Consider the following 70223-nt stretch of genomic DNA (forward strand, 5'->3'; position numbering starts at 1 on the left):
CAATTGTGACTAACCTTGTAGGACCCAACAAGAGTTGGGTACCTAAGACCCAAGCCTAAATTTGCCTTGCAGGTTTATGCATCCGGGGGTACAAGCTGTATTATCGACAGCGGATGCACAAACCACATGACGGGGGAAAAGAGGATGTTCTCTTCCTACGTCAAGAACAAGGATCCCCAAGATTCAATAATATTCGGTGATGGGAACCAAGGCAAGGTAAAAGGATTAGGTAAAATTGCTATTTCATCCGAGCACTCTATTTCTAATGTGTTTTTAGTTGAGTCGCTTGGATATAATTTGTTATCTGTTAGTCAATTATGCAATATGGGATATAATTGTCTATTCACAAATGTAGATGTGTCTGTCTTTAGAAGGTGTGATGGTTCACTAGCTTTTAAGGGTGTACTAGACGACAAACTTTATTTGGTTGATTTTGCAAAAGAAGAGGCCAGTCTAGATGCATGCTTAATTGCTAAGACTTGCATGGGCTGGCTGTGGCATCGCCGCTTAGCACATGTGGGGATGAAGAACCTCCACAAACTTCTAAAGGGAGAACACGTGATAGGTCTAACTAATGTACATTTCGAAAAAGATAGACCTTGTGCAGCTTGTCAAGCAGGGAAACAGGTGGGAGGCTCTCATCACACCAAAAATGTGATGACCACATCAAGACCCTTGGAGATGCTTCATATGGACCTCTTCGGACCCGTCGCCTATCTAAGTATAGGAGGAAGTAAGTATGGTCTTGTTATAGTTGATGATTTTTCCCGCTTCACTTGGGTATTCTTTTTGCAGGATAAATCCGAAACCCAGGGGACCCTCAAGCGCTTCCTCAGGAGAGCTCAAAATGAGTTTGAGCTCAAGGTGAAGAAGATAAGGAGCGACAACGGGTCCGAGTTCAAGAACCTTCAAGTGGAGGAGTTCCTTGAGGAGGAAGGGATCAAGCACGAGTTCTCCGCTACCTACACACCACAACAAAATGGTGTGGTAGAGAGGAAGAACAGGACGCTCATCGATATGGCAAGGACTATGCTTGGAGAGTTCAAGACCCCCGAGCGCTTTTGGTCGGAAGCCGTGAACACGACTTGCCACGCCATCAACCGGGTCTACCTTCACCGCCTCCTCAAGAAGACTTCGTATGAGCTGCTAACTGGTAACAAACCCAATGTGTCTTATTTTCGTGTATTTGGGAGCAAGTGCTATATTCTTGTGAAGAAAGGTAGAACTTCTAAATTTGCTCCCAAAGCTGTAGAAGGGTTTTTATTAGGTTATGATTCAAATACAAAGGCGTATAAGGTCTTCAACAAATCATCGGGTTTGGTTGAAATCTCTAGCGACGTTGTATTTGATGAGACTAATGGCTCTCCAAGAGAGCAAGTTATTGATCTTGATGATGTAGAAGAAGAAGACGTTCCAACGGCCGCTATGCGCACCATGGCGATTGGCGATGTGCGACCACAGGAACAATTGGAGCAAGATCAACCCTCTTCCTAAACAATGGTGCATCCCCCAACCCAAGATGACGAACAGGTACCTCAAGTGGAGGCGCATGATCAAGGGGGAGCACAGGATGTTCAAAGTGAAGAGGAAGAAGCACCTCAGGCACCTCCAACCCAAGTTCGAGCAATGATTCAAAGGAATCATCCCGTCGACCAAATATTGGGTGATATTAGCAAGGGAGTAACTACTCGTTCTAGATTAGTTAATTTTTGTGAGCATTACTCCTTTGTCTCTTCTATTGAGCCTTTCAGGGTAGAAGAGGCCTTGCTAGATCCGGATTGGGTGTTGGCCATGCAGGAGGAGCTCAACAACTTCAAGCGTAATGAAGTTTGGACACTGGTGCCTCGTCCCAAGCAAAATGTTGTGAGAACCAAGTGGGTGTTCCGCAACAAACAGGACGAGCACGAGGTGGTAACGAGGAACAAGGCTCGACTTGTGGCAAAAGGTTATGCCCAAGTCGCAGGTTTGAACTTTGAGGAGACTTTCGCTCCTGTGGCTAGGCTAGAATCAATTCGCATCTTGCTAGCATATGCCGCTCACCATTCTTTCAGGTTGTACCAAATGGATGTGAAGAGCGCTTTCCTCAACGGGCCGATCAAGGAGGAGGTGTACGTGGAGCAACCCCCTGGCTTCGAGGATGAACGGTACCCTGACCACGTGTGCAAGCTCTCTAAGGCGCTCTATGGACTTAAGCAAGCCCCAAGAGCATGGTATGAATGCCTTAGAGACTTTTTAATTGCTAATGCTTTCAAGGTTGGGAAAGCCGATCCAACTCTTTTCACTAAGACTTGCGATGGTGATCTTTTTGTGTGCCAAATTTATGTCGATGACATAATATTTGGTTCTACTAATCAAAAGTCTTGTGAAGAGTTTAGCAGGGTGATGACGCAGAAATTCGAGATGTCGATGATGGGCAAGTTGAACTACTTCCTTGGGTTCCAAGTGAAGCAACTCAAGGACGACACCTTCATCTCCCAAACGAAGTACACGCAAGACTTGCTAAAGCGGTTTGGGATGAAGGACGCCAAGCCCGCAAAGACGCCGATGGGAACCGACGGACACACTGACCTCAACAAAGAAGGTAAGTCCGTTGATCAAAAAGCATACCGGTCAATGATAGGGTCTTTACTTTATTTATGTGCTAGTAGACCGGATATTATGCTTAGCGTATGCATGTGTGCTAGATTTCAATCTGATCCAAGGGAGTGTCACTTAGTGGCTGTGAAGCGAATTCTTAGATATTTAGTCGCTACGCCTTGCTTCGGGATCTGGTATCCAAAGGGGTCTACCTTTGACTTGATTGGATATTCGGATTCCGACTATGCTGGATGTAAGGTTGATAGGAAGAGTACATCGGGGATGTGCCAATTCTTAGGAAGGTCCCTGGTGTCGTGGAACTCTAAGAAACAAACTTCCGTTGCCCTATCCACCGCTGAGGCCGAGTATGTTGCCGCAGGACAATGTTGCGCGCAACTACTTTGGATGAGGCAAACCCTCCGGGACTTTGGCTACAATCTGAGCAAAGTCCCACTCCTATGTGATAATGAGAGTGCTATCTGAATAGCGGAAAATCCTGTTGAGCACAGCCGCACAAAGCACATTGACATCCGACATCACTTTTTGAGAGACCACCAGCAAAAGGGAGATATCGAAGTGTTTCATGTTAGCACCGAGAACCAGCTAGCCGATATCTTTACCAAGCCTTTAGATGAGAAGACCTTTTGCAGGCTGCGTAGTGAGCTAAATGTCGTAGATTCGCGGAACTTGGATTGATAGCATACGTGTATTTATGCCTTTGATCATGTTCCTTATGCATTTTGTTGCTTACTTGTGGTGCTCAAGTTGTACAAACACTCCCCGGATCTCACAAGTTCTTTTTGCAAGTGATGCACATATTTAGGGGGAGCTGTGCTACAACTTGACCCTTTGAGACTAACCGTGTGCTTGAGTTTGCTTGTTTTAGTCTCAAAGGAGGTTTGAAAGGGAAAAGGTGGACTTGGACCATGAAAGACTTCCACTGCACTCCGATGAGAGGGTAACTTATTCCAAGTTCATCTCACATACTCTTATTGCCTTTGTATTCTTATTGAAGATTTTGGTGAGGCAATGGGGTTCTAGGGCCAAGATTGATCCCGTTTTGGTGCTTGATGCCAAAGGGGGAGAAAATAAAGGCCAAAGCAATAAATGGATCAGCTACCACTTGAGAATTTTTGAAAATAGTAGAATAGAGCTTTTGGTTTGTCAAAACTCTTTTATTGTCTCTCTTGTCAAAAGTTGGCTTCTTGTGGGGAGAAGTGTTGATTATGGGAAAAAGGGGGAGTTGTTGAAATCTTGAATCAATTTCTCTTGGAATGACTCTCTTTATGTCTTAACAAGTGTGGTTGACTTAGAGATAGAAATTTGAGTTTGATTTGAAAAAACAAACCAAGTGGTGGCAAAGAGTGATCCATATATGCCAAATATGAATCAAAACAATTTTGAGTTCTCATTTGCATTGATATTGCACTTGTTCTAGTTGCTTTATGTTGTGTTAGCATAAATCACCAAAAAAGGGAGAGATTGAAAGGGAAATGTGCCCTTGGGCCATTTCTAAGTATTTTGGTGATTGAGTGCCAACGCAAGTGCTTTTGTGTTGATCTATGCAATGTGGTGGACAAAGTGCAAATCATGTCAAAAGGTATGTTTCTAGACTTAGTACATTGTTTTATGGACTATTGTATTGTGTCTAAGTGCTGGAAACAGGAAAAATTGACTTGGAAATGAAATGGCTCTGTTCAGCCAAAGTCAGCTCGGTCTGGGTGCACCGGACTGTCTGGTGGTGCACTGGACAGTGTCCGGTGCGCCAGGCTGACTCTGGTGAACTTACTGCTCTCGGGAGTTCGACGGCGGTGTACGACTATAATTCACCAGACTGTCCGCTGTGCACCGGACTGTCCAGTGAGCCGTTCACAGGCGAACTCGTCGCTCTCGGGAGATGATTAACGGCGTACGGCTAAAAATCATCGGACTGTCCGGTGAGCCAACGGTCGGCCGCGCGATCTGCGCAGGACACGTGGCCGAGCCAACGGCTAGAAGGAGGCACCGGACTGTCCGGTGTGCACCGGACAGTGTCCGGTGCGCCAACGACTCTCAAACCCCAACGGTCGGCTTCGCCAAATAAGGAAGGAGATCCGCACCGGACAGTGTCCGGTGGTGCACCGGACTGTCCGGTGCGCCAGTCGACAGAAGGCAAGAAATGCCTTCCTGGAATGCACTCAACGGCTCCTAGCTGCCTTGGGGCTATAAAAGGGACCCCTAGGCGCATGGAAAAAAGAAAAAAGCATTCTCAAAGCATTCCTAAGCACTAAGACATCAATTCCGCGCTTTTGATTCCTTGCGATAGCAATTAGAGCTCTAGTTGAGTTGTGAACTCATTGAGTCGTGTTGTGAGCTCTTGTTGCGACTTGTGTGCGCGGTGTTGCTGTGATTTCTTGTCTTGAGTGTGTTGCTCATCCCTCCCTTACTCTGTGCTTCTTTGTGAATTTCAAGTGTAAGGGCGAGAGACTCCAAAGTGTGGAGATTCCTCGCAAACGGGATATAGTAAAGCAAGCAAAACACCGTGGTATTCAAGTGGGTCTTTGGACCGCTTGAGAGGGGTTGATTGCAACCCTCGTCCGTTGGGACGCCACAACGTGGAGTAGGCAAGCGTTGGTCTTGGCCGAACCACGGGATAAACCTCTATGCCATCTCTGTGATTGATCTCTTGTGGTTATTGTGTTTTGTTGAGACTCCTCTCTAGCCACTTGGCATTATTGTGCTAACGTCTAATCAAGTTTTTGTGGATTAAGTTTCAAGTTTCACAGGATCACCTATTCACCCCCCCTCTAGGTGCTCTCACTTATCTAGGGGGAGATGTGTTACAACTTGACTCTTTGGGACTAACCATGTGCTTGAGTTTGCTTGATTTAGTCTCAAAGGTGAATTGAAAGGGAAACGGTGGACTTGGACCATGCAAGACTTCCACTGCACTCCGATGAAAGAGTAACTTATTCCAAGTTCATCTCTATACTCTTATTGCCTGTTTACTCTTAGTTGAAGATTTTGGTGAGGCAATGGGGTTCAAGGGCCAAAATTGATCCCATTTTGGTGCTTGATGTCAAATGGGGAGAAAATAAGGCCAAAGCAACAAATGGATCAGCTACCACTTGTGAATTTTGAAGATAGTAGAGTTAGAGTTTTTGTTTGTCAAAATACTCTTGTTTGCCTCTTATTGTCAAAAGTTGGTCTCTTGTGGGGAGAAGGCTTAATTATGGGAAAAAGGCGGAGTTTTTGAATCCTTGATCAATTTCTCGTGAAATATCTCTCTTTATGTTTCAACATGTGTGTTTGACTTAGAGATAGGAAATTGAGTTTGATTTGCAAAAACAAACCAATTGGTGGCAAAGAATGATCCATATATGTCAAATTTGAATCAAAACAATTTTGAGTTCTTATTTGAAGTGATTTTGCACTTGTTCTACTTGCTTTATGTTGTGTTGGCATAAATCACCAAAAAGGGGGAAATTGAAAGGGAAATGTGCCCTTGGGCCATTTCTAAGTATTTTGGTAATTTAGTGTCCAACACAAGTGCATAAGTGTCAAAAGGTGGACAAAGTACAAATCAAGTATAAAGGTATGTTTCTCAGACTTAGTACATTGTTTTAGAGACTAATGTATTGTGTCTAAGTGCTGGAAACAGGAGAAATCGAATTGGAGAAGAGATGGCTTTGTTCTGCCAAAGTCAGCTCTGTCTGGGTGCACCGGACTGTCCGGTGGTGCACCGGACAGTGTCCGGTGCGCCAGGCTGGCTCAGGCGAACTAGCTGCTCTCGGGAAGAAATTAACGGTGTACGGCTATAATTCATCGGACTGTCCGGTGAGCCAACGGTCGCCGGGCCAACGGTCGGCTGCTTAATCCGGGCGCGACGCGTGGCCGAGCCAACGGCTAGAAGAGGGCACCAGACTGTCCGGTGTGCACTGGACAGTGTCCGATGCGCCAACGGCTCCAAGGCGCCAACGGTCGGCTTCGCCAAAGAAGGAAAGAAATCCGCACCGGACAGTGTCCGGTGGTGCACCGGACTGTCCGGTGCGCCAGGCGACAGAAGGCAAGAAATGCCTTCCTGGAATGCTCTCTGTAAGGAAAATGGACCCCGGGCCATTTGGCTAAGTGAGTTTTGGTGTTTGATGATTAACACAATCTGTGGACTAACAAAGTTTCCTAGTGTTTATGTTTGTAGTTCATAGGATGCAAGAACTACTTGGACTAAGGAATTGAGGAAAAGCAACACCTCAAAAGAAGACATTAAGAAGATCAAGAAAAGTCCAAGAAAGGAGGCGTGTGCTGCCTGCGGACTGTCTGTGCGTGGAGCACCGGACTGTCCGGTGGCACACCGGACTGTCCGGTGCCCACACGCCGGACTGTCCGGTGCACCTGGGAACTACAGCCCAACGGCTAGTTCTAGGTGGCACCCGGAGCCTGCGGCGCCAACGGTCACCTGCTCTGACAGGAGTCAGACAGGCAACGGCTAGGCGCACCGGACAGGCTACAGTGCGCTGTCCGGTGCACCACCGGACTGTCCGGTGCACACCGGACTGTCCGGTGTGCCGCAGAGAGCAGCAGCTTTTCTCCAACGGCTACAATTATGTTGGGGGCTATAAATACACCCCCAACCGGCCATTCTCAAGTGTGAGAGCCCAAGCAACATACCAAGGCATATATTGCACATTTCCAAGAGCTCAAACACCCAAGTGCTTAATAGAATCACTCGGTGATTAGCGTAGGTGCTTTGCGAAGTGCTTAGGTTAGTTAGACCGCTTTAGCGCTTGCTCTAGGTGAATCCTAGTTAGTTGAGTGAGTTTAGATAAACCTCACAACCCCTCGGCTCTTGCGTGAGTCGTTGTAATTGTACCGAGTGGGGCGAGAGTCTTGCGAGACCGTGGCAACCGCGTTTGTGCCACGGCCGCCACCGTGTACCGGAGGGAACGAGGCCCGCGGCGTTTCGGCCGGAAGCTCGATAGTGGAGACGGCGGGGAGCGTCCGAGAGGAGCCGGAAGCGGAGCACCACTTGCGTGTGGAGAAGGCCCGTGGCTCTCTACGGAGTTACTCGACCGTGGTGCTTGGCCCTCGCGTGGGCTTCCCTTTGCGTAGGGGCACCAACGAGGATTAGTCGGGACCTTGCGTGGTTCCGGATACCTCGGTAAAAATACCGGCGTCATCCACGAGAGTTTGCTTCTCTACTTAGCTCTTTACATTCCGCATTTATATTAAGCATTTAAGTTTCAATCTTGTATTCATATATATCTAGTGTAGATTGAAACTTAGCCTTTGCGGTAGAGATAGCAACACTTAGACAAAACCTAGCTTGCACATTCTAGTTTGATTAATTGCATAGGTTTTGCTCTAGGGTTTTAATTGTGGCCTAGTTTAGCGAAAGTTTTAGAAGTCCTAATTCACCCCCCCCTCTTAGGCGTCACCCGTTTCCTACAAGTGGTATCAAAGCCCGGTTTAGCTCATTTGAAACGTTTTAGCTTCACCGCTAAAAGAGCCGACGCTTTTTAGAGGAAGGGATGGATACCCATAGGCCACCACACTTCGACGGCACTAACTTCCCATATTATAGTGCTAGAATGGCTTGTTATCTAGAGGCCGTTGATCTAGGTGTTTGGAGAGTCACTCGTGACGGGATGAAACCCCTCAAGAATCCCGAGAAACCCACCACGAGTGAAGAAAAAGAAATTCATTTAAATGCTAGAGCCAAAAATTGCTTGTATGAATCTCTTAGCATGGATATTTTCAATCAAGTATTTACCCTGAAAACTGCTAATGAAATTTGGCTAAAATTGCATGAGCTCCATGACGGCACAACCAATGTCCGTGAGCAAAAACATTGCCTAGTCTTAAATGAGTATAATTCTTTTGCTATGAAAGATGATGAGCTTGTTAGAGACATGTATTCTCGCTTGAATCTAATTATCAATGAGCTCAATTCTATTGGCATTAATAAGCTAGGTGATGCGGATATTGTGAGGAAGATTATCTCCCTGCTACCACAACAAAGATATGGGAGCATCATCACCATCCTTCACAACATGGAGGACTTAAGCAACATGACCCCGACCATTGTGATTGGGAAAATCGCGGCCTTTGAGATGTCGCGAAAAATGAGTCGGGGAGAGGAGCCAACTTCCTCAAGACCATATGCTTTTGCATGTGATGAAAGGAAGGGCAAAAAGAAGGCTCCCACTCCAAGTTCCTCAAGTGAAGAAGAGGAAGAAGAAGAAAGTGATGATGATGAAGATAATCAACCATGCACATCATCCTCCGAGGACGAAGAAACGATCCGACGCGTCGGAAAGGTAATGGGGATGATCCGCAAGATTAATCTAATGGGTGTGCCCCTGCAGGTCGAGGATCTTCTCTTTAACATTGACAGGAAAAAGCAAAGGAAGAGAGGATGCTTCGCATGTGGGGAGAAGGGCCACTTCAGGGACAACTGTCCAACTATGGCCGAACCCAAAAAGGAGAGGAGCAAAGGCAAGGCGCTAACAAGTGTTAGAACTTGGGATGATTCTTCAAGTGAAGATGAACCTCCAAGAACGCGCAGTCACCGATCCTCATCACGCTCATCACGGTCATCACACAAATGCCTTATGGCAAGAGGTAACAAAAGCATTCCATCCTCTAGTGATGAAAGTAGTAGTGATGATGAAGGCGAGGGAAAGGCCTCTCTAGATGAGCTTGCGGAAGCCGTAGAATTTTTCCAGGATGTTTGCACTAAGCAAAAAGCTCAACTTAAAACCTTGAAAAATAAGTTGATTAGCTCCCAAAATGATTACAAAGGCTTGCTAGAAAAATTTGAAACTTTTGCAAACTCAAATAGTGAGCTGTCAACTAAAATTGAGCTATTAGAGTCTAGTGCTCCATCCATTGCTACCGATGATGGCCTTATTAAAAAGAATGAAAAACTTAAGGCTAAGTTAGCTAGCTCCCAAGAAGCTATTGAAAATTTGCTAGAGAAAATGGAAATTCTTAGCATACACAACAATGAGCTAACTACTAAGCTAGAAAACATTGGTAGCACCCCAGCAGCATCTTTAGTTGAAATACCTGAAATAATTAAGAAAGATGCTTCTACTTCCTGCTTTGATTTAATTGATGATTCTAACCCCTGCAACCAAGTCGTTGTTGAGAATATTGTTGTAGAGACATGTACGGATGAGGTTGCAAAGGAAAATGAACAATTAAAGCAAGAAGTGGCTCGCCTTGGCAAGGCTTTGTATGACAAGAAAGGCAAAGCCAAACAAATCCAACCTCCACAGGATAACACCACTGCGGGAGTGAACAAACCTATGGAGGGAGAAACTGTGATTTGTAGGCTATGCCACAAGGAAGGCCACAAGTCTTTCCAATGCAAGGCGATGACCGGGGATAAACAAAGGCAAAAGCTCAAGCAAAAGCCATCAAGCAAAATCTCCAACACCTACATCAAAAAGGTGAACAAAAAGGATGCTACACCATATTTTATCAAGAAGAAAAAGAATGGAAAGGTGATAGCAATCAAGGCCAACAAGCAAGCCAACAAAGGAAAGGGGGCCAAACGCATCTGGGTGCCAAAGGAGATAATTTCAACCATGAAAAGCACCAAGAAGGTTTGGATCCCGAAAGGGAAGTGAGTGGACCGAAGGTCTTCGGGAAATTTGGAGACTTGGCAAAATTGGGATGTATATCATGGGATACATCATATTGGATCAAGTTTATTGCCAAGTGGGTTAGTGAAAATTTTGGACCCAAATTTCCCACCCATGACTAAGGTAACTAGTTTTATTGTATTTCTTGTTTTTAGATATGCATATCTATCTATCTGTTATCTGGTTTACCTTTCTTGCCTAGTATTACATTTGATATGTACTTTTGTTCAAAATCATGCATACTAGGTAAATCATATGGTAGGATTGCTTGTTTTTAATTCATATACTTAAGCAAACCTACATGGCTTAAAACATTTATTTAAGCACGGCACATAGCTTTTATATCACTCCATAGTAAATGATGCATCAATTGAAAATTTCAATTTCTACAAGTGTATCATTTAACTTATATGTGCCAAAGTTTGGATTATGGATAATTTGCCCCTCTTGATATCAAATCAAAGTGCATGTCTCCTACAAGTATTCAAAACTTGTATGCACACCGTTAGGGGGAGGTTACTCTATAATCTAATACCTTGAGACTAACACCTTTTCAAGTCTATTTCATGTGATAGTCTCATTGTAAGGAAAATGAAGTCCCCGGAGAAAGACAACAATCTTCCACTGCGAAATCTCCAAAAACTCTCATGTCTCTCAAGCTCGCCATTGATCTTCAATTGGTATCTTTTGAGACTACTTTCAGTATCATTTACATGTCTTCTCCAATATTTGATTAGACTATATTTCATATCATATGCTTCCATGTTGCTGAAAATGCATAAGTAGTTAACTCATATTCAGTTACCTATGCATAAGGGAAGTTAGTCTTTTCAAATCATGTCTTGCACCTCTAATTTTCACATGCTTTTTCCTAAGTAGAGGATCTCTGTCAGGGGGAGTGTTTCTTCATCTCTAAAGGGGGAGAAAAACTCTTTCTAAAAGAGAATACCCATTTAGGGGGAGTAATCTTTTGAGAAACTCACAGGTGGTTTCATTCATGGCTTAATTTACTATCCTTCTAGTGATATCATTTGATACAATTCTTGTTGAGGGCAAGCTTTTATTCACTTCCTACATGCTTTTAATGTCTTCCTTTTCGGTGGTTGATGCCAAAGGGGGAGAAGTTTAGGGACCAAAGCAATGAAAACACTCAAACACCAAACACCACCAATTTAAAATTTTATATCTACAAATGGCTTTTCAAGTGGTTTTGGTTATTTGGTCCAAAAATAGGAAGTAAGTGAATTATGGAGTTAGGAGGAGGCTTAAGTCCATAATATCACATTAAGGGGACAATCATGCATCCTAGCAAGTAGATTGCATATTTACATTCAAATACTTGTATTATTTACTTGCTTTGGTTGTGTTGTCATCAATCACCAAAAAGGGGGAGATTGTAAGGAAAATGGACCCCGGGCCATTTGGCTAAGTGAGTTTTGGTGTTTGATGATTAACACAATCTGTGGACTAACAAAGTTTCCTAGTGTTTATGTTTGTAGTTCATAGGATGCAAGAACTACTTGGACTAAGGAATTGAGGAAAAGCAACACCTCAAAAGAAGACATTAAGAAGATCAAGAAAAGTCCAAGAAAGGAGGCGTGTGCTGCCTGCGGACTGTCTGTGCGTGGAGCACCGGACTGTCCGGTGGCACACCGGACTGTCCGGTGCCCACACGCCGGACTGTTCGGTGCACCTGGGAACTACAGCCCAACGGCTAGTTCTAGGTGGCACCCGGAGCCTGCGGCGCCAACGGTCACCTGCTCTGACAGGAGTCAGACAGGCAACGGCTAGGCGCACCGGACAGGCTACAGTGCGCTGTCCGGTGCACCACCGGACTGTCCGGTGCACACCGGACTGTCCGGTGTGCCACAGAGAGCAGCAGCTTTTCTCCAACGGCTACAATTATGTTGGGGGCTATAAATACACCCCCAACCGGCCATTCTCAAGTGTGAGAGCCCAAGCAACATACCAAGGCATATATTGCACATTTCCAAGAGCTCAAACACCCAAGTGCTTAATAGAATCACTCGGTGATTAGCGTAGGTGCTTTGCGAAGTGCTTAGGTTAGTTAGACCGCTTTAGCGCTTGCTCTAGGTGAATCCTAGTTAGTTGAGTGAGTTTAGATAAACCTCACAACCCCTCGGCTCTTGCGTGAGTCGTTGTAATTGTACCGAGTGGGGCGAGAGTCTTGCGAGACCGTGGCAACCGCGTTTGTGCCACGGCCGCCACCGTGTACCGGAGGGAACGAGGCCCGCGGCGTTTCGGCCGGAAGCTCGATAGTGGAGACGGCGGGGAGCGTCCGAGAGGAGCCGGAAGCGGAGCACCACTTGCGCGTGGAGAAGGCCCGTGGCTCTCTACGGAGTTACTCGACCGTGGTGCTTGGCCCTCGCGTGGGCTTCCCTTTGCGTAGGGGCACCAACGAGGATTAGTCGGGACCTTGCGTGGTTCCGGATACCTCGGTAAAAATACCGGCGTCATCCACGAGAGTTTGCTTCTCTACTTAGCTCTTTACATTCCGCATTTATATTAAGCATTTAAGTTTCAATCTTGTATTCATATATATCTAGTGTAGATTGAAACTTAGCCTTTGCGGTAGAGATAGCAACACTTAGACAAAACCTAGCTTGCACATTCTAGTTTGATTAATTGCATAGGTTTTGCTCTAGGGTTTTAATTGTGGCCTAGTTTAGCGAAAGTTTTAGAAGTCCTAATTCACCCCCCCCCTCTTAGGCGTCACCCGTTTCCTACACTCTCAATGGCTCCTAGCTGCCTTGGGGCTATAAAAGGGACCCCTAGGCGCATGGAGGAGTACACCAAGCATTCTCTAAGCATTCCTAAGCACTAAGACATCGATTCCGTGCTTTTGATTCCTTGCAATAGCAATTAGAGCTCTAGTTGAGTTGTGAACTCATTGAGTTGTGTTGTGAGCTCTTGTTGCGACTTGTGTGCGTGGTGTTGCTGTGATTTCTTGTCTTGAGTGTGTTGCTCATCCCTCCCTTACTCTGTGCTTCTTTGTGAATTTCAAGTGTAAGGGCGAGAGGCTCCAAAGTGTGGAGATTCCTCGCAAACGGGATATAGTAAAGCAAGCAAAGCACCGTGGTATTCAAGTGGGTCTTTGGACCGCTTGAGAGGGGTTGATTGCAACCCTCGTCCGTTGGGACGCCACAACGTGGAGTAGGCAAGCGTTGGTCTTGGCCGAACCACGGGATAAACCACTGTGCCATCTCTGTGATTGATCTCTTGTGGTTATTGTGTTTTGTTGAGACTCCTCTCTAAGCCACTTGGCATTATTGTGCTAACGCCTAATCAAGTTTTTGTGGATTAAGTTTCAAGTTTCACAGGATCACCTATTCACCCCCCCTCTAGGTGCTCTCACACCCCCCTCTAGGTGCTCTCAAGTTCTTTACTTGATATGCAATTTCAAAGCGAAACAGAACTTGGACTGCTAATTTCACTTCAGTGCCTTTTTAACTGAAGTAACTTGTTTATTAATTTGATGGATTATCGTGCCAATGAAATCTAAAATACCTCACTTCAGTGCCATTACGATTGATTTTATCTTGGAATATATTTCAGAACCACTTTGGGATCAATGGTGTCGCAACGAGGTTCGCCCTCGATTCGAGAACCAAGGTACTAATGGGGCCATCTTCCGGTGTCCAGATGAAACCTCAGATTGCTTTGTCGTTCCGGATACTGATGGTGTGAAGTATGAACACATTCCTTAACTGCTATGTAGTGTTTTTCCTACAAATTATCTATACATAATTCAAATACTCATACAAAATAAATGGTGTCTTTTGTTATATATATATATATATATATATATATATATATATATATATATATATATATTATTGAATGTTCGTTGCATCCATATGTTGCATAGGTTAAACACATGCACTGGTACAGGGTTGGAGATAAAGTTTCAACCAGTGAGTGTTGATGTAGTAGGGCTCGATTACCACCTATCAGGTATACAAAATTTACTATGCTGCTTGTGTGCCCATGTTGCACTCATGCTGGATTTGTTTCCTATATTATTCGTACCATGCAATTTAGTCCTTCCAAACATGATTGGCCTGATTCTCTCTACCATTTTGTTGCTTCAGTGAGGTAGTTGCTTGGGCAGACAAGTAGGAGTAGCGGTTCAAATTTTGGATCTTGGCATGGACTCGAACCAGTAGACCTCCGTGTTGTGGGACTGGGAGATTTTGCTTGATGTTTCTTTGGGACCTCAGAGTTTTTTAGTATCTTGGCAAAATGGTGACTTTTTACTCATTCTCTCCATTTTAGTGCTTGATAAAGCATGTAGTCAAAGAAAGAACTGAGCATTATAAAAACTATCTTTCCTGTCTTTTACCATGACCATGTTTAGTAATTTGCTTTCGGATTCCTAGCTATTCATGAAATGTAGTTATATAGTATTATATAGAAAGAAATGTATGTGGAGAAACTCATTCTAGGTGTTCACACCACATTAGAACCTGTCAAGTATCCGCTCACCTCCACTCCCTATCGCAACACAAGGGTATTGTCTTGTCATATATAGAAGTATGATTGATATTGATGGTCGCAATGTACTTGTAAAATAGCTAGATGAAAATAAAAAAATTTATGTAGGGCTAGGATTACAAAACCTTTTATAATAACATTATAACACATATTTATATATAAGTTATCGTGATATTATATGTTTCTGTTGCAACGCACGGGCACTCACCTAGTATAGTAGAAGGGTCTTATATATTGTATCAGTTTAATTCATCACCCATTTGAACAAAAAATTCTGGCTCCATCCCTGTTTGGATAGAAGGGTCCCCTCCAATCCCTTTCTATCCATACTGAGGTCGAGGACATGGCTGAGTTGGGGCAGAAGGTGAGGTAGCTGGTGGCGTCCGATGGGGCGCGAGATTAGCATAATCGACCATCGAAGCGCGCCGCGGCGTAGGTCGCAAGGAGACAGACGACGCAGTAGCTAAGGCTGAGCACCCCATCGGAGGCGAGGAAGGCCATGCTGTAACCCAGCACAACGTCCTGAGCTTGGCTGGCCGCCGTCGCTTCTTTCATTCAGATGGCAGAATGTAAACCGGAGGATTAGCTATTATGTTCCAGCTAGCACAAAAACGTTGCTCGAGTATGGTATATGGTACACGAGTGTGGAGCAAATGTGCTCTCCCATGAATCCAATTTAGTGCTTTTTAGACGCACGCTCTTCATTGAACATGGAATATATCTCAGTGACGCGAGCAAGGGGTGTTTGGGAACAAAGTTTTTCTGCAGTATTGAAGCAATACTGTAGTATTGAGCAATACTATGGTATTATATACTTTGAGGTGTTTGGCAACTCATCTGAAATCTCTGTATACTAAACTGTAGTATTGTAAATACTGCACTTGTTTTGCAGTTTTGGAAACTTTGGTCTCGGCCAAAGTTTTTCTCTGTAAAGAGAGCGCCAGCTGGGTCCCGCTCTGGCTGATTGGTCTCAACCAAAGTTTTTGCCAAACACCTTGATGTAGTGGATACTGTTGTATTCGAAAACTGAAGCATTGTAAACTGTAGTAATGTCATAACTAAAGTATAGTTTAGTATTTAAAAAACTGCAGTTTGGAAAAACTGTGTTCCCAAACAGGGCCTACAGATAAAGATATCTTGCTGGCTTCTCAACATGAAGGGATCATTCCAGAGAACGAGGAAGCGACACACGTAAGGTGCGCGTTAGACACTACTAATATAGCAAACAGTTTATAGTTGCAGCCGCAACCTTTGTCAAACCGACAGCCGAACAATTTTAAATGGTGAATGGAGCTGTACACTTATCGCGTGATTGGTAGCCGGTACATCAAGCGCCCGCCTCGCACCAGCCTGGCCCACTGGAAACACGGGAGAACTGTGTTTCCACGCATACAGGCAAGCAAGCTAAAAAATGCCAATGACTGCACGCGCGGGTGCAGGCTCCAGCCTTGTTCTACAGGCAACCAAACACCCGCTGTGTGCGGTCAACGGGACAGCGCGAGCCTAGGCACAGCTGTTCAATGAACCAATCATGTAGTTAGATTAGCTATTTCTAAATGTTGAAAGAAGTTGGCGTACACTTAGATTAGTTAGATTAGTGATTAGTGGTAGAAGGTTTGTTTTTCTTTAGTGATACTATAAATGGTGACATGGATGGTAGCTTGATCTAGGTAAGTCTATTGATGTGTGACTATATATACTTAACATCTAGCACTAGTTAGTTCTATGGAAGTTAGGAGAAAATTAAAATCAAATCTAACTCAAAAAGTGTGAAATAAACGAGTGGTGGTGCACCTTAAAATCAAATCTAACTCAAAAAGTGCAAAATAAATGAGTTGGGGGTGTTGCAAGTGCATCGATGTGCACCAAATATGGACATTAGGTATAGATAGTGCTTTGTTTATAGAGCAAAAATATTGACGTGTTTGATGTACATCAATAATTGTGCACTAGAAATGATACTTAGAGAAGATTGCGACGAGAATAGGAGTAAGCGTGTTTATCAGACATCTATGGTGGTGCATTGGACTTATCAAATACAACACTTAGAGAAGGTTGCAATGATTATAGAGTCGCACACTCACTGGACATGTTTGGTGGCGCATCAAACTTTCCACCTGAGAGGGGTTTGTTGTTGGCTAGTTTAGAAACGAGCTGTTGGGATCTACACCAGACGTGTTAGGAATGTTTAGAGCTTTCGTCATGAGGTTATATATAACCTTCCATGTCGTTCATTTGCAGTCTCTTATCTGCATGTTAGTTGAAGGAACTTATTGGAGAGCAAGAGAGTTTGTCTGAGATATTTGAGATTTGATAATCATAAGATTAAGGATCTTATTTGTGTATAGAGAAAATTATGCATCCACCTTTCTTATTAGACTTGTTTAGGCCTACTAAAAGTTTATGCTTGTAACTTTGGTGATTGCTATTGGCTAGCTTGTTATTTTGGTGATTGGTATCAGCTAGATGGCATGACACTCATTGAGAGTTTTGGCTCAACTCATGGTGTAAATGGTTATGGACGATTTAGCGTGTCGAAGTGATGAAGAATTAACTTGTATAGAGTACATGATTCTTGTACATATTAAGGAGGAGCCACACCCTTGTGCGGGTGTTTCAACAAGGATTAGTGAAGAGTGCTAACTCATTGGTAGAAACAATGCCTATTTCTAACTCTTTCTTTATTTTGAGCATTTACTTTTATGTAATTGTCTTCTTCTATTTACGTTAATAGACTTGTTATGTTAGAATATGGTTAGAATTTAGCGTGTAGAGCATGCTATTAGATATAAGGGGTGAAATCTGATATTTGGTGGGATTTAATTCTTGAGAGAAAGGCCAGTCTCGAGACAAGCGAGGAATCCACTCGAGTGACTTCTCTTCGGTTCGCTCGGACTGTCTCGCTCGACCTCGAGCTCGATGCCTTAGGGTTTATCCGGGGATGAGTGCTTTCCAGGGTAGACGATCCCCTTACCCTCCTGCTGGTCGGTGGTCCCCGGTAGTCCGAAAGTCCTCCAATGCTCTCTCTGACCGGTGGGCCCTAGGGCCTAGGGATCTTTTCTCCGACAATAGTCATCTGCTCCTCCAATGGCTCAACTGATGTGGCGGCGGTCCAGTGCACAAGGACCCAGTCTGGTGCACCTGTCAGAGACTGACGTGCTATAGCAGATTCAGGGTTCCAATGCACCATCAAACCAACATTGTTCACGTTCTGTGTGACTTAGAATAGTCTGGTTTCTCCCCTTCATCCCAACGACTGTAAGGTGTTTGTGACTATAATCAGGAACGGCTCCGTTCCAGATTACCAAACACAGAACAGAACGACTTCGTTCATAGAATCAGGAATAAAACGACTCCGTTTTATTTGGCTCTTCAACCAAACACTACCTAAATACCGATTACGAGTACCGAGTAGTGTGGGTCCGTCGCCACGCTAGAAAGCCAGCTCCCAGTACCCGAGTATCGACCGAGCCAGATAATATCGTAACATCGTCTGTCCGCCACCGGTTACCTCTTTCTCCAGGTAGCGCACCATCGGAACGGCGAGGAGCAGACGGGAACGGGGATGGGAAGCGCTGGGGCGCTGCTCTGGCACACGCCGCAGCAGCTGCACGGCCGTGGCATCCTCTTCCGCCAGAGCCGGCCTCTCCTGCGCCAGCGCAACCTGCCTCTAATATCGCTAGCTGCCCCGGCGCTCGAGCCCGAGCGCCGCCGCCGGCAGTGCCTCCGCTGCGCTGCCGTCGACGGGGACGGCGCCCTCCGGGAGTCTGGGCCACTGCCACAGAAGGAGTCTCCGTCCAGCGGCATCGGTGCCGCACTCGAGGACCCGCCTCCAGGACCTCCTGGTACGCCTGACATTTTAGCCCTGCTCTGGTGCTGCGATGGAGCTCCTAGACAATACAGTCATATGCTGAATATGAGCTCACATTGATTCTCCTAGAAGGCATCGAATCACGGAGTAGTCATGAAAATTCCTAATCTACAGAAACAATCGATTGAGAAATGTCAGAATTCTGAATTCCAATTAAAAAAAAACTAATAAAAAGGTAAGGTTTAATGTCCCTTGTACCTAAAACGTTGTGTTATGTTGTCAGCTAGTAGGGAATCTGCTCTTATTTGTAGGGATGCATATGTGTCAGATCCTTGTTTACTTGACTAGTTGTGGGTGTGGATGCATACCCACACACCCAAGTTCAAGTCCTCATCAAGGCGAATTTGGTGCCTATTTCTTCTTCCTACTTCCTCCTAGGGCGACCAAAATTTTGATCTGTACGTATGCATTATGTGTCAGATACTGAAGGACCAACCACCGAAGAGGTATTGATAGCAAACGAAAGGAAAAAAAAATCAGATATCCAACCATTTTTTTCTGGATATGAGATGGAGTGATATAGTTCCAATTTCTGGATATGTGAGATAGAGATGTAGTCAGATAGTTACATTTTGATGTAGGGTGCTGCAAGGTTTGTAATTTCATCATAAAAATACTGAATGTGGGAATACCTTAAATATCCCATATCGGCATTCAGCTAGGATATTGTTGCTAGGATTAGTGCAAATTCTCAGTACTAATATGTTCGACTCCATCAAACTCTAAAATTTGGAAGCATCATCAAATACTTCCCCACCTTTTCACTATGCCCTAGCCAATCATATTTAGTGAACCATTCAGACTGACACTAGACTGTGGTCTAAAAGGATCTCGAATCACTACTTTTCTTAAGTGAATCTTGCTTGAACGAGGAATAAAGCAAGGTCTCATGCAGCGAATTGTGTTATTTGTTATTTTCTTTTAATTCTATGACGGAAAAAAGTAACAAAACTCTAAAACCTCACTACTCGGATTGATAAGTCCACATGAATGTATATTGGATGTTGTAGAGTAGGGATTTGAATTACCTTGTTGGCTCAGTGCCTTATACCAGAGTGCCTCACCAGTCTATGCCACTGCCAGGATGCATGACACCTGATGCAAGAATGAAAAAGTTAGGAAGATCTAAGAGGAAAGGGCAAGTGGTGGAGTTAGATTTAGATGGGAGGCTGTCAAGCTAAGAAAGAAAATGATTAGTGTAAAGGAGTGTGGGACAGTGGTAGGATCCTTGATTCTATCGTGGTTGCAAAGTGTGTAGGAATGTGAGATTGGGGTCGAGGTCAGAATTTCCGGCTTCGGAAAGGCGTTGTGGTGGTGTGGGTGTAGAGCGGTGGAGCGACAATAAGCGAGGGAGAGAGAATGTGCAGGGAAAGCCCTTGAAGCCAGTCAAGATGTTTGCCTTGCTTGAAAACGTTTGCATTGCCCCTTTATTTATCCGCCCTAAAGTATTTGGTTTCCAACCAAACTAGAGGAGGAATCATTATAAATTTCGACTCTCCTTTCCCAACAAATCAATCCTATTTTCTAAACCAAATCAGTCTTAGGTCCTAAGCAATCTCTATTTTAACCCCTTCCTAAATTGAACTCATGCACTATAGCACAATGCTATAGTATTCGTGGGTACTGTATGCACTACAGTACCGCATGTACTGTTCATGCTGGCTCTGATTTGGGCCCAACACCTGTGTGGCCTGTTTTTCGGCGCACATAGGAGATACCGATCATAACATCTCTTTTCGCCTCTTCAAACAGCTTATCCTCGAGATGAACGTTCGGGTAGAGGTCCTTGAAGTCATGCAGTGGCTCCCAAGTAGCGTCATCGGTGGTCAGGCCCTACTAATGTACAAGCACATGTCAGGCGCCACAACGTAACTAGGTACACAAACACAAGCTTTGGGCCAGGCAACAACCGACCATCCTAAATGGGGAGGCACTTGTGGTAGAGTCGTTGGAGGGTCCCCATAGAACGGCTTGAGGAGCCCCACGTGGAACATGTAATGGAGATGGGCGCCTTTTGAAAGCTGAAAGCGGTAGGCCACCTACCCAATACGCTCCAACACCTGAAAGGGGCCGACATAGAGGCCCAAGCTTTCCCTTGGCCCGAGGCTCCAGCGAGTGTGTCAGGCAATGGAGAAGGCAGAGCCACATCCAATCACCCACCGTGAAATCGAGCTCACAATGTTGGTCGTCATAGTAACGTTTGGTGTATTGCTGAACCTGGAGAAGACGCCCACGAACCTCCATGAGGAAAGGCATCACAGTCATGCAGAAGGGAATCCACCGTCTTCGTCTGAGCAGCCCCTGCCGTGTGTGGTAATAGAGGCGTCTAGGGCCGACTGTACACCACCTAGAAGGGAGTGGTGCGGAGCGCCGTGTGGAACGAGGTATTGTAGCAATATTCCACCCACAGAAGCTAGTCGACCCAAGTACACAGTCGGTCCATAGTGGCGCAACAGAGGTACATGGTTATCACCTTGTTCATGACCTTCGTTAGCCATCCGTCTGGGGGTGGAATGTCGTGCTCAGGTGGAGCTTGACGTCTACCATCTTGAAGAAGTTGTGCCCCATGTGACTAGTGAAGAGCGGATCACGGTCGCTGATGATGGAGGTGGGGAAGTTGTGTAGACGAACAATGTCCTCGAAGAAGGCATGAGTGACTGATGCGGCCAAGTATTGGTGGAGAGCAATGAAGTGCATGTATTTGAGAAGTGGTCGATGACGGTGAGGATAACGAACTTCCTGTGGACCTTGGGAATGCCCTTGATGAAGTCCATCGAGATGTCCGCTCACACCTGGGATGACACATCCATCCGTAGCAATCACTCCCCTTCTATGCCACGATCCAGGATTATCAGGAGCGCTTCAACGAGATGGTGTATCACATGTCGAATCTTCTCCCACTCCAGAAGGCTAACATCTTTGTTGGGGGTCTTCTGGAGCATTCAGGTCAATGTCAAGCTCAGGGAACCCCGAAACCTGTAGATAGGGATGACAGTGGGTAAGGTATCCAATGATCACACAAAGCCATACCCATACTTACTAGAGAAAAATGCCCCATACCCATACCCACTACCCATCATAGGTACAAAATTACGCCATACCCATACCCACCATGGGTATCGGATACCCATACCCACTAACATTACAGTAGACATGATCACTTGAATCGCAAAAGTAAGCACCAAATACAAAATGTTGAAACCTCATACCTCATCAATATTGAAAGATGCTAAAATAACATATTATCTTTGTGTCAGCATGACAAATTCATCAAACCCAACATAAACTTATCACAAGGTCAACAACATTCACCATTAAATGTCAACATCATTCAGCCCATGCATGAGAGAGAACAAGCTCATTAATCTGAAACACATGTCATATCTTAGCAGGTTTCCTATCGGTAGTGGGTATGGGGCAAGAGAGAACATACCCATGCCCACCATACCCAATGGGTATCATAATTGACCCAATAAAATACCCATGGGTATTAAAATTCGCCATACCTGTGCCCTAATAGGGGTTTTACCCATTGGGTATCGAGTTCGGGTACCCATTGCCATCCCTACCCTACTTGTAGACGGTCATGCACCTGGAGTGGGCCTACGAGCGTCGTGTCGCGACTCGCGACCACCATGCCAACCCTGGCGCAACAGTTCGCCCGACCTCCTTAGTGCAACTGCACGCAACTGCTGCGACCGTGTCTATGTTGCCTAAACCATCTCCAATGGTGGCACGACCTGCTCCCCTCCCTGCACCAGTTCCACCGCCTCACATCGACTGAGATGATCGAGCGCCATCGCCAAGGGTTGTGTGACAACTGCGACGAATCGTACGTGCGGGGCCATAGTGCCAACTTCTGCTCTATCTTGAGGCCGCCGACTACGGACTACCTGCTCGACGCGACACCCTAGGACGAGGGCGTTGAGCTGGCCCTTGAGGATGGGCCTGATGCCCTACTCGTCTCCCTCCATGCCATGGTTGACATACACAACAAGGACACCATGCACCTCCACGCTTACATCCGTGATCACTGGCTCCTTGCCCTCTTGGACAACGACTTGACCCACTCTTCATCAACGCCGAGGTCATGCGCGAACTAGTGACGACAGACAGTACCAACATGCAGGTCATGATGGCTAATGGTATCCAAATTCCTTGCAAGGGCATGACACAAAATATGGCCATGCACATCGGCTAAGAGGACTTCACCATCAGTTGCTTCAACATCGACCTAGGTGGGTTCAACCTTGTCCTGGGCATCGACTACCTCCGAATCTTCGAGGCCCTCTCCATGACATTCTGGAGGGGCGATTGCCTCATCCTTTGGAAGGGCATGGGTTCCCCACGCGGCGACACACCACAACAGGCGTTGTGTTCCACCACCACCGACATCCGCTGCTGGACCGCCTCCTCTAGCAGTACGGTGTGATCTTCGACGAGTCCAGCAGGCTGCAGCCAGTGTGCCCCTACGATCACCGGATCCACCTACTCCTGGGTGCAGCATTGGTGGTCGTCCGGCTTCACCGATACCCGCAACTGCAGAAGGATGAGCTCGAGCGGCAGTGCGTGTAATTCGTCCTCCAGCCAAAGTGGCAGTGGAAGCCTCCATCTACGTAAATTCAGAGGGCACGCGTCTCCAGTACGTAAATTCGTCCTCCACTCGTCTTCCGGTCAAAGTGGCAGTGGAAGCCTACCCAAAACTCGTGATATTGTGCGTATAATGCGTGAGATGCACTGCATTGGGCTCTTGGGTAGTATTAATAGAGTACAAGACTTGGGGTGTAGGATGGAAAATGGGATTTCAATATCCCTAACTACCAAATATTCTCCTTCTAATGCTTCCGTTGAAAACATTAGGTGTGGGCTCATTGTGGTCTCTGGCATTACACTTTGGCCATTATTTTCTCCTATAAGATGTTCATAATGTACTCTTCTGCTTGTATAGATGTCTCCCTTTCGAAAAAACAGTCTAAATCCTGGTTATAGAAAATTAACTTCATATGTGAATGAGTCTCCTTTCTTGCAGCTCCCACCCTTGAAGCTTAGCTACTGCTAGTTGGCGTGGTGTAGTAGTTCTTTGTCTTGGTTTCATGGATCTGTTCTTCTATCTGTGTTTTAGGTCTCCTTAGCGGGGGTGTCTTGTACTCTTGGTCTATTTTGGACCCCTTTTCTTCTTAATATAATGATGCACAACTCTCTTGCGCGTTTGAGAAAAAAAATACAATGATACCATCCATGTATAATTATTGTTAAGATAATCCCCAGTAAAGAATCATGAAGTTCAGAACTTAAAACGTGTGTGCGTGCCATATGTAAGAAACAGAGGGTGCACATATAATAAAGCTAGACATGAAAAGAAGTATATCTTGTTCAACATTAAGGTGTTGTACCGGCTCATTGATGCACTACAACTTGAGTTCTAGTTGAGTTGGTTAGGTGGTTTGAGTAGCACTCCTCAGTTCCTGGTTTCGACTCCCCGTGGGAGCGAATTTCAGGCTGTGGTTAAAAAAAAAATCCACTCGTCTATCCCACGCCAAAGCACAGGTCTAAGCCCAGCCTCGGTCGTGGTCGTTCTCACATGAGGCTATGGTGCCGCTGTGTATGGGTGGCGCAGGGGTTTATGGGTTTTCTAGACCTGCGTAAGAAGATCTTCTTCTTAATATAATGCCCGAGGGTTGTCTTACCCCCGCAGTTTGAGTATTTTTAAAATAAAGTAAAAAGCTAAAAGTGAGGTGGCTAGGCAATATAGTAAATTGTATCTCATACTGCACCTTTGTACTGGCCTGAGTTTTTTTCCCCATGTTACATGATGAATAATTATTTTATTTTATTTTTATTATACCTTGTCAGAGTTTTGTTTCTAGAGTATGTGACATAGCTGCACCCAAATTATTTATTTGCTGATTTACAACTCAAATTTACCTTTTGCAGTGGAGAATGGTTCCTTTGGAGGCCCCTCACAGGAAGAACAGAGTGCTCTATATACTTTTCTTTATCCAAGCAAAGACTTACTTCCAGATGATAAGGAGATGAGTATATTTGATCATCTAGAGGAGCTTCGTGACAGGATTTTCATCTCAGTTTTGGCTGTTGGGGCTGCGATATTAGGCTGTTTTGCTTTTTCAAAAGATTTGGTTATTTTTCTTGAGGCACCAGTGACTGCTCAGGGTGTTCGGTTTTTGCAGCTCTCGCCTGGGGAATTTTTCTTTACAACATTAAAGGTGAGACTCCAAAACTCTGAGTGATCATTCTAGCATTTAAAATTTATCTTACAATATTCTTACCATTTCTGCTACTCTCTGTCCGGTTCTTATTTCCATTCAGAACAATGCAAGTCGATCCTATATCCTACTATCATTTTTCCTATGTAACACTCGATTGCATGGTTTGCATCTTATCTTGAGGAAATCATCCACAGAATACATTTCTACATTCTGATTGTTATAGCAATGCACAATGCACTTGAACAGGCCCTTTCTTATTTCATGGTTCTAGCAATGTGTAATCCAATGATTGTGGTCGTACATGGTGCACAGTGAGTGCATGTATCTGGGTCAGGTTGTGTGACTTTTTATCATATTTATGCAAACTGCATCTGCTGATAGTCCTAAAGACCAAACAGATGGAAATCCTCTCACACATGGTTGAAAAGCTTAGCTGCAAAGTTCATATACCTAGGTGGTCTTTTCACTTTACTAAATTACAATTCAAAATCGCAAGTACCTAATGAGCATGTCTGCACACACAAAAATTGAATACCGTTGCACATATTGGCTGAGCTAGTGAAGGGAAATCTCTCGCTACTTACTGAAGTGAAGCAAGGTAGTGCAGAAGGGAAAGGGATGTTAGATTAAATTATGAAAGGATACTGGGCTCATTGGTGGGATATAATTTTTCAACCAGTTAGTTATGCTGTATATGCTTCAACCATTAGTAGATTGGTTCTTTACAAATAGAATCCAATCTAAATACAAATTCTTTTGTCGATAAAATCTCTCTTAAATGATCTTGCCGAAACCAGTTGGTTTCACCTAAAAAAAAGCTACTGCCTACCTAGCCACCAGGGCTTTGCAGTGACCAGACATTCATACTCGAGTAACTAGTGTTTGAAGCTATATCACAGAGTACCTCTTTTTTTCCTGGAATATGCAAGAGAACTGCGCACCAATAATATTAAGGAGATAAAAGAGGTCCAAAATGGACCATGTACAAGAAAACCTCCTCATGGAGGCCAGAATTTAGAATACAGAAACACACACACGCACATCGAAGAACTCTACAGACAACTCTGCACTAGCTAGGCCTAACACTACCACACAGTTAGACCCAGAGCTCATCAAATCGAAGGGAAGACAAAGCTTTGATCTCTGTTAGAGACCTAGCTGCCAAAACCCAAAAGGGCCGCAGTCAGGCTCGGGCTGCAGCCATGGAACACACACCTGGCTCTCTTTGATAACAGGTTTGCAGTATAGCGGTTCATTGTTCTATGATTTAATAGTTTCATCCATGATAAGGTGGATAACTATCAACAATTGCTCCATACACTGGCCCTTGAACAGATCCCAGTACCGCTAAATTTCCTCAGTGTTGCTAGTCTACAGCAGGCAGATTCAAAGTGAATGGTGTTGCATAGGCCTTGTTTGGCACAGCTTTAGCTCCGAGGTTTACCTCAAATCTTGACTTTGTATGCTAAATCATGAATCTTGAGACTCACGTTTGTCTAGAATAGAAAGGAAACAGTTCAACTTCAACCAAACAATTCAGGTGTAACCTACCTCCATCTCCACAAAGTTTCTAGGGTTAGAAATACCTAGCTCCGGGAAATCACATATTTATTGAAGGTGGAGCTCCGCGCAACTGGCCTATATTACCATTCTCATGCAATTTCCATACTATAGGTCAGCTTTATTTTGTAGTGGTCATTACAAAATTAAGCTGTTAATTATCTCATTATCTTCAATCCCATGCAGGTTTCAGGTTATTGTGGCCTTTTACTTGGAAGTCCTATCATTTTGTATGAGATCATTGCATTTGTTATCCCAGGTTTAACAAGGGACGAGCGGAAATTTCTTGGGCCTATTGTGTTGGGTTCTTCTGTTCTATTCTATCTAGGCATTTTCTTCTCCTACACGGTTCTCAGCCCTGCTGCGTTGAACTTCTTTGTGAATTATGCAGATGGGGCAGTGGAATCGTTGTGGTCAATAGACCAGTACTTTGAATTCATACTTGTGCTGATGTTTAGCACAGGGTTGTCCTTTCAGGTAAACAAGCCTCCCTGTATATGTAGTAATGTGTTTTTTGAACGGAAGTTTTAGTAATGTGTTTTCTTTTTGTATATGGTGTAACCGGATCATTAACATATACTTCTCTGGAAGCCAACTTTATTGTTTAGCATTAAGAATTTAAGTTTATTTGCATTTATATGTTGATACAATAAGTTTTCTTGTACCACATTTTTAGGTTGGAATATGTTTTTAAGTGAAGAAAGGGTTGCCTAATTTTATTGGTGAAAATTTTCACTAAAACCATAGGCTGTTGAGATTAATGCCACACATAGCCAAAACTCACCAACGTCTGGCTGTAGCACCCAAATTGGTCAGTACAACTAGTGTGCTCTTTAATAAGAGTGTGCATGACATGTGGATTGGTGGGAGAGGATTTCTGCTGGAGTTAATGGAATAATCGGCAAAGGACTTCTTCAGACCCTTGTCCGCTCTTCTTAATATATTATGGAACTCAGTTCTCCTGAGTTTTTCGAGAAAAAAAAAGTATGACACAATTATGGCTGCAAGCCGAATAGTTGGCTCAAAAGCTAACATAAAAAACCTGAGCATGAAAACTTTCAGAATCGGTTATGAACTGATTTTAGTTTTGCAGCTTCATTCCATTGGTCTAGTTTTTAACCTCATTATGATAAACATGACCCAGCACTAAATTTGCAGTTAAGTTGGTCAACCCAAAATGACCCTATCATGCATGATCCAGTATCTACACTGAAGCTAGTTTGTGACGAGTATCAGGACTCAACATTTGTGCGTTTTAGTACATCATTTCGTTAATATCGATTGCTATTCCATTTAGTGTTATCCTAATAACAAATAACACATATGGATGCTGCTTTTGATGATAGTGGGCACCTAATTGAGTTATTAGGGGAACACAAATCTTATTTTCTTTTTCATGGTATTCTGTTCCAGGTCCCTGTTATCCAGCTTTTGCTGGGACAACTTGGATTGGTTTCTAGTGACCAAATGCTTTCGATCTGGAGATATGTTGTTGTTGGTGCTGTTGTTGCTGCTGCTGTGCTTACACCTTCGACGGACCCGTTGACACAAATGCTCCTGGCTGGTCCCTTGCTTGGTTTATACTTGGGTGGTGCATGGATGGTCAAGATAACTGGGCGCTAACTGCTTTGTGCAAGGTGATGGTGCTCCGGATAGCAAGAGTCCCAGTGTAACCTAGTCTTGTAAAAATGAATTCACTCTGCTTGCTTGTAAAAATGAATTCACTCTGCGTGCTCATTAGATGATACTAGTTAGTTATCCGACACTATGGTTTCTATATATGATATATGTTTTCTTTATACAACAAAAAACAACATAAGCTGCACTGGTTAGTGACAAGTACTCCTAGTAGTTGCACGTTATATGCGTGCGCAGGGAGTAAGACGACACAAGACGAAACTCCCGCTTTATATTATAATTAGTAAGGATTGTTACCATTTCACTTTATAAGGCTAGCTTTAGCAGATCTTCTATCTCATCCTCTATTTTAAATTTTTCTCTGTAAACAATGTCATCTACAATTCAATGTCCTCTATTTTATACACTCCACTTCTCTATTTTACATACTCCAGCTGAAGACAGTCTAAATTTCATGAGCAGCAGAAAGTTGAGCAGACGGTTAAATAGTTTCATCTAATCGATGTTGAACGTTGAAGTGGTGCTCAATCGCAAAAGGCAGAAGGCTTCCATCCACTACAACATCGCTCGCTGTGTTTGCCGCTGGACTTTCTTGGTTGCCGGCTTGGCACAGCTGCGTCGGAGGGCAGGTATGCCATCATACATACATATGGTTATATATCATATATGGTTTTCTTGTACAACACAAACCAACATAAGTTGTAGTGGTTAGCAGTGAGTACTCTCTTCCTAGATACCATAGTTCGAATTCTAGCAATTGCACCTCATTTCTTATAGTTCGCTGACGAGTGGGGAGCAGGACGACATCGAAGAAACTCCCACTTTAAGGGTGACTAATATGAATGTATGAGTTGAAAAGGAGCTTAATTTAATTTTATAGCCCGCGGTCGCTCGTGTGTTTGGTTACTGGACAACCGGAGACAACTAGAACAATCACGTCCCCCGGTGTCCCTTTTTGTCCTTCAAATTTTGATAGACAATTAGACACACTACTGGAATGGTCGTATCCTAATCTAATGACTCTGAACCAAACAAACTTATCTAAGAATTATCCTATCTCGGGATGTTATTGCAACCAAACACATTAGCTAGCATGGCGGTAGTGTGTGAGAGTGCTGGCGTCGGGTGTGGCTTTCTGTCGTATTAGACTTGAATGGATTTCTGGTAGCCCATCTGTATTGTAACATGATATTACTAAGGGCTTGTTCGGTTAGCTCTCAATCCATGTGGATTGAGTGGTATTGAGTCGGTTTAAATCCATAATAAATCAAAATTCATCTCAATCCATGCCAATACACTTCAATCCATATGGAATTGGAATAAGCGAACAAACCCTAAGCGAGAAGCGAGAGAGAGAGAGTAATAAGCCTACGCACTTACGTATGCCTTACCAAATTGATGGTTTAAAGGCGGGATTATTATATGTGTAGCAGGGTGAGAGCTAGTACAGCATATACAGGCGGAGCGTGAGCTAAGCAGTGATATCATCCTACCTATCGTCCTGGACAACTCCAGTCTGTCCAACGTCCATCTCAAGCGGTCATACTCGTGCTAGAAATCCCTCCCAGCGGATTGATTTGATGCTCGGCCCCCAATCCAACCCAAACAAGTAGTACACGTCGTCCTGGGCCACTGAAACTGAACGCGTGCACAGCGGACGGAGCAACGGCGAAACGCTTCCCATCTGAAGTTGCGATGCGTACGTGTGCCAGGCGGCCAAGGTATTGTACCGTAATAAATGAATAAATAAAACCGGCCGGCGGGCAGGCAGAAGAAGCTTGCACGTGCAGACCGTACGACACCGCAGTAACCGCCGGCTCCCGCTTCCGGGAAACGCCCGCCTCCAGCGCGGCGGGTGGCGTGGCATGCGCCGGCGGCGGGCGCAGATCCTCCCTTCGCGGAACAACACGAGCACGCAGGTAGCGCAGCTGCTGGCTGCTTCTGCTGAAGCCGTCAGGTTGTTTCCCCGTACCGTACCGAACCATCTTCTACCGGCTGTTTTGGCCGCCGTGCGGCTTCGGCACGGGACACAGTGGCTACCTGATAATCAGGACCACGCTGCTCCAGCCAAAAATATCCACCGTGACAAAACGGCGACCCCACGACCACATGTGCTTCTTCTTCTTGGTTCAAGTCTGCGGTGACGATGCGTACTGTCTTTTTCTCTTGTGGCCGTGCCATATCACGACAAGGACAACGCAGAGGTGGAGGAGCTTTGCGCCGGCCGGAGTTGTGTACGTGTGCATGCATCTACGCTTCAAATATGCTGCTGCTTGGAAGGTAAATGGTGGGTGTTCTAAAAAAAGATTTTCTCTAATTCATGTGTGGACCTTAATAAGGATGCCAACAAATCTGACTGCGAAAAAAATCTGAGTGGGCCTAAGTCTGAGTAGGGGCTTAAATGAAGAGTTGATTACAAATAAATCTTTTGATTATAGTAAAAAAGGTAAAACTTCCACTAAATCAATAAAATTGGGTGGGGGTCTATGCCCCACTGCTCTTAACATCCGTCCGTCCCTGATAATGATGTTGCGTATGTGCAACCTAATGCTGCTGGCCGCTGCTGATGTCCTTGATCGGCCGTTCGAACTAAATTGTCATTATAGTATAGCCGGCTGCTTCTTATACTTTTTTTTGGCTGTATCTGTGTGTTTGCTTGCGGTCTTTCGAAATCGTTACCTCCTTGCAATTTTTTCACGTTCTGTCTGTGCCATTAGCTATTGGCTCACAGATTCTGTTGTGGCCCAGCCATCTCGACCGTAGATTTTGTACATCCTGCAGATGAATTAGCCGGCCGGAATGCCACCACCGTCAGCAGAGACAAACTCGTCCCTCCACATGTATGCTAGTTGTTCCTAATCATCAAAGCTAATTAATACAACTCTTTACAGGTGAGAACACATCTAATCTCTTCGTTCGACAAAGTTTGCTGGCGCCCTCAGGTTTGGATTGCTGAAGCAGTTTAGGTTTGTTCATGTCTGTATAGTGTAGAAGCATCACTTCAAATGAACTACTTTAACAGCAATCTAGGCAGCGAGCAGCGTGGTCGAGGGAATCTTGAATTTCACTAATTTTGTTGACTTCTGAGATTTGATTATTAAACTCAATAAACGGATAAACAAAAAATATGGCGTAATTTACATCTCAGCTTGTCCTAAACGTGAATTACTGTAAGTCTGTCTATAGGTCCAGCTGCTCCGCCTCTTTCACGAGCGCGGCGAGCGCCTCCTGTGCGCCGGCCGCTTCCCGCTCGGCGACGAACGGGTGCTCCAGCAGCTCGGCCACCGACGCGCGCCGCCCGGCCTTCTTCTCTAAGCACCGCGCCACGAAATCCCGGAACTCTTCCGACGCCGCGGCCGGCGGCTCCGGCGCCTCGCCGAAGCATATGGCGCACATCAGCGCGGCCCAGTCCGGGCGCTGGCCCGCGGGCAGGAGAGGGAAGTGGCCCCGGTACAGCTCCAGGATGGCCACCCCGAGGCTCCACACGTCGGCGGCGTAGGGGTCGTAGTCTCCCGAGTACGCCTCCGGGTCGAACCGCTCGGGGGACATGTACGCCGCCGTGCCGACGTAGGACGCGCAGGGATCCAGCCGCCGGCGCAGCACCTTGCCCGCGCCGAAGTCGGCGATCTTCACCTCGCCGTCGGCGCCGACGAGCAGGTTCGACGGCTTCAGGTCGCGGTGCACGACGCGGAGCGCGTGGACCGCGGCGAGCCCGAGGAGCGCCTGCCGCGCCACGGCGGCGATGGGGCGCTCCCCCATCGGCCGGTCCAGCCGGCGCAGCAGGCCCGACAGGGAGCCCCCGGGCATGAGCTCCAGCGCCAGCGCCGCGGGAGCCTCCCCGGCGGCCGACGGGATCACCGCGTGTAGGCGCACGACGTGGGGCGCGTCCGCGGCGAGCATCAGTATCTCGGCCTCGCGCGCCGCCGAGGTGTCCCCGTCCGCGAATAGCTTGAGTGCGACCGGCTGCGCGGACCGGCGGTGCCGCGCCTTGTACACGGTGCCGCCGTTGCCGTGGCCGAGAACGGAGAGCCTCTCGTAGTCGGAGAGGCGGGCGTCGGACGTGGAGGTGGACGGCGCGGCGGTGGGCTGAGGCTGCGGTGGCACGCGCAGGGCGAAGTGGTCCAGCGGGAGGGTAAGGTGCGGCAGCTGGCGGCGCTGGCGGACGAGAGCCATTGGCTTGTTGGCAGTTGTGGCCTCTGGGGTGAGGAGTTGCCGGGAGAAGAAGGGAGGGAGGCAAGCAATGACACGGGAAGGAGCTTCTATATAGGGACGGGGTGACCCGTGACCGAGCGGCGGGTGAGTGTGGAGTTCGGTGGCGGCACCGGAGGGTGAGTCGGTTGCATATCCACACTCGCCTGCCCGTGGCCGTGGCTTCTCATCGGGCATCGGCTATACTGCCTCCGTTGGACGTTCCAATTTATCCGGCAGATAAAACGTAACAGTTTAACAAGATTTAGATAATGAAATAATAACAAAATTTAACTAGCCTTATACTATATAGTGTGTTTATTTGATTTTATAGATCTCTAGGATTCTATCTATTTATGTTGTGTGCCCGCAATCTGCGCTTTTGTCGACATGGCCTTTGGAGCAGAATAATTGGGTACCTGGTATCCACGATTAAGTAAAGAATATATCGATCTCTAAGAATAATGCTGTGTTAGGATCTTTATAAAAAGATATAAGGTAGAAAACATAAGGATGAGATCCACACATTTGGATTCTAGCAGAAGAACATTCCAGAATCCAACTATCTACACCTCCAACGGTCCAACCTATTATTCACATATTTTTCACTACGCAACAGTAATAACTATTATAAAAAAAACACAAGATGCAAGCACCTCTATTTTTTTTGTCTAAAGTTAAGACTCTACTGGAAGAGATGAAACACTTATTCTTACTCCCAATAGAAACTTTCATTTTATGATTCCATAGACATCTAATTTCATAACTCATATAACTTAGTAAACATTATTAAGTACAAATAAAATCGGGATAAAACCTCTGCTGAGACTCACCTAATTAACGAAGCACTCTGCTATATGACTTATTCAAAACGGTTAGCGATCATCATATCGTTCATGCCACTTTTCCCATTTTCTTATTGAGAAAGGATTGGGTAGGCCAGTGTGGTCTTGTTTTCGGTTATTGGATGCCACATGTTACATGTGTAGAAAGCTCCTAACAACAAGTACGTTTTATAGGATTTAGGGCACCAATAATATATTCTATTCCAACACTAAAGCCCTAATTATATATTATAAGATAGTCCAATACAGTGTAGTATATATTTGAGATACTTGAGATGATTATCTATAATTTTTTAACCAAATTTTATAAAATGTGGCACTGTTGGATTAGTTTTTTTCTTCGGGAACCCCTATATTTCAATTTGAGACACCGATTTAAGACATTGTTTGAGATGCTCTAAAGTCATAAGGCCCTATTTTAAACATGTAAAACTAATAGTTAGTCGCTAAAATTACTTGAGAGTTAAGAACGGGACAGCTAGTAGGCCAGCTAATTGCTCCTCTCAAATGGCTATCAATTGTTAGCTGCACTAATTCAGCTAAAATCAGTCAATAACTTATCAGCTTACTAAAAGTTATTAGCTCTAAAAGTTTGGAACATGGTCTAAATAAATACATAATTTACCGCAAACACTCTGGCTGAAACAAAGAGTTTACCGAAGTCGAAGTCAGCAACATTTCTCAACGTGCGCATATACGGACAAAATTATGCTACATGTCAGCAATTTAGGTTCCTGATGCGTTTGCGTTAAGGTCCGGGATTCTGTCCATTAGCCACGCTTGGCTCCAAGCCACCAATCACGTGCCACATTAGCACGGACCTAGAAGTAACGATCTCCTCTTCGTAATCTATCCAAAGTTAGGCCGCTCCCGCCGTCCCGTCCCGTCCGGTCCGGTCCGGTCTATTCCAAGCGGCAGTCACGAGCGGACCCAGAAGAGACGGCGAGAAAACGTGGGGAGGCGGGTGAGGTGAAGCGAAGGCGTACGGTGAAACTGGTGACGGTGGTGGCAGCAGGCAGGAAGACGGGGAGAACTTTCCAAACGCCACGCCCCGATTGGGAACTGCGATGGGGAAAATCTATGGCCTATGGCTATGTATGGCAGTATGGGGTCGGGGCGGGAACCGGGAAGGACCCGCGCGGGAGCCCAGTGGCTCAGCGACAGCGACGCGCGGGGTGACTTGTTCCATCCGGATCGTTTGGATCTGGCGCACGCGGCGGAAGTCTGTTGCTCCCATTGGTCACGTGGCGCTGTGTCTGTCGCTCCCTACACCACAGGGAGCGCTGAGTGTTTTGTTCTTTTTTCTTTGTGTTGGAGGGATTTGCCTGCTTTCGCTCTCCTTTCTCGAACCGCCATTTTCGCCAAAGCTGGCTGTCGCAAATGTACGCGACAGATTTTCCACACTCATTATCAATCTCAGTTTTTTGGCGAGGTAAAATAAAACCCACCTTCCAATGTAGTACTAATGTACTATCTCTATAAATAAATAGAAATTTGTCTACAAAATAAATCAATCTTTAGGAGGATGAACGATGTACCAGACTTTTTTTATCCTTGTGGCAAACAGTTTGACGACTAATTTTAGCACCTGAACCGCCCATCAGGATCAATAATAAATCAGCTAATTGTTAGTCCGAAGGCTGGTAAACTGTTTGCTCATTAGCCATTTGACTTTACTAATAGATGTTAATAGATCGTATAAAGATAAAGAGACATCTAACCAAGTCTCCAAACATACCCTGACTATTTTTTATTTGCTAATTATTAGCCACTCGTAAATAATAAGCAAGGAGAATTCAAACATGGCCTTACCATACCCTTGTCACCTTCTAATCTAGTATATTAAGTTTCTGCCGTTATGTACGTATAGTAAATAATATAATTAACATGGTATTGGAATAATCTCTAATCAACGTACAACTATTCTAGTTAGTGAACAATAATATGATACTGCCTATGTCCTAAAATAGTTCTTTATTATTATAACCCACTTTTTTCCATCCATATTTATTCAAATGATAAATAAGAGTAAATCATTATATGGTGGCCAATGGACGATGGACGACGCATCTTTGGGGGTAGTGGATGACACTGCACGAAGAAGAAACTATTAAAGCTATATGGTGAACCATTTTTTTTTAAAAAAAAGGAATAAGAGTAAATCATTAGAAACAGTTGAAGGAAAAAACAACAAATTAGCTCCTTTTTCTTTTTTAGGAGCTAGAACAATCATTGATTAGAGATGCTCAAAAAATAAATACCGTTAATGGGAGTTAGAGTGATCTAGATTATTTAAAAAAACTTTTGAGAGAACTGTTAGGGCCGTCCTATGAGATCAATTTTTTTTCCAGCGGTCCTATAAAAAAAGTTTGTCACTATGTCATGTACTAGCACTTTCAAGAAAACGAACTATCCGATTAGGCTGATTCGCCACGAAGGTAGTGGACCTGTGCAAATTCGATAAGACGCCCGGATGTTATGAAATTGTACATTGGTGATTTGGCTTACTCGCCACGAAAAAAGTGGCATTTGATCGATCTTGGATCCCTCTATCCTTCACGAAACGAAACGATCTCGAAGGACGATGCTTTGTACTGTTATTATTGGACCTCTTGACGAGCCAGCCTTTCCTGAGGTCTTCCACCCGAAATTCTAAGGATATATAAATATATAATATAGAAAAAAACCAAAAAAAAATATAGTTTATTTGCTCCCGATGCTAAAATACTGTCCACCCGCGCTGCAAAGCAACCGATCCACAGTCATCTCTTATCAGCAATGCCTATCCTTTTTTTTTTGTAATTCACTGTCCTTGTCAGCTCCCATTTTCCACTCCCAGCGCCAGCGGACAAAACCCCATGACGCACGCATTGAGCTGTTCGTGATAAGAATAAAAGATACACGCCCGCCCCTATCCCTATCCATCCCGGTTATTTATTTACTTATTTATTTATTTTATTGACACCCCACCTGTCGCCGTCTCGCTCAGCCTTTTTTCCCGGAGGAATATAAAACTGATACCTTGGCAAGCAACCGACCGTGACACCTGAGCCGGAGGCGAGGTAAATAACACGTGATGGAGCAACGAGATAATACGCCCGCCCCCGCACGCACGCACGCGACAACGCTACTCCGTGCGTTCCTGCCGCCTTCGGCTTGCCGGCCTTGCGACCTTCCTCGTGTCCGCGCGGCGAGACCAACTGGGTACTGCACGGCCGTTTGCGCCAGTGCCCATGGATAGTGGAGACTGGAGCTGGAGTCACTGCTTGCTCCTGTGGCCACTCCTTTGTACAGTCGGAGGCGACGAAATTAAAAACCCTAGCCACCTCATTTCTAGAGGGAGGTAGAAAAACGAATTCTTGCTGGAGCGCACCAATAAGGAGCTAGAGCTGGAGTTGTTTAGCAAACCGAGATGTTTTCCAGAACGCTAGCTAGTACTCGTATTTACAACTGCATGCAGTACTTCCTAATCACCCCGATGGGGTGTTCATTTTCAGGGTTAACGACTCATCAGGCAACGACCAGGCCGTCACCCATGGCGTTTAGCTAAGCGAAACGTCACTACCATTTGTGCCATTAGATTATTTGAGTCCATTCATAATTTTGGAGGTTACTTGAATTCTCAGCAGCAGCCGCCTGCAGCAAAGGCAAAGGAGATCCAGCAGATCCAACCATACAAAACTGTGCGCACATTTTTCTTTGAAGGGTGGATAGATTAGGTAGTACATGTACAGTATGATCACCACCAAATCCACGTACGTCCAAAAAATAAACGATCAACAAACCGCAAAACTAAACGACGCAGGAAAAGGACTCTGCGTTTGTCAGGTTGCGGAGCTCGTACTCCAGGAATCGTTGGCCGTTGGGCTTTGCACGTCTGCCGCCAATACATGGCCGAGGTCAAGCCCAGCGCGGCCAAGCTCTACACTACACTCTGCGTATACTACATGAATTATTAGGTGAATTAGTTCGGTTCTCTTAAAACGTTTCCAACAACACGACCTAAATTTAGTATATTTTTGTAGAATTTATGGCACCAATAAAATATTCTGTTCCAACAGTAAAGTCTCAAATCTAAATTATAAAACAACCCAATATAGTGTAATATATTTGAGGCACTTGAGACGGTGACCTATAATTTTTTTTACCAGATTTTATAAAGTAAGACACTGTTTGAATAATTTTTCCTGCGTAGAGCATCATATTTTAATTTTAAGGCACCGATTTGAGGTATTGTTGAAGATGCTCTTTGTTTATCGTTTCGTTTCTGAACCAACACACAGCCATAACAATTTTTAAGTGACCATAGGTGTCAACTATATTTCTCTAGAAATCTGGTTACATTTGAAATATTTTGACTCCGGATATATATAAATCCAAAAGTCGGCTTATTTTGGCACCAATTAATAATACAGTTACTTCCACACGAGAACTAGGGGCATGTACTAGTAGTGGCAATGATTTGAATGTGACGTGTCACTAGTATTTATGGAACAACTTGGTGCTACAGGTGTGATGAAAATTGACGTGATCATCATGCCAAGAGAGCGATTTTTTTTGTCATTTTAGTAATTAATATAAAGACGTGGCCATTGAGTAGATAATATCGAAAATAACTCGCAAACGTTGTCCATCTCTATGCATGGAAGGTTGTGTCTCAAGGGCGGGTAGTTAGATTCATTCGTACTCGTAAGCATGATTGCCTGTCCTGTTGAAATTCAAAAAATATAGGGTGCCGACTACACTGGCGATTATTTTTTTATGGGAAGCGCCAGATTGTGTCAAATATAATTGAATTCCCAATGCATCGCTACCGATTACGGTCTATTTGGGGAGCTTTAAGCTTTTGCTTACTAAGAGCAACTCCAACGAGATGTAAACCAACCCTAAAACAGATATTAGGGAAGATAGATGATTTTCTTTGCTCCAACAACCCTCTCATTTCCCCCAAAAAAATCCACGTCCCTCGTCCGCTTGCTCTCATCCCTCATATTTTCGTGTGATTTATACCTCCCCAATCCGTCCAGCGTCTCGTGTGCATGTTGGCTCCCGCTTTTTTATTCTGTCGCACATCCATGCAGAGCTAGATGGAATTTTTTTAAAAAAATTTTAAGCTTTTTAGACTTTATTTAAGGAAACTGTTGGAGTACACACTAAATCGATCTTAAGATTTTTTGAGTACCCCTAATAATCATTTTTAAGGAAACATTTTAGCATTCTTTTGGAGTTGCTATAAGAAACCTCGAAAAGCTATAAGCTTATCTAAATGGAGCTTACTTCTTTAGTTCTATCGAAGGTTAACTCCAAACGGGTGGCGAATAGTACCCGGCTAATCCTAAGAACAAAAGGGCTGCCTAGGCCCTAGGGTTAGCCTGATGTGGTGTAAGAACACAATAACACATAAGAGTTTATAGTGGTTTGGCGCGCTGGAGCGTAATACCCTACGTCCACTTGTGAGTTGTATTATTGAGGATGTATGAGTCCTTGTTTTTCAAATTGCATGTGTCATATCTTTCATAGTCCAAGGGAGGCACGTACAGGGTGCTGGGACTCGACAGGTGGTCCCAGCGATCTAGTATTAAATAATGTAAGTATTAAGTGTTGTGATAGATGGAAATCTTCTCCCTCGACCTCCACACCGATCTTTTGACCAAGCGTGCCTTTGCTAGTGCGAATTGGCTACGGAGTGGAGTCGGTTATGCTGACATGTGCAGGAGTTGGTTGTGCTGACGTGCACATGAGTTATGATGATAAATCCGAGTTGTCATCTCTAATCAGTGCTGAAGAGGACGCTCTACCCAAGCCAACTGTTGTTCATGATGGGCGCCACCCATGCATGTGGCGCTGAGATACAACTACCTACCTTGGTAACACAAGGCTTACTGTGTGGCCCATGCGTGTGGCGCTGAGACATGATTTCCTGCCTCTGTAACACGCGTCTTACAATGCGGTCATTCGAGCTTGCACGGCTTATCAAAAGTTGGCAAATGCCCTGCGCTAGCGGCGCATGCCTCAACCACCCGTATTAAATGCGGGTAGTCGAACATGCTTCCAGCCAAAGGCTTGTGCCACGCGCCCATGGGCTAAGTGGCGGCACCGGACCTCTACTCGGACGAAGAGCGGGGACCAAGAGCGCATGATGGCTTAAAGTCTTGGACCTCCCTTGTCGGGGGTCCAGGTGGCATACGTGGAGGTCCAGGACCCACCTACGGGGTCCAGGTGGTACATGTGGAGGTCCGGGTCCTATCTATGGGGGTCCAAACTCGTGGTACTTAGTGATCATTTTTGGGACCAGGAAACCGTCATTTTAGACCGGTAAACCGCCAATTTTTGCCGGGAAACCGGATTTAATGCCAAGATTGAGTTCCAGTTTAGGCATTTAGTGGTCAATTTAGGCATATTAGTATTGTTTAATGTTATATGCTATATGTGAAGATGTTATATGCTATATATGAAGATGAAATCCGTAGCTCAAGTCTAATTTAGGCATTTAGTGGTCAATTTCGGTTTCATTTTCTGTCCAAGATGGAATCTGTAGCTCAAGTAGTGTCGGCGTTTCGAGACCGGGGGGTCCCCGAGCCGACGAGTGAGTGTGCCGCGTGCCCCAGCCCAGATGGGTCGAGCGCGTGGGCGAGCGCGAAGGGGGGAGAAGCGAGGTGGCCGGAGACGGGCGTGAGAGAGGTGGAGATCCCGCGGCCTTCGTGTTCGTCCCGCGCCCAGGTCGGGTGCGCTTGCAGTAGGGGGGTTACAAGCGTCCATGCGGGTGAGGGAAGCGAGCGGCCCTAAGAGAGCGCCTGTCCCGTCCTCGTCCCGCGCGACCAACCTTCTCTAAGAAGGCCCTGGTCCTTCCTTTTATAGGCGTAAGGAGAGGATCTAGGTGTACAATGGGGGTGTAGCAGAGTGCTACGTGTCTAGCGGAGGGAGAGCTAGTGCCCTAGGTACATGCCAATGTGACAGCCGGAGAGATCTTGGCACCCTGCTGGCGTGATGTCGTGGCTGTCGGAGGAGCAACGGAGCCTGGCGGAGGGACAGCTGTTGGAGCGGTCGAGTCCTTGCTGACGTCCACCTGCTTCCGTAAGAGAGCTGAGAGCCACCGTCGTCACAGAGCTTGTGGGGCGCCATCATTGCCCATCTGGCGGAGCTAGCCAGATGGGACACCGGTCTTGTTCTCCATGACCCGAGTCGGCTCGGGGTAGGATGATGATGGCGCTTCCTGTTGACGTGGCGGGCCTGTGCCCTAGGTCGGGCGACGTGGGGGCTCCTCCGAAGCCGGGGTCGAGTCTGTCTTCCGTGGCCGAGGCCGAGCCCGAGCCCCCGGGTCGGGCGAGGCGGAGATCGTTCGGCAGAGGCCCGGGCGGAGTCCGAGCCCTGGGGTCGGGCGAAGCGGAGTTCGTCGTCTTCCGGGTCTTAGCCCGAGTCCGAGCCCTGGAGTCGGGCGGAGCGGAGTTCGCCGTCTTCCGGGTCTTAGCCCGAATCCGAGCCCTGGGGTCGGGCGGAGTGGAGTTCGTCGTCTTCCGGGTCTGAGCCCGAGTCCGAGCCCTGGGGTCGGGCGGAGCGGAGTTCGCCGTCTTCCGGGTCTTAGCCCGAGTCCGAGCCCTGGAGTCGGGCGGAGCGGAGTTCGCCGTCTTCCGGGGCTGAGCCCGAGTCCGAGCCCTGGGTCGGGCGGAGCAGAGTTCGCCGTCTTCCGGGGCTGAGCCCGAGTCCGAGCCCTGGGTCGGGCGGAGCGGAGCTTCCTATGGCGCCTTTGGCAAGGCCTGACTGCCTGTCAGACTCACTCTGTTGAGTGGCACTGCAGTCGGAGTGGCGCAGGCGGCGCTGTCCTTCTGTCAGACCGGTCAGTGGTGCGGCGGAGTGACGGCGGTCACTTCGGCTCTGCCGGGGGGCGCGCGTCAGGATAAAGGTGTCAGGCCACCTTTGCGTTAAATGCTCCTGCAACTCGGTCAGTCGGTGCGGCGATTTGGTCAGGGTTGCTTCTCAGCGAAGCCAAGGCCTCGGGCGAGCCGGAGATGCGTCCGCCGTTAAAAGGGGGGCCTCGGGCGAGACGGAAGTCCCTCGAGGTCGGCTGCCCTTGGCCGAGGCTAGGCTCGGGCGAAGCGTGATCGAGTCACTCGTATGGACTGATCCCTGACTTAATCGCACCCATCAGGCCTCTGCAGCTTTATGCTGATGGGGGTTACCAGCTGAGAATTAGGCGTCTTGAGGGTACCCCTAATTATGGTCCCCGACAGTAGCCCCCGAGCCTCGAAGGGAGTGTTAGCACTCGCTTGGAGGCTTTCGTCGCACTTTTTTGCAAGGGGACCAGCCTTTCTCGGTTGCATTTTGTTCCGGTGGGTGCGCGCGAGCGCACCCGCCGGGTGTAGCCCCCGAGGCCTCGGAGGAGTGGTTTCACTCCTTCGAGGTCTTAATGCCTTGCGTAATGCTTCGGCTGGTCTGGTTGTTCCCTCATGCGAACTGGCCGTAGCCCGGGTGCACGGTCGGGGCCCAAGCTCTCGGGCTGGTATGTTGACGCTGTCAACGGTCTGGCCGGAGCCGGGTTTTGCGAGAGCAGCCCCCGAGCCTCCGCACAGGGCGAGAGGACGATCAGGGACAGACTCGGCTTTTTTACATACGCCCCTGCGTCGCCTTTCCGCAAGGAGGAGGGGGGAGAGCGCCATGTTACCCTCGATGGGCACCGAACATGGTGTCTCCGGTGAGCTGCAAGCGGGTGATCCGAGTGGACGTTCGTGCCCCGTTCGTTGGGGGTCGGCTAGGGGCCCAGAGGCACGCCCAAAAGTACCTGCGGGTGATCTGCCGGACCCGGTCCCCTGGCGACGGGGTCCGAGGGCTCGATGCCTCCCTCCGATGGGATTCCGTTACAAGATCGTTCCCGCTGGTCTTGGAAATGTTCTAGGGTACCTCGGGAGCGCAGCCCGAGCCTCGGTTATGTATCGAACGTACCCCTGGTCATCCCTCGCTCGGTGTCTGAGGCGACTGTGAACCCTTCGGGGGCCAGCCTTCGAACCCCTGATCAGTAATGGGCGCGGAGCCCGAGTAGCCTGAGGCGGCCATGGAGCCCTTCGGGGGGCCGGCCTTCGAACCCCTGACCAGTAGTGGGTGTCGGGCCCACGCGATCTGAGGCGACTGTTGAACCCTTCGGAGGGCCAGCCTTCGAACCTCTGATCAGTAGGGGGGGCTCGGAGCCCGGTTCCTTCGCAGAGAAGGATCCTTTTTGGGGTATCCCCCTTTCCCGGTCCCTGTTGCAAGAGATAGAGAAAGAGGAAAAAAGGAAAAGGATACGAAATCGAACAACGTGGCATACCTTTTTTGGCGCGGTAATTACGGCGAAGGCGAAGCGTCGCCCGCTGCTCCTGCCAGAGGCGCCGCCTGTCCCGCCGCGGAGTTAATGCGACGGGGCGAGTGGTTGGCGGGGCGGCCGTTGCGCGTGCGCGAGCCGTTCGAGGAACGGCTGTTTCGCTTCGCGTTTTTTGAATCCTGCGTCTGGTCCGAGCGGAGCGCTGGAAACGGTTCCGCCCTGGCCTTTATATCCTCGAGAGGGGGTCCGGTGACGGCTCTTCGCTCTGCTCCCCGCTTCTTCCTTTAGGTCTTTGCAACCCAAGGAACTTTAGTCGGAGAAGAGAAAAATCACCCTTCCTGCCCTTTGCGCCGCCATCCCTTCCATCTTGGTGATGGCTGATCGGGTGACCATAATTCCCCCACGCGATCCGTGGCCCTTTTCCACGGTGACGGCGAGCGACCTGGAGGAGCTGGTCGGCGAGGGTTTGCTTCGCCCCCTCACCGATAAGCAGCGACCAGAATGGATTCCTCCCGTGGGCGGAGCCGCTCCGTCCCCACCGCCGGGGTACGTCGTGAGCTTCGTCTCCTTCCACGAGCGGGGATTCGGTGTGCCGACGGGCCGCTTTATGCGGGCAATCCTGTTCCACTATGGGGTGGAGTTGCATAACCTCACCCCCAACTCCATCTCGCAGGCCGCTATCTTCGTAGCGGTGTGCGAAGGGTACTTGGGGATCGCTCCCCATTGGGATTTGTGGACTCATCTCTTCCTCGCCGAGCCTTTCGCCTTGTCGACGGGGGAGAGGAGGATCCGTGCAGCGGTGCGGGCCGGAGGCTGCACTCTTTTGCTGAGGCAGTCGCGGGCGTCGCAGTACATTCCTGCCATCCTCGCGTCCTCGAACAAGGGGTGGCAGCGCCGGTGGTTCTACCTCCGGAATGACGGTGAGTTGCTCCCACCATTCTCCCAGCGGGTAGTCACCGCCGCCACCGACGCCTGGCGCCATGGGACCCCGCACGAGAGACAGAAGAATCTCGAACCCCTTCTCCAGGCCCTGAAGGAGTTGCGGGAGGGGGGACTCACCACTGCGGGAGTGGTCGCCGCCATCCACCGTCGGAGGGTGCTTCCTTTGGCGGAGCGGCGGCTGCCGCTCTGGGAGATGACTCCGGAGGCTGACTAGGAGGGCTCGCGGATGTCCCCTGATCCTCTTCCCTTCGACGCCCTCCAATGGCGAGTGTCGGCTGCGATGGGGAAGCCGGACCCTCATGCCTACTCCCAGCTTCGGATGCGCCCCGACCAGGGGTGCATAACTCTGGTGAGTATTCACTCCCTCCTTCTTCATACATCGGGTTGCTCCGGTTTCTTATGATTGGGTTTCTTTCTCCCCTTCTTTTAGGAGGTGGGATGGCACAAGCCCTCCCTGCCACGGGTCCCGGAGGACGCGGTGGATCGAGCAGCGCGGCGGGTCGCCGCAGAGGAGAAAAAGAAGAAGAAGGACGCGGAGAAGGCCTGGGCCCGCGAGCGGAGGCGGGCTCGGGACGCCTTGGAGAAGCGTCGTCGCCAGCAGGAGAGGGAAGGGCTCCCAAGGGAGCCATCGCCAGAGACGCCCGACGACGACGACGATGATGAAGAGGAGGATGACATGGCCGCCCGTCTCGGCCTCAGCCCCGGCTTGGGGTGTGGCCAGGAGCCGCCGAGCCAGCCCCCGAGCGGGCCGACGCCGTCAGCCCCCGGAGTTGGGGTGTCGGGGTCCCGGCCCGAGGCGCAGGGGCGATCCGAGAGGTCACCTGACCCCTCAGCCGGAGGAGCTGAGGTGGCTCCGGAGGGCCAGGTCAGGGCGTCTGCTCCCCAGGGGCCGCCGCTCGTGCCGGTGGCGCATGGGGGTGACCCTCAAGTCATCGCGGCCGTGCCCGGGCAATCTGCTCCCCGGGCGTCCAAAACGAGGGTGGCGCCGAAGTTGCCGACGAAGCGGACCTCGGCGGCTGTTTCGGGAGCCGGGACCCAAGAAGGCTCTCCCCAGGCGCGGTGGATCATGGCCCGAAGTGGGTGAGTATCTCGGAATGTCTTCGTCTTGGCTTCCCATTCGTATGTCTCGGCTGTGATTTTCCCTTTCCCCCCCTTTTTTTTATCCAGCAAGCGAAGCCATGGCCAGACCGACCTGGCACCCCGGAAGGCCCTTAAGACGGCACCGGACTGCGCGGCCAGCGCCGCCTCGGGTCTTGTCGTTCAGCCGACCCTTTCGCAGGGTGTTCCGCCGCAGGGGGCTTGGGTGTCGCCCGTCTCTGGGGAGCGGGCTCCCAAGGCTGGCTCTTCTGCCGAGGCGGCCATCGTGACAGGGGAGGCGGCCGACGCCGACGTGGCCCCGAGCCCGCCTGTCGTGTCGGCCACGCCGGCGCCCGTCGCTACCGAAGTCGCCGCCGTTCCAGTCGGAGAGCGACCGGATGCTGCCTGCGTCAGGATGGCCGATGCGTCGGCGCCCAGTGCCTCGGAAGAGGTGGGCGTGGGCGCGCGATCCGTCCAGCCGGGCGGCGGCCTCGTCGCCGTGCGGCGGAGCCCCGAGGCCCGGCGTCAGCTGCTCCGATTCCGGACCCGCGAGGCCTCGGACCCTGTCTTCGTCCTCGACGATGAACAGGAGGACCAGTCCTGGGATGAGCTCCGCGAGCGCGCTGAAGCAATGGTGGGATCGCTCCAGTCGTCGTTGGAGGTTTTCTGCAGGGATGTCCCCAAAATCCTCCAGGTAACGGTTTCAGGCATAGCTTTTCCTTTCTGCGAGCGAGGCGTTCGTCGTGACGCCCTGTCTCCTTCCTCCAGGACCTGACGGATCGGAGCGCCGCCAAGTCGTCATTCATCCGCCGCGAGGCCGATGTCTGGGGCTTGCTGCGATCCCTGAGGACCTCGCTTGCTGGGGCTACTGCGCGCCTTTCTCAGCAGGATGCCAAGGTAGCAGACCTCCAGTTGCTTTGCGCTGACCTGAGGGCCAAGGCGGCGGCAGCGCGCACGGAGGCGCAACGGCAGCGGTCGGAGTTCGCCCAGGTCATCGAGGAGCGGGACCAATCTCGGGGCCGAGCTGCCGAGGCCGAAGGCCGGGCCGAGACCCTCGCGGCCGACCTAGCCGTAGCCCAGGTCGCGGCCTCGGAACAGCGTGCCCGAGCCGAAGGTACGCCATGGTCGTCCCTGATTCTTGTTCTTGTCGGTTTCCTCTGCTTGTGCTTGAGGTCTTTCTTCTGGTTGTTCGCAGAGCTCGAGTCCGCCCTTGACGAGTCTGCCAAGGCGCTCGCCGAGGCGCTTGCCGGAGCTACCGAGCAGAGGGAGGCTGACCTCGCGGCCATGTCCGAGGCCGTCTCGGATGCTTATCGGATCCTCGGCTCCGACGACGTCCCTTCAGGAAGCTCCCCCCAAAGCCGCCTTCAAGCCTTGGGTGATCACGCGCGCGGCAGAGTCCACGAGGCGCTGCACCACGGCGTCAGGCGGGCCTTCGCTGTGCTCGCTTCCCACTACGTTGTGGACCTGGAGCGGGTTAGTGAGGGGTATTGTCTTCCTGATGAGGACGAAGCTGCCCTGGTGGAAGTTCAGCGGCTCGACGCGATCGTCGCGGGTCCGAGCGCGGTGTTGGCGACCACCTTCGAGGCGGAGATCCTTCCCCCTGCGCCGTCGCCGGAAGCCGAGATGGACCTTACCGACGGCGGGGACGGAACCGAGGGCGTGGCTCCTTCCCAAAGCGGCGCCTAACTCTTGTTGGAACAGCTTCTGTTGAATGTGTGCCTTGCCGCGGCCGCTGAGGCCTGAACACTTTGTTTTTCTTGCATGAAGTCGCACTCTTCTTTCTTTCAGCCTGCGTGTCTGGCCCGGCTTGTCGATAATGGGGTGGCTTCCCAAGTTGGGTCATTTTTTTCGTGGCAGGTGATGAGTGAGGCGTCCCTAGCCCGGAGGCGTAGGAGTTCCTCGGCTCAGTCGGCCTTGCCACTTACATGTACCCACGTTCGCTCCTCGGGACTCTGCTTCCGACATAGCCGGGAGAACGCAAACGCCCTTTTTTGATTGAAAATTTTTGATGCGGAGAAGTACACCCGATCTTCGACGCAGAGGGGTTCCCCCTTTCTAGCCCCCGAGGGAGGGTCGGGCTTCGCCGAGGCGAGGCCGACCCTACCTTGACGGCCGAGGCGCAGAGGCTGCCTGACGGGTCGGACTCAGGCCCGAATATCCAGCGGGTGCTCGGCGACATCCCTCGGTATGTCAGGCATGTCCGAGGGACTCCACGCAAAGATGTCGGCGCTTGCATGGAGAAAGTCGACGAGCACTGCTTCCTTATTTGGGGTCGAGCCCGGAACCGATCTGGATCTGCCTGGAGGTGTCGCCACTGGGGTCGAGTGGGACGGCCTTAACCGTCTCCGCTGGCTCGAAGTTGCCGGCATGACGCTTCACGTCTGGCACCTCTTTGGAGAGGTTCTCCAGGTCGGCGATGAGGGCCTCGGACTCGGCGAGGGCCTCGGCGTACTCCACACACTCCACGTCGCATTCGAACACGTGTTTGTACGTGGGGCCGACGGTGATGACCCCATTGGGGCCCGACATCTTGAGCTTCAGGTAGGTGTAGTTGGGGACGGCCATGAACTTCGCGTAGCATGGCCTTCCCAGTACCGCGTGGTAGGTTCCTCGGAACCCGACCACCTCGAACGTCAAGGTCTCCCTTCGGAAGTTGGAGGGCGTTCCGAAGCAGACGGGGAGTAGAGATGGCAATGAGGACCCGATCCCCGATTCCCCGCGGGGAATTCCTCTATTAGGGGATGGGGATGGTGAAGTTTCTTCCCCCACGGGGATGTAAATAGGGAAAAGTTCTCCCCCGACGGGTAAACGGGGACGGGGATGGGGAAGCATTCCCTATCCCCATTCCCCGCGGGGACCCGTTAAACTTACATGTGACAATGTTTTCATGTAATAGTTAATGATAAAAGTAAAGAATTACCTTGTCAAGAGATCACCCATTGTACAAATACATTGATTTTAATGTGCACATAATGAATTTTACATCTAACAATGTGTATAAGTGACAATATTTTACATTAATAACAAATGACGTACGATTTAATTATAATTTAAGTGGGGATGGGGATCCCCGACGGGGATTTATCCCCGCGGGGAACGGGGATGGGGAAGAAATGTCCCCCGCAAGCGTTCGTGGGGATCCCCGCGGGGAAATTTTTTTTGTGGCGGGGATGGGTTTGGGGAGCTAAAACCCGACGGGGAATTCCCCGTTGCCATCCCTAACGGGGAGGTTGAGTCGTCCGAGGGGCTGGACGCGCTTCCCAGGGATGATCCCGTGGAAGGGCGCAGCGCCTGCTCGGACGGAGGACAGATCGACGTGCAGGAGCTTGAGGGTCTCGGCGTAGATGATGTTGAGGCAGCTGCCCCCATCCATCAGGACCTTGGTGAGCCTGACGTTGCCGACGATGGGGTCGACGACGAGCGGGTATTTCCCCGGGCTCGGCACATGGTCGGGGTGGTCAGCCTGGTCGAAGGTGATGGGCTTGTCGGACCAGTCTAGGTGGACTGGCGCCGCCACCTTCACCGAGCAGACCTCCCGGCGCTCTTGCTTGCGATGCCGAGCCAAGGTATTCGCCGCATGCCCACCGTAGATCATGAAGCAGTCGCGGACCTCGGGGAACTCTCCTGCTTGGTGATCTTCTTTCTTGTCGTCGTCGTGGGCCCTGTCACCCTCCGCGGCTGGCCCGGCCCTGTGGAAGTGGCGCCGAAGCATGACGCACTCCTCGAGAGTGTGCTTAACGGGCCCCTGATGGTAGGGGCACGGCTCCTTGAGCATCTTGTCGAAGAGGTTAGCACCTCCGGGGGGCTTCCGAGGGTTCTTGTACTCGGCGGCGGCGACAAGGTCCGCGTCAGCGGCGTCGCGTTTCGATTGCGACTTCTTCTTGCCCTTCTTCTTGGCGCCGAGCGGAGTAGACGCCTCGGGAGCCTCTTCCGATGGGCGGCCCTGGGGCTGCTTGTCCTTTCAGAAGATAGCCTCAACCGCCTCCTGGCCAGAGGCGAACTTGGTGGCGATGTCCATCAGCTCGCTCGCCCTGGTGGGGGTCTTGCGACCCAACTTACTCACCAGGTCGCGGCAGGTGGTGCCGGCAAGGAACGCGCCGATGACATCCGAGTCGGTGATGTTGGGCAGCTCGGTGCGCTGCTTCGAGAATCGCCGGATGTAGTCCCGGAGCGACTCTCCCGGCTGTTGCCGGCAGCTCCAAAGGTCCCAGGAATTTCCGGGGCGCATGTACGTGCCCTGGAAATTGCCGGCGAAGGCTTGGACCAAGTCGTCCCAGTTGGAGATCTGCCCCGGAGGCAGGTGCTCCAACCAGGCGCGAGCAGTGTCGGAGAGGAACAGGGGAAGGTGGCGGATGATGAGGTTGTCGTCGTCCGTTCCACCCGGTTGGCAGGCCAGGCGGTAGTCCGCGAGCCACAGTTCCGGCCTCGTTTCCCCCAAGTACTTTGTGATAGTAGTCGAGGGTCGGAACCGGGTCGGGAACGGCGCCCGTCGGATGGCCCGACTGAAGGCCTGCGGACCGGGTGGTTCGGGCGAGGGACTCCGATCCTCCCCGCTGTCGTAGCGCCCCCCACGCCTGGGGTGGTAGCCTCGGCGCACCCTTTCGTCGAGGAGGGCCCGACGGTCGCGTCGATGGTGCTCGTTGCCGAGGTGGCCCGGGGCCGCAGGCGCGGTGTTGCGCGTGCGCCCGGTGCAGACCGAGGCTTCCCGCATAAATCGGGAAGTCGCGGCGTGAGGCTCCGAGGGGTATCCCTGCCTTCGGGAGGCAGTGCTCTCGGCCCGTCGGGCCGCAGCGTCTTCCAGGAGATTCTTGAGCTCTCCCTGGATTCGCCGACCCTCGGTGGTTGATGGCTCCGGCATCGTGCGGAGGAGCATCGCTGCGGCTGCCAGGTTCTGACCAACCTCGCTGGATGCGGGCGGCGGCCTGAGCCTGACATTGTTGGCGACGCGGTGCTGGAGACCTTGGGGCAGGTGACGTATTTCTCCGGCCCATGCCTGCCCGACGTCCCGGCGGATCGTCTCAAGCGCCCCTGTTCCCTCGTCGAGCCTGGCCTGCGCCCCGCGGACTTGCTCGAGCTGTGGGTCGTGACCCCCCGCCGGAACAGGGACCACAGCTAGCTCCCGCGGGATGTCGGCGCGAGGCGCCGGCCTAGGAAAATCACCGTCCTCCGGCATGCCAAGATGGTTGCCTTCGGAGGGATCCCCTAGCTCGACGTGGAAACATTCGCAGCTTGGGCCGCAGTCCTCGTCGTCAAGGCTGCGGCTTCCGTCGGAACAGTCGGAGAGGCAGTAGTCACATGCGGTCATGGAGTCCCGCATGGCACTGGGGTTGCCAAATCCAGAGAAATCCCAACAGATGCTGGGATCGTCATCTTCCTCGGAACCAGAGGGCCCGTAGGTCGAGACGTCCGTCAATCGGTCCCAAGGCGACCGCATACGAAACCCCAGTGGGGTTGCACTCGCCTCAATGAGAGCGTCCGCCAAAGCGAGGTCGCTTGGCGGGTTGAGGCCGAGTCGAAATGACGTAAGATGGGAGTTAGTCAGTACCTTTTGGTCGACGAGGAGCGACGTAGTCACATCGGGGACTGGTTGCACCGTCGTCTCAGGTACGAGGGGCGACGTCCTGCAAGCTCTCCGCGAGTGCGCCGGCGTCGTCTTCTTGCTCAGGATCAGCGTGTCGCGGGGGGACGACGCCTGCCTTCGTCTCGAACGCGAGGTCGACGCCCGGCGTGCCCTCCGTTGGGGCGCTGGGAACGTCGATTCGCTCGACGACCGACGAAGCGCGGCCTCCCGCTTGGCCTTGGTTGCCCCGCCTCCTCCTCCGTTGGCGGGGGAGAGGACGGGGCGAGCTCGAACGTTGTTCTTCCACCACGCGGGGAAGATGTCGTCGGTTCCGCCGCCGGTGGGCGGGTTGTCGGCCGCCATTGTCGTTGTCTCGCGGCGGTGGAAGGAGTATCATGTCGTAGCTGCCGTCGAACGACATGAACTCGAGACTCCCGAAACGGAGCACCGTCTCGGGCCGGAGAGGTTGCTGGAGACTGCCCACCTGGAGCTTGACGGGAAGCTGTTCGTCAGCACGCAGCAGGCCCCTACCTGGCGCGCCAACTGTCGGCGTTTCGAGACCGGGGGGTCCCTGAGCCGACGAGTGAGTGTGCCGCGTGCCCCAGCCCAGATAGGTCGAGCGCGTGGGCGAGCGCGAAGGGGGGGAGAAGCGAGGTGGCCGGAGACGGGCGTGAGAGAGGTGGAGATCCCGCGGCCTTCGTGTTCGTCCCGCGCCCAGGTCGGGTGCGCTTGCAGTAGGGGGGTTACAAGCGTCCACGCGGGGTGAGGGAAGCGAGCGGCCCTGAGAGAGCGCCTGTCCCGTCCTCGTCCCGCGCGGCCAACCTTCTCTAAGAAGGCCCTGGTCCTTCCTTTTATAGGCGTAAGGAGAGGATCCAGGTGTACAATGGGGGTGTAGCAGAGTGCTACATGTCTAGCGGAGGGAGAGCTAGCGCCCTAGGTACATGCCAATGTGGCAGCCAGAGAGATCTTGGCACCCTGCTGGCGTGATGTCGTGGCTGTCGGAGGAGCAACGGAGCCTGGCGGAGGGACAGCTGTTGGAGCGGTCGAGTCCTTGTTGACGTCCACCTGCTTCCGTAAGAGAGCTGAGAGCCGCCGTCGTCACAGAGCTTGTGGGGCGCCATCATTGCCCATCTGGCGGAGCTAGCCAGATGAGACACCGGTCTTGTTCTCCATGACCCGAGTCGGCTCGGGGTAGGATGATGATGGCGCTTCCTGTTGACGTGGCGGGCCTGTGCCCTAGGTCGGGCGACGTGGGGGCTCCTCCGAAGCCGGGGTCGAGTCTGTCTTCCGTGGCCGAGGCCGAGCCCGAGCCCCCGGGTCGGGCGAGGCGGAGATCGTTCGGCAGAGGCCCGGGCGGAGTCCGAGCCCTGGGGTCGGGCGAAGCGGAGTTCGTCGTCTTCTGGGTCTTAGCCCGAGTCCGAGCCCTGGAGTCGGGCGGAGCGGAGTTCGTCGTCTTCTGGGTCTTAGCCCGAATCCGAGCCCTGGGGTCGGGCGGAGCGGAGTTCGTCGTCTTCCGGGTCTGAGCCCGAGTCCGAGCCCTGGGGTCGGGCAGAGCGGAGTTCGCCGTCTTCCGGGGCTGAGCCCGAGTCCGAGCCCTGGGTCGGGCGGAGCGAAGTTCGCCGTCTTCCGGGGCTGAGCCCGAGTCCGAGCCCTGGGTCGGGCGGAGCGGAGTTCGCCGTCTTCCGGGGCTGAGCCCGAGTCCGAGCCCTGGGTCGGGCGGAGCGGAGCTTCCTATGGCGCCTTTGGCAAGGCCTGACTGCCTGTCAGACTCACTCTGTTGAGTGGCACTGCAGTCGGAGTGGCGCAGGCGGCGCTGTCCTTCTGTCAGACCGGTCAGTGGTGCGGCGGAGTGACGGCGGTCACTTCGGCTCTGTCGGGGGGCGCGCGTCAGGATAAAGGTGTCAGGCCACCTTTGCGTTAAATGCTCCTGCAACTCAGTCAGTCGGTGCGGCGATTTGGTCAGGGTTGCTTCTCAGCGAAGCCAAGGCCTCGGGCGAGCCGGAGATGCGTCCGCCGTTAAAAGGGGGGCCTCGGGCGAGACGGAAGTCCCTCGAGGTCGGCTGCCCTTGGCCGAGGCTAGGCTCGGGCGAAGCGTGATCGAGTCACTCGTATGGACTGATCCCTGACTTAATCGCACCCATCAGGCCTCTGCAGCTTTATGCTGATGGGGGTTACCAGCTGAGAATTAGGCGTCTTGAGGGTGCCCTAATTATGGTCCCCGACAAGTAGCTCTAGTTCTTCTAACTATCTGTCTAGACAAGACCTAATCTAGAACACTTAGCTCCAGTTCTTCTGTATGTGTTCCTAAGATTTGTTGATCAGGTTAAAAGTCCAACACTTGGTGAGGTGCACATGCAATACACAAACACCAAACACACATACTGTTATGTTTTTTTTGCTTTGTGTATAAGTATTTATTTGTCGTTCTTGTTTTCTCACTGATGTATCTCATATCTTTTGTATAGACCTATCACTATCACTATGACGGATTGGAACAATAACACGATCCTTCCAACATGCTTGAATACTATCACTATGACTCGAGCTGAACATGTGAGTTTTGTGAAATAAGTCGTCCTATGTGTCGTTGCCTCGTTGGAGAGTTGTAAAAGAACTTGTATTTGAGTATTGCGAAGTTCGATGATTGTTTGTTGCATGAGAACTAGAGTTTGTGGTTGCATATGTACGTTGTATGTTATTTTGATGAACACATGTCGTGTGAATCAATTAATATTTACTGTGCAATGTGAATTGAGCAAGTTACAAATAAATCTTGTCAAAAATTTCCATTTTTTGTAAAAAACAGCAAAAACCGGTTCGTTTCGTGATAAACTGGCGGTTTAGAGCAGTTTTCGTCGATAAACCGGTTCGAATTTAAATTGATTTGGATTGGTCAAACCGAGCGGTTTTTACCGATTTTGTGGTAACGGTTTTCTCACCCGAGATGGTTTTGTAAAACGTGCTGTCCACACAATACCGGCCTCAGACCCCACTGTAGAATACAAAGTGTGCTGCAATGTGTGCACACGCATTAGTGTTAGTGGCAGCGCCACTCATTCACAACAGCCAAGCCTATCCAATCTATGGTGCGCCCTGTACCATGCATTCCTCAGCGCACACAAACGCAGATGGATTCCCCAAATCGCAAGACGCAAGTGGGGTGAAAGGGGAGATGCACGCTTCTGTAGGCGCCTCCAACCATTCCGGGAACATGCACAAATGCACATGTTGATGCACGGAACCGAATGATGGTTGAAAATGGCATGCCTGCCGGTCGTTTTCCTCATTTAAGGCGTGCAAGATGGATCTCCCACGGCCCCTATGGCCCTATATCTAATAAAAGAGTTGCCGCAGCCGCGGGCCCCTCCCGAGTCCCCACACCTGAAAGTGGAATCGATCGCCTCCTTCAAGCTAGTCATCCCACTCCGGCTAGAGAACACAGATGATCAGAGTCGGAAAACTGAAGTCCTGGCGGATCCAAGTAACGACATTCCATGCCCTTTTCTGATCTGCAGTTAACTGAGACGAAACTTTAGCAGGCAACCTGACAGGCCTGAGGATAGTATTCTGCTCACCGAGCACCACAGAGACCTTATACGTGAGCATCTTCGAGGATCACAAGATCTTGCCTCATGTGTCACACCAGAACAACAGATTTCAGTGGTATATCATCCATCAGCAATACATTGGTTAAACAAATATATCAACGAGTACAACAACGCCCAGCCTTGGCTGTCCCTAAAGAGCAAATAAACGATGTAAAGATAGACATTCCAGCAGTCCCTAAAGGCAGACAACTCAAGACCAAAATCTCGTCCTTGTCGTGCTCCTAATCAGAAAGCTGCGTAATCAAAATCCACAAGCTACGTTTCGTGCTTCCTTGACTATTATCTTATCTACACTACAGGGCAGACTAATGCCATGTACAGGAAAAAAATGTGAAACGCAGCTGTCACCTGGGAGCTCTGGGTATCACGGGACGCACTCGATCAGCCACTCGAGGCTCTGCATGAAACAGATTGCATAGAATAATGGATGTAAGGTTAGCAAACCTGCAAACTGTAGCATGCATGAATCTGATTCATGGCAACCAGTGTCTTTCCAAAAACAAAAGAGAAAAAAAGAAGAGGAGAAGCGTACCATTAGGCATTCTGGTAGATCATCGTCCTGCGTCCTCATGTGAGTCTGCATATATGTAAAGAGCTACTCATTAGGCATTTCCAGTCTAACTCGAATCTGAGCATGTAAATTTGGAGTCTGATATCTGTTTTGAAGCTAACCGACTTGAGCTTCTGCTAGTTACAGTTCATACTTTGATTTATATATGTATACCAAGTTCTAAACAATAGCAGATGTGACAAAATTTATAACGAGAAATGCAGGACTTGGGGGGTGTTCACCTCCATCACCAAATGGCATGAGGGCTCCTTGCCTGTGGCAAGGCAAGCAAGAGCTACCACTGCAGCTGCCACAGTCGAGGGCCAGAAGGAGAGCTGCTTAGGGTTCTCAAGTGAGAGGAAGGCCAGGTGGTTTGCCAGGTCCGCTACACTGTCATCAGCATTTGCAGCCTTCAGATAGAACCTGCAACATTGGAGGTGTTGGTATCTCATTACTTTTTTTCATCTGAGTAGACAAGAAAGCAGGAAGTTCGTGGTACCATAGGAAATGGTGAGGTGTTGTGACAAAACACTTGAAGTTGAGGACCTCCTGAACCAGCCACTCCATGGCAACAACTTCACTCTGGCTGTAGGTGTTAATGGTCCCAAATTTAAAAGTCTTTTGAAGGACGCTGAAAGGGATCAAGCAGTGAAATTAATGTTGCACATTTTAGCTTAACAGAAACAAGGAAAAGAAAAAATGGTCTGGAGAACAAAGGGCATGATCAAGTGAAATTTCAGCTAATATACTTCTCTGACATGTCTTCCAAATTCTAATTGTAGTAATACATAACAAATCAAATATATAAAAATATCAAGTCAACTAAAAAATGCTAACTAGTATGCTCAATGCCTTTATCTTAGGTGACAGCACAATCAAGAAACCCAAATTTATGTCCTGGAAAAAAGAAACTTATGAAACGTTCACCTTATGGACACTTCTAAACGCAAGCTGCACAGATACCAAGTATCAGAAGGAACAAATGACAGATGGAAATGCCATATGCAGATATGTTTCAGATTCATAATATGATTAAACGGTAAAATAGTTCTACTAAATCCAACTATCTCATTTGCCCTGCTAAAGCCTGTCAAAGACCCAAGGCATGAAATTAAAAAAAAGACCCAAGGCATATTTCAGTGGTACTGATGCAAATGGATAAAAACATAGCTTATCATCCGCATATATCCTATGAGGCAAAGTTAGAACCAACAAAAATTAAAGGAGAAGCTCACTCATGGAATCACCAACTTATATCAGTAGTTTTATGGGAATTGAACATAGAAGGGGACTAGATGGTCTAGCTATAACTCACCAAATATGAAGAAACAGAATCGCTTAAAAATAGACATAAAAGTTGAAACATGTAATACAAGGGAGAGCATTACCAATTGTATGGCTGGTTCTCTTCGATGCGGGTAGCCAGGGTGATGCAGGCAATGGCCAGCAACTGAAGGTTTTCCAAACCTTTCATATACCCTTGTGTCAAGAAGCGGTCCATCAATCCAATCCCCATGAACATTGTAACTGGCTGGAGCTTCATCAGACGTGAATGCTGCATTGCATAACAAAGAGTCATTCCTTGCAACCAAACTCTAATGTTGGAATGAATTTATAAATGAATAAACATAAATTTGCATCACGTGATTTTGAGTAGTGAAATCATTGTAGCAGAGTACAAGGAAAATATAACCGTAATGCTTAATGGCAATTCAAACCTTCAGTTGTAAAAATAGTTATGGCAGTATTTTCAGGGGTTCTCTGAAATCTCATAAAAATACCAAGCACATCAGAAAGCTTAAATTGGGGATCAATATGAAATAAAGGGTATATACAGAGTTACAGACAGAAATTTTCATATTCAGATACCGAAGATTCAAGCACCCTGAATTCCTGATTCCTACAAGATATGATTCCAGACATGCGAGCAGTGTGCTAATGAGATAGGGGTTCAGATGCAAGGGAAATTCAGAGAAACATTGTTGTGTAACTGAACCAGCTGCTTCTCCCTTGCTTATCAAACAGACCATGTAAACATGAGTACCTACTATTCAAACATAACTTTGTTGGTTGCCAGAATCAGTGATCAAAGTATAGAATAAGAATGAGCATGACTACTCACAGACAAAAAGGTATACTACGACATTCATCTGCATAACATAGCTATTGTGAAATCTACTCATCAACTAGTGTTAACAAAAACATTTTCAGTAGCAGATAACTACCTCAATGCAAAATAAGAAAGAGAACTAACTAAACTGCTGCCTCACATGATAACTGGAATCATGCATCTATGGTGCTAGTAGAGTCATGTGGGTGCAACGCCGGCACAATGCAAGTCTGAACTCACTGGCCTAAGCATGTACATCCCCTAACATCGTATAAATTCGGTCACATCGGATGCATAACCTGAGGTAAATTGTTAATCCGAATGACGTACCGTGCGGGCAGAATACAGAGTTTAGTATGCACTGACCTCAATGATCCAGTCCACCATGAAGACACGTTGCTCCACGACGAGAGGGCCGTAGCTGTCGGGTATGGACCTGTACACCTCAGTGTAGTCGCGCGCAACTGCCTCACGCCGCTCGCGCCGCCGGAACCGCTCGTAGGTCTCCTCGTCGTCTAAGTCCTCAAACCGCCTCCCCTGACACAAGCATTCCCACAAAACATTACCAATTTACCAGATGAAACACCGCACTGATCAATGCAATCGAACCCCTCCCAACAAATTGAAGAAGAAAAAACATAGCGTAGAAACCGCTCACCGTCAGGAGATCGAGAGCGGTACTGGTGACGGCGCACGTTTTGGGGTGCACGCAGGGGACGAACTGCTTGGCGAAGTCGAGGAAGAGGGAGAATGTCGCAGAGGGCGCGTCGTCGTTGTCATCTTCGGTCAATGGGGAGCTGATCAGGGGGCTGAGGGAGTACAGCGCGCAGCCGCTGGAACCGCTGAGCACCTCCTCCTCATCGGGCTCCGACGGGGTCAGCTCATCGCACGCGGAGGAGTACTCGATCGCCTCAGCGTTGTCGGCGAGCTGCTCAGGGCAGGCGAGGTCGGACTCGAGCACGGAGCCGAGGCACGACGACTCGGAGGCCTCGACCTCTGCGGGGCGCACCCTCGCGCCGCCGATCACCTCCGAGCACTCGGAGCCGGCCGGCCGCGCCTCGTCCGCGTCCGCGTCCTGGCGCCGACGCCTCTTCTCTGGGTGCTGAAACGCGGCGAGGGAGGTGGAGTTGGAGATCACCTCGCTGTAGAAGCAGGAGGAAGCCGAGGTGGACGACTCAGCGGGCCGCTTCGCCGCAGCCGTCGCAGTCTGATCGAGGAGGCGCGGAGCAGCTCCTCTGCGGCGGCGGAAGGGGTTGGAGCGCGGCCTGGTGGGCACCGGCGCGAGCATGGCGGGAGGCATTGCGTGATCCGTGTGGCAGCGCTGAGTGTCTGCGGCCTGCGCGTGTTGCTACAATGCTACGGCTAGGTGTTGCCTGTCTGTGAGGACTGAGGAGGCCGCTAGCCCGCTACGACTTGGGGAAGGGTTCGGAGTGGTGATCATCAAAACGATGTTGGCCTAGGCCGAAAGTCTCTTCGAATCGAATTTAAATCCTGGATCAACCGTGAACCCTGTGGAGACGCATACGGGCGAGCTTCTCTGGTCCCACCTGCAGCAAGAGTAGATTCACTGTCAGGCGTCACCGCGTCAGCCAATGTCAGCAGCAGCTGCGGAACAGAGGAAATGCCATTGTCATGCCGTGATTCACTTTGCTGTTATTTTCGGTGTCAAGAGGGACGTGAAGGTGACTTTGATCTCTGCTGCTGACGAAGCATCCCTGAGGCGCCAATTTTCTTTAGATTTTAACGGCCCATTCTGTTCCCGTCAGCAAAATCACAGCAACAAGTCATATTCCGGTTGCAAGTCAGAGTGGCCCTTAAATTGAAGACTAGAAAAGACAGCGCCCTATCGGGCGCTATATAAATTTCATATATAGAAAGTTATGAACTTAGTAATGGCAAGCTGATTGCACAATCGTGAGGAACCGGACACCTTACAAAATATATTATATGTCATGTTTATCAAAAGATGCCGGTTACACAAGTAATTAAACAACACAGTTCACGACCAGAAGGTCTTAGTAGCAGATGGTCTCTATATACATGACAGTGGGCTCGGCGGCTACTGCCTGCGGGAACGACCAATGGATATTGACATACAAGAAGGCTCACAACCATGATCAGAAGCAGAGAAACCATGATCTAGCGATGACCTGTAAACAGTGATTAGTGTGAGAACATTAAAGCATGTATTGAGCTAAATTTGAGAAGCTGCGGTACTCTTGAGGAGCTTTTTCTAAAGGGCGAGCTAAAATTATCTATCCTGAACATGACTTTCTTAGGTAAAGGTGTATGCTGGATTTATTGGTACCAATCACATAGAAAACATGAAGGCTCACTTCACAATTTTACTCACTTCGGAGAGAAAGAACACCATAAATTAGGAATAAGTGTATAAAAAAAATCAGATGTCAGTCCTCCTTCAGGCTGAGTGGTAGGAATATAATTAGGTTACTATAACAGCAAACTGTACCAAAATCCAAAGGTTACGACCCTGTAACCACTAACCAATCTTGAAACAACAAAAACAAACTTGCACTAAATATAATACAGTTTCAGTTTGAAATTAACAACTTCAAATGTATGATGACCTCTCTAAATTCACACTGAATCAGCTCTAGAATTGCAAATTAAGCAAGTCCTTTGTAGAGTCTAACTTGTTTATACGTGGCCTATAGTTGGTCGGATCTCTTTTAAAAGTAATGTCAATATGCTACCACAAGAATGGCAAGTGAAGTTAGTGCAGGGAAATAGATAAGCCAATGATGAAGAAATCAAAGCAATGACACAGATACAGCAACAGGTTTTTTATGTGCAAATATATTCGAGTTCTCAAATCATACTGAAGATTTTTGTTAGACATCAAGGTGTTAGTAAGGTCTTGAAGAGCCTGGTCTGTCAGAGTCCTGTTCGTTTATAAACAGCCTGTAGTTGGTTCGATCTTTTTTGGAAACCAACATGGAGATACTACACCAAAATCAAAAGAAAAATGGTGCACGAAATTCTATGTTTTTGCACAACCCATGAAATCCTAGGTTAATACTATAGGAACCAATGTAAAGGGTAATAAGCTAGACTCCAGGCCAATAAAAGTTTGAAGTGCAGATATATAGTATGACTGAAGATTAAACTATGAGAACTACATATGGCTGGACCAACAAAGAGCACGCTATGTTATTGGTAACAGTCCATATTTTGTTATCATGCACTTACCGATAAGAATTTATTCATCCCGGATACTAAAGACTGTGGTGCATTGGCAGTACAGTCAATAGAAGGTCGCCCCTCATAAACAATGACCTTGTCAGCCAAGTATGTTGCCATGATGAAATCATGCTCAACAATAAATGTAGTTTTCTTCACGTGAAGAATGAATCTCTTGATAACCTTTGAGGCCACAATACGCTGCTCTGAATCAAGATAAGCACTTGGTTCATCAATCATATAGATATCTGCAGGCTGAACATATACCATAATGTAAGTGTGCAGAAGCTGACAATCAATTCAAATGATATAAGGTTAGTGGTATCTAGAGGCTGAGCGTCATTAAAGTATTAGGGATATATGGTTCCAGGCATCATCAATAACTGGAGCACTGGACTATACCATAGTATCCAAGATGTGCAAAAATGAGAAGTAGCAGAAATGAAAAGGTGTCATGCTTGTTATATAGGGACTATACTGTCAGCCAACAAATCTTTGCATTATCACAACTTGTAACACACACATCACTATATTTTCCATGCATGGACGACGACCAATATCAATATGCAAATATAGTGATACACGAAATAATTGCAGACTATAGTCACAATGAAAATCTTACATTTAGGAATAAAATAAGATGATAATTTACATCTAGGGATAAATTTTGTTTGAACCATCATCATTCTGGCCAAGAAACCGAGTACACGTTAATATAAAACTCATATATTATCAAAGTCCAACATAATAGCATAGGGAATAGCTATAGCTACAGGTACATAAACCTACAAAAGCATAATAAGCATTTGCAATTCTTACCTCCTGCATAAAATTAAGATCATAAGTCTTGTCCTCACTGAAAAATTCAGAAGCAAGAACATCCATTTCGATGACCACCTGCCACACAGTTAAGTCGAATCAACTATACACACAAAGGTTTGTCTGTTTGTGAACCAAGTAGATAAGAGAGAACATACCTTTCCGTGTAGCAAGCCTTTTCTATAGCCGCATTCAGTAGTTGAATGCCATCTTTGTTTTCCTGCATAGATTGGTTGGCATAGAAATTAGATTGTGACATAAATGGATGTCGATGATTGATTTTGTACGTACTGTCAACATAAAACAAAAGAGTGTTCATGTACTGAGAGAACCATTTAGCAATAATTAATCTACTACTGTTTTTTGGATAAAATCTAAGTTACCAAATTTTGAATTACAGCCTGTTCATCTTAGGTATGATAGATATCTTAAACATATGTATAATAACCGTCGCCTTTCTCAATAACAGCTGCAGAGAAAAACATATGGACATTATCCGCATGGCAAATACAACTAACATGTAGACTGAAAAGAACACAGTTGCACCCAGTGCAATTCCAGTTACACCTCCAATCTACATTTATAACAAAATGTATCAGCAAGCAGAACTCAGACCAGGTAAATAATTCCAGCAGCATGTCTGGACTTCAAACTGCATTATTAACCTGCTGAACTCTGAATAATACCAAACAAGCCTGCTTGTAATTTCTTTTTGCATATTCACTCGCAAGTAGAGCCTACATTTAAACAGAACACATACATATTTGTAATCGGGCTCCACCTGTCGTCGTGGCTATAGCATCTGTGAAACTTGCATGTTGCAAACGCAGAACATACCACCATTTCACATACTAAAACACGACACATTTAAAAGATAATGACGACAGTTTGCAGCAAAACAAATTGAACAATAAGAAGGCTGCAAAGTGCCAAATCAGTTTGTGTGCCATCATGAGAAAGATGCGCATCTAGCTAGACACCTCTGCCATCCAAAGATGATTCTCGGTATATGATCCCATAAATAAATATTTCATTCATTGTGATTTTTCAATCCAGCCATACAAACTTTTACCACCTTATTTTAGTACCACAGGCATTCACTATACATTTCATTTATTAAGAATAACTATATTACCGAATTAGGCTAATCTCTTGTAGTACAACAAACAAAACATGTCAGTATAAACTGGCATTGGAGCATTCCATATGAATTAAACATTTGACTCCATCAAATTATGTGATGAAAGCAGAGGTTGAAAACAGTTTTCATCATCTTCATCCTGCAGGCTGTCCGCTAAATAAATGCTTCACTATGTCAGTGCACTTTAAAGAATGAACATGACTGTGATATTAGTACATGAATAGAGTGCCCAACATACAGAAATACATACGCCCAACATGTTTGCCTTAATAAATCACTGATAATGTGCATAGAAAATACCACACAATGAGGCAGCCCGTAAGATACATCAGACACACCTTAATGAGCTATGGCTGGTAGATGCAGTGTCCACTTTATCAGTCTAAAACTTCGAGCAGTGAAAATAAATGTTCGTGCATATCTATAGCTGCTGGAAAAAATCTGGAAATGGCAACTTGGACAACAGGGTGCATTATAAAGACCAACTTTCTTCTGAGGCTTGAGCTTTGTGTTTTCCAAATTCTGGAGCTCTGATTCACTAAACGTCCACATATTAGGAAATAACATGACCCTGCAAACGGTGCAGAGGATATCAATCGAAGAATATGCCCAAGTTCTGATCGAATTGGAGTACTCTATGCAGCGTGAAATTAAATGGGAAAAGTTGCAATGACAGTAATAGGAGGAAGAGGGAGAGGAGTTGCCTAGCTGAAGTGGAAGATTTGTGTGGCAAACGCGAGTAGGACGGCGGGGAAGAGGAGGGTGAGCCTGGTGGCGAGCAAAACCTCATGGATATTGTCAAGGAGGCGGCAGAGCGGGGCACAGGGGACCATGTGGAGGAGCGCGAGGTCTGACTTCTTGCAGAGCGAGGAGGAGGTCATGTTGAGGTAGTGCGGTGGGCGAGGTGGCGGGCAGATATCTCCTTGCCTGCGACGTTGGCGGAAGAGGCGGAGGCAGATTCGAGGAGGGCAGTGGCGGCGGAGTCCATGCGAATGCGGCAACTCTGTTCCTCTGCGCGAACAGCGGTGCCGCCCTAGTAAGAAAGTGGTGAGCCGAGGCGACGAGTCGGAGGCGGTGGAGGGGCTCGTGCCCGTCGTTGTGGCGGAGGTTGTTGAGATGCTCGTCGCGGCGGTGAAGCGAGTCAACAGCTTCGAAGCAAGCGGGGCAGGAGGAGGCGGCGGCGGCAACAAGCTAGGGTTTGGGCGAGGCAAGACCGGTGCTCGGGGGACCGCGGCAGGGCGCCCAACCGAACCTGATTGAGGTTCGGGCGAGGACCACGGGTTGAATCGCAAAAAGACGAAGGACCTTTCTGCAAAACTACGACCGCAAAACGCGGGGAGAGCTCGAAATGGCTTCAGGTTTTAAGGAACCAGATTGCTAGCTCTGCACCCTGCACTACAATTACGTGAAAGTATTCACACTGCCAGTGCCGGTCACACAAGATTGCCCATGTTCACTACCTCAAGCGCCCATCGCCGCAGCCACCTGCAAATGCAACAAGCGGCTGCGCCTACTCAATCAGCGCCATCCTTGCTCCCACCGGCATCAGATGGCCCGCCTAGCGATACTTACACCAAAAAAATGCAGAATGTCAGATTTTACGGACAATCAAATTTCCAACTAAATGTTCTCAAAATTTAAGTGCAGGCTGTGCTCAACGATAAAAAATGTTATATGAAATCGAGAAATTAATCGCTGTTTTATTCCTTCCGAACAGGGAACAGCAAAACCTGAGGGTACAGTATACAGAGCTGCCTAGTATTACAAGTACATGAAACAGATCTAAGATGTTGAACTGACAGACACAGCACTTCTTGAAGCATATCATCAGCCTCCGAAACAAGGTGATAAACCTCATAAAGGAAAATGGAAGTTTACGTGACGTCAAGTGTCATCCGGATCTGTATCATGTTCTTCAGCAAAGTCATTCAAAAGAAGCAAGTAGCTGAGAGGGATTTTGGTTGGATTATGGGGTGTTTGGCTTTTAGGGACTAATTTTAAAGGAAAACTCTATTTTAGTTTCCATATTTGACAATTTAGAGACTAAAATAGAGGGACTAAAAATTAGTCCCTATAAACCAAACACCCTTGTATGTTCCATGATGTACTCAACAGTGGTCTAGACTGATTTTATAGAAAAAAAGGTTTCTATAATGATATATAGCATTTTGACTGCACTAGGCCATTTTGCTGAATCTGTTGACGAGCAAATTCCCAACAAGGCAGTGAAACATTATTCTTGGCGCATCCCATGACTAATCAAGATATTCTTCATTCACAAGGATGGAACAGAATCGCAAAATCCTTAAAACGACAACCCTTCAGGGCGCCTTCTCAATCCCAATATATTTGACGCAAGCTCCTCATCACCATATTGCTTCAGCAACTCCACTAAACGGTCAGCACAAGATAATTCTATGAGGATCCCCCTGTCGACAACCTTCCTTCCCAATGTTGATGCCTCATGAATGTGGCCTTCCTCACACAGCCCAAGCAACAAGGTACCATACACATCAGAGTCACACAGCACCCCGTTCTCCTCTATCACTCCCAGCCAGTAGCAAGCATCCAACGATCTCTTCCTTATGCACAGTTCCCTCACCATACAACTGCCAGCGAGTGGGGTCAGCTGCACCCCTTTCGTCATCATCATCCGTGCCAGTCCTTCAGCTTCTTCTCCCATGCCAACCTTCCACAAGGAAACGAGTAGAACATTGTAGCACTGTGTACTCGAAACACTCCCATCACCAATTACACGCTCCACCACATCATACGCGTCGACAACCCTCTGCTCAGTGCAAAACCCTTCAACCAGCGTCCGCATAAAAACACGGTTTGGCATCACCCGTCTCTCTGTCATCCTATCCAGCACAGCGAGAGCCTCGACCGCCCTCCCCTTCCCGCAGAGGCATTTCACCAAACACGTATAGGTCACCACGGTGGGTGCACAGTTTGCACCAAACTCACTACCCTCCATCGCCTTCATCAGCCTCAACGCCGCATCCACGTTCCCGAAACTGCACATCCCATCGAGCACTGCCGTGTAAACCACAGCATTGGGCACACACCCGAACTCCGGCATTTTATCGATCAGCCGGTAGGCGACTTCGAATTCCCCCGCCGACGCCAATTTATGCACAGCGGCCACGATCACGGGCACGGTTGGACAAGCGCCGGACGCAGACATTATCTCAAGCACTGCCGAGACATCGCTGGCGGAGCCCGCCGCGCGGAGGGCGTGGTGGAAGCAGGCGGCGCTGGGCACGAGGTCGAAGGACCGCATGTGGCGCAGGACGGCGAGGGAGGCAGGGAAGAGACTGGCGTGAGCGGATATGTTGAGGAGGAGGGCATAGTGCGGGAGCTGGAGCGGCCGTGGGGAGGACGAGAGGAGGAGCGGCACGGAGTATGAGAGGTCGGGGAGCGAGGTGGCGAGTGAGGAGAGAGCGTGCTGGGAGGGTAGCGGGGAGGATGGGGTCAGGCGCCATAGTAGAAAGCGGAGGGAGAGAAGAGGGGAGGGGAGCAGCGGGAGGAGGTGAGGCAGCCTGCAGAGAGGGAAGGCGTCGGAGGGTGACGGGAAGGCGCGGGAGAGCGCGTGTGAGAGCGACGTGGAGGACGGCGGCGCCGAGTTGAGGACCCCTAGCAGCGCGGCGACTTCGGGGTGATCGCGGTGAGGCGGGCGGGCGGAGAGGCGGCGGCGGAGGAGGAGCGATGCGCGCGGTGGCATTTGATCGCGATTTGGACGGAGATGGAGAAGGGAAGCGCGTGCGGAGCATCCGCGTCTGTGTGGGGCTGTGGGCTGGCTCCTGGCTGCCGCCGGCTGCAGGAGTGCGAGCGGAGGAGCGGGTCGATTCGTCGTTACTCAACGCGCTCCGCTCCAATTTTTTTTTAAAAAAATATAAGGGCTAGTTTAGCAACTCCAATTTTTATAGAATTTTTATTTTTTTAAAAAAATTAGTTTATTTTTTCTTAGATCCCTTGATAATATACTAATATATAGTTTCTAAACTAGCCCTAAAAGAAAAAAATATGAGGACACTGAAGAGAACTTTCACTGTGCACTCGTCATATGCAATTAAAAAAATATTATAGCATAGTCATCAACATTTTAAAATATATTAGCTAAACTTTCACATCCATAACTACTCTATATCTTAACCATATACAAACAGCCATATTTTTTATCAATATATAAAAAATACCCACCGCGGGCCCCTATCACCCATCTCCTTTTCTTTTGTCTCGGCTGCAGTAACGTGAAAGAGAGAGAGAGAGAGTAATACAGCAGAACTGCATAGGGCCTGTTTGGTTCAGCTTTTTTCTGACCAGCTTTTCTGAAAATCTAGCTGTGGGGAGAATCTGGCTGTGTAGAGAATCTGAGTATTATTAGGATTACGTGTGGAGGAAGATAAAGGTGTCCATAGGACTCAGGATCTAGAAAGTGACAGATTCCTACTATTGCAACGACTCAACCGATTATGTGTTTATGCTAATTATGAATGGTTTTTACTTAAATAAATTTTATAGAAGCTGACTGAAAAGCTGAGCGTTTGGCAGTCCGCGGCAGCTTTTGGTGGCCAGAAGCTCCAAAAAGCTGAAACAAACGGGGGCATAGACTCTACAGTTGAGGTTGGAGAGTACCAATGGAAGGAAGCGCTAGGACATGCAGTATATGAGTGTAGTTATATTTACTGAAAATGATACTGCAGTTGGTTTTACTGTGCACAAGTGTGGACAGCCTAATGGCTTTGCAACAGTTACAACTCCTGATCTACAAAACGACAACACGAACACAACAACAACGCAAGACCAATAATAGTCCCAAGGCCCAAGCATAGCCTGCAACCTAGCTCCAAAGAGCGTAGTTGGTAGCAAATCTCAACTCCAGGCTAGGGGAGTAGAGCCAATGTTTGGTTTTTGTTTCGCAGCTGATACAATAGAGATGAAAGTGAATAACTAAATTGTTTGAACAAATTTAATATTTTAAAATAAATATATATGAAATTTGATGTTGATTTTTTATGTTATCAAGCACATTATTATAGATAAGAATATTTTTTTTACAAATTGTTTTATGCATTATTTGCTCCCTTCAACAAAAGGTGAAAAATATTTGAATCCGCATCTGAAGTTTATATATATCATTTGAGAAAATATATGATAAATTTAAGGTTATCTTTTATAAACCTTTACAAGCTAAATGTTAAAAACAAGAATATGAATTTGCATTGCATATTCCATATTCTATTTATTCACAATCAAAAAAAAATACAAACAAAATAAATACTCGTTTTCAACCGTTTTTATTCCTCCATGTCGAGCTATTGATTAGTTAGTTGCCTTGGAACCTGTATCGCATGAGTTGATACATGTTTACTGACTGGGTTAGTGGGTCTAGCTCCGAGCGCCCCGCTGCATCGACTCAGCCAGACCCAACACCTCATCCAGCCATCCAAACATGAGGTTCCTTGACTCACTGGACCTGGCTTGGGTTGTATACAGGGTTCCAATTACGCCCAAAGTGACGGCCTAATTTGGCGTGTGTAATAGATATATAGGCTATGTTTCAAACCTCTAAAACTATTAGTTTGTAGCTAAAATTAGCTAAGAGGTTTAGAACGGATCAGCTAATAGCTATTAGCTGTCTCAACCTAGCTAAAACCAGCTAACACCTTATTAACTACCAAACAATTAACTTTAGAGAATTTAAAATAAGGCCATAGTCGTGGAGAGAGATGAGAGGGGCCATAAGGATGTTGTAACTGAATTCAAATGGATATTGTAACTAAATTAAAAAACATAATATAAGTAGTCCTCTCCATTTGCATCTCTTCCATCCGCTACTTTGTTTCCGTCTAATTCATATTCCCCTCCATGTTAGCCATCGATAACAATTGGTATCAAATCATCGATCTTGGAATTTCGATCGTCCTCACTACCACTTCAACTGCTACCAACACACCCATGGATGTGATCATCAAGCTGAGAGCACCTAGAGGGGGGGGGGGGTGAATAGGTGATCCTGTAAAAACTTCAAACTTAAGCCACAAAAACTTGTTAAGTGTTAGCACGATTATTGCCAAGTGGCTAAGGTGAAGTCTCAACAAAACACAGTACCACAAGAGAATCAAGCACAGAGTGACACAGTGGTTTTATCCCGTGGTTCGGCCAAGACCAACGCTTGCCTACTCCACGTTGTGGCGTCCCAACGGACGAGGGTTGCAATCAACCCCTCTCAAGCGGTCCAAAGACCCACTTGAATACCACGGTGTTTTGTTTTCCTTTCACTATCCCGTTTGCAAGGAATCTCCACAAATTGGAGTCTCTTGCCCTTACAAGTATATGATCACAAATGAAACACAGAGTAAGGGAGGGAAGCAACACACACAAATCCACAGCAAAAGCGCACACACACGGCCAAGAATCGAGCTCACAAGACTATCTCAGAGTTCTCACTTAGAACAGAGCTCGAATCACTTAGAAACACAAACGAATGCGCAGAGACTTAGTGTGGATGATCAAGAATGCTCAAAGGTTGCTTGTGTATCTCCTCCATGCGCCTAGGGGCTCCTTTTATAGCCCCAAGGCAGCTAGGAGCCGTTGAGAGCAAATCCGGAAGGCCATCCTTGCCTTCTGTCGTCGGGGGCACCGGACAGTCCGGTGCACACCGGACAGTCCGGTGCACACCGGACACTGTCCGGTGCCCGATTTGTTTCCTTAAACGGCGAAGACGACCGTTGCAGACCGTTGGCAGATCTGGCGCTGTTGGCGCACCGGACATGTCCGGTGCACACCGGACAGTCCGGTGCCGTCTTCCGACCGTTGGCTCGGCCACGTGTCCCGCGCGGATTGCGCGGCCGACCGTTGGCCCTGGCCGACCGTTGGCTCACCGGACAGTCCGGTGCACACCGGACAGTCCGGTGAATTTTAGCCGTACGCCGCCGGCCAATTTCCCGAGAGCGGCCAGTTCGAGTCGCGCCAGCCTGGCGCACCGGACACTGTCCGGTGCACACCGGACAGTCCGGTGCTCCAGACCGAGCTGGGTCTTGGCAGCACACAGCCAAGTCCCTTCTCCTTTTCTCTATTCTTCTTCTTTCTGTTTCTAACACTTAGACAAATATATTAGTACTTAAAACCAATGTACTAAGGCTTAGAAACATACCTTTACTTCATGATTTTCACCTTGTTCATCCATGTACATAAATTCCCAATTAAGCACATGTGTTGGCACTCAATCACCAAAATACATAGAAATGGCCCAAGGGCACATTTCCCTTTCAATCTCCCCCTTTTTGGTGATTTATGCCAACACAACATAAAGCAACTAGAACAAGTGCAAACTCACTTCAAATAAAAACTCAAATTGGTTTTATTCAATTTTGGCATATATGGATCATCCTTTGCCACCACTTGGTTTGTTTTTGCAAATCAAACTCAAATCTCTATCTCTAAGTCAAACACACATGTTGAAGTATAAAGAGAGCCATTCCAAAAGAGATTGATCAAAGATTTCAAAAACTCCCCCTATTTCCCATAATCAATACTTCTCCCCACAAGAAACCAATTATTGACAAGAGAGACAACATAAGAATTTTGACAAACCAAAAATTCTATTCTACTATTTTCAAAATCTCTCAAGTGGTAGCTGATCCATTTATTGCTTTGGCCTTTATTTTCTCCCCCTTTGGCATCAAGCACCAAAATGGGATCAATTTGTGGCCCTTTAACCCCATTGTCTTACCAAAATCTTCACTTAAGAGCAAATGACAATAAGAGTTAATGAGATGGACTTGGAATAAGTTACCCTCTCATCGGAGTGCAGTGGAAGTCTTTCATGGTCCAAGTCCACCTTTCCCTTTCAATCCTCCTTCGAGACTAAATCATCAAACTCAAGCACATGGTTAGTCTCAAAGGGTCAAGTTGTAACACATCTCCCCCTAAACATGTGCATCACTTTGCAACGGACTTGTGAGGTCCAGGGAGTGTTTGTACAACTTGAGCACCACAATAAGCAACAAAATGCAAAAAGGAACATGATCAAAAGCATAACTACATGTATGCTACAATTCAATCCAGGTTCCGCGAATCTATGACATTTAGCTCACTACGCAACCTGCAAAAGGTCTTCTCATCTAGAGGCTTAGTGAAGATATCGGCTAGCTGGTTCTCGGTGCTAACATGAAACACTTCGATATCTCCCTTTTGCTGGTGGTCTCTCAAAAAGTGATGCCGGATGTCTATGTGCTTTGTGCGGCTGTGTTCAACAGGATTCTCCGCCATGCGGATAGCACTCTCATTGTCACATAGGAGTGGGACTTTGCTCAGATTGTAGCCAGAGTCCTTGAGGGTTTTCCTCATCCAAAGTAGTTGCGCGCAACACTGACCTGCGGCAACGTACTCGGCCTCAGCGGTGGATAGGGCAACGGATGTTTGTTTCTTAGAGTTCCATGACACCAGGGACCTTCCTAAGAATTGGCACGTCCCCGATGTACTCTTCCTATCGACCTTACATCCAGCATAGTCGGAGTCTGAGTATCCAACTAAGTCAAAGGTAGACCCTTTTGGATACCAGAGCCCGAAGCAAGGCGTAGCAACCAAATATCTAAGAATTCGCTTCACCGCCACTAAGTGACACTCCTTAGGATCGGATTGAAATCTAGCACACATGCACACACTAAGCATAATATCCGGTCTACTAGCACATAAGTAAAGCAAAGAACCTATCATTGACCGGTATGCTTTTTGATCAACGGACTTACCTCCTTTGTTGAGGTCGGTGTGTCCGTCTGTCCCCATTGGCGTCTTTGCGGGCTTGGCGTCCTTCATCCCAAACCGCTTTAGCAGATCTTGCGTGTACTTCGTTTGGGAGATGAAGGT

The 70223-nt window shown here is 48.3% G+C and overlaps 4 protein-coding genes, 1 long non-coding RNA gene and 1 pseudogene across 9 annotated transcripts; 2 read left to right on the top strand and 4 right to left on the bottom strand.

Annotated features, from left to right (window-relative positions):
- The first annotated feature begins 18136 nt into the window (after positions 1-18136).
- LOC103632985 (sec-independent protein translocase protein TATC, chloroplastic) lies at positions 18137-31156 on the top strand. 4 transcript variants are annotated; one of them, XR_004850446.1, is made up of 6 exons: positions 18137-18565; positions 24526-24815; positions 26565-26855; positions 27792-28015; positions 28479-28645; positions 30908-31156. XR_004850446.1 is itself a non-coding variant. In XM_035960299.1 (5 exons), exons 1-4 carry the CDS (start codon positions 18286-18288, stop codon positions 27999-28001), a joined length of 1071 nt encoding a protein of 356 aa, XP_035816192.1. In that variant the 5' UTR covers positions 18137-18285; the 3' UTR covers positions 28002-28015; positions 28479-28898. The 4 variants fall into 4 exon arrangements, 3 of the variants coding, with proteins under 3 accessions (XP_035816192.1, NP_001337661.1, NP_001288439.1); XM_035960299.1 differs by lacking the exon at positions 30908-31156 and having other exon boundaries at positions 28479-28898; NM_001301510.1 differs by lacking the exons at positions 28479-28645; positions 30908-31156 and having other exon boundaries at positions 18211-18565; positions 26565-26637; positions 26770-26855; positions 27792-28176.
- On the bottom strand, positions 30968-32232 carry LOC100272290 (uncharacterized). The gene has a single exon (NM_001146777.1). The coding sequence runs from the start codon at positions 32187-32189 to the stop codon at positions 31197-31199; it is 993 nt and encodes a 330-aa protein (NP_001140249.1). The 5' UTR covers positions 32190-32232; the 3' UTR covers positions 30968-31196.
- Positions 32233-53237: 21005 nt separating this feature from the next.
- On the top strand, positions 53238-54196 carry LOC100276478 (uncharacterized; annotated as a pseudogene). The gene has a single exon (NR_157021.1). The product of NR_157021.1 is annotated as an uncharacterized protein (transcript).
- On the bottom strand, positions 53558-57735 carry LOC103633005 (cyclin-SDS-like). The gene is made up of 7 exons (XM_008654698.4): positions 56847-57735; positions 56555-56725; positions 55467-55633; positions 54578-54709; positions 54321-54501; positions 54061-54105; positions 53558-53925 (listed from the first exon to the last, which is right to left on the bottom strand). The coding sequence occupies exons 1-7, from the start codon at positions 57486-57488 to the stop codon at positions 53893-53895; spliced, it is 1371 nt and encodes a 456-aa protein (XP_008652920.1). The 5' UTR covers positions 57489-57735; the 3' UTR covers positions 53558-53892.
- A 1603-nt stretch (positions 57736-59338) lies between these two features.
- LOC111590585 (uncharacterized) lies at positions 59339-62544 on the bottom strand. Its single transcript, XR_002749721.1, has 3 exons — positions 60367-62544; positions 60209-60286; positions 59339-59644 (listed from the first exon to the last, which is right to left on the bottom strand). It is a non-coding gene; the product is annotated as an uncharacterized lncRNA (long non-coding RNA).
- A 1046-nt stretch (positions 62545-63590) lies between these two features.
- LOC100217071 (uncharacterized) lies at positions 63591-65126 on the bottom strand. Its single transcript, NM_001143441.2, has one exon. It carries the CDS (start codon positions 65071-65073, stop codon positions 63655-63657), a length of 1419 nt encoding a protein of 472 aa, NP_001136913.2. The 5' UTR covers positions 65074-65126; the 3' UTR covers positions 63591-63654.
- Positions 65127-70223: the final 5097 nt, after the last annotated feature.

The sequence above is a fragment of the Zea mays genome, chromosome 1 (genome assembly GCF_902167145.1).
Source record: "Zea mays cultivar B73 chromosome 1, Zm-B73-REFERENCE-NAM-5.0, whole genome shotgun sequence".
Taxonomy (NCBI): Eukaryota; Viridiplantae; Streptophyta; class Magnoliopsida; order Poales; family Poaceae; genus Zea; species Zea mays.

Excerpts from the sequence above, each read along its gene's own strand:
- LOC103632985 (XM_035960299.1), top strand. The coding sequence starts at position 18,286 with ATGGGAAGCGCTGGGGCGCTGCTCTGGCACACGCCGCAGCAGCTGCAC. Across the intron at positions 24,816-26,564 it reads TTTTCTTTACAACATTAAAG|GTTTCAGGTTATTGTGGCCT; the intron begins GTGAGACTCCAA and ends AATCCCATGCAG. Across the intron at positions 26,856-27,791 it reads GCACAGGGTTGTCCTTTCAG|GTCCCTGTTATCCAGCTTTT; the intron begins GTAAACAAGCCT and ends ATTCTGTTCCAG.
- LOC100217071 (NM_001143441.2), bottom strand. The coding sequence starts at position 65,073 with ATGCCACCGCGCGCATCGCTCCTCCTCCGCCGCCGCCTCTCCGCCCGC.
- LOC103633005 (XM_008654698.4), bottom strand. The coding sequence starts at position 57,488 with ATGCCTCCCGCCATGCTCGCGCCGGTGCCCACCAGGCCGCGCTCCAAC. Across the intron at positions 56,726-56,846 it reads CCGCTCTCGATCTCCTGACG|GGGAGGCGGTTTGAGGACTT; the intron begins GTGAGCGGTTTC and ends TGCTTGTGTCAG. Across the intron at positions 54,502-54,577 it reads ACACCTCACCATTTCCTATG|GTTCTATCTGAAGGCTGCAA; the intron begins GTACCACGAACT and ends CCAATGTTGCAG.
- LOC100272290 (NM_001146777.1), bottom strand. The coding sequence starts at position 32,189 with ATGGCTCTCGTCCGCCAGCGCCGCCAGCTGCCGCACCTTACCCTCCCG.